We start from the raw sequence: 71,677 nt of genomic DNA on the forward strand, positions 1-71,677 counted from the left end.
TTACAACAGAGATGCACAACTGAGATCAAACACCCCAAAGTCATTTATAATGATTCATGAAAGAGGTCTAAGCCCCCTATCTAACAACGTCTGGACTATGAGTACAATATCATCTAGTACCATAGTTGCATTTTTGTTTTAATGTCCTGCTCTAATGCTGAATCCATTATCAAATGACTCATTGCTAAAGTGTCTTTATAAGTGTACATACATCTCTCCGTCCCCATTCAAACCAAAGGCAATCTGATTATAAATTTAGACTCAAGGTGCCGAAGTTTCAATATTCAGTACCCCCCTCTCTCATTTCTGGGGACTCTAGCATATGAAATGCAACTGTGGTACTAGGTAACATTTCCCCCACTCAATTATTTTTTTTTGGCCAGGTCTGGTAAAATGGGGCTCAGTGGCATGATACTGGCCGAAGAAGAGAGGCTACATGCTCGCCTCTTGAATGCTAAATTTAGAAAGCCCCAGGGATGGGGTCCCCAGGAGCACATTGGCCTGGGAAGGGAAGCTACATGTCCCCCTCCTTTTCTTTTTTAATAGCAGGGCCCCAGGAGATGGTGTCCCAGGGCCAAAATCTGCTTGGGAGAGGGCTGCGTGCCCCCCGCCCTATTTACTATATGGATGTGCCCCGGAAGGTGTGGGTCCCAGGTTGCCTGCTTGTGGGGTGGTTGGCCGCAGTCCTTGCAGCTGACCCACCACTGCCCACGTCGTGCGGGGTTGGGTGCCTTCAGCTGACCCTATGCCACACACAGGAACATTAAATTTAGGAAATAGCATTTTTTTGTAAACTTAGAAATTCACTTAAAACCAAAGGTTTCAGGGACATTATAGTTAGGTTCACATTTAACACTCACAAAGCCATAGAAATTCAACAGTTATACTTACCTTAAGAAACTATAACTCGTGCCCTAAGGTAACTATAACTCGCCCCCTAGCCGAGCACTGCTAATTACCCCACATATTATAGCAGTCTTCACAACTTCTATGACATCATTGATAATATCACTGCAACATCTACAGTAAACTTATTGATAAGAAAACTCTTCATGGCCGAGGCGCGAGTTATATTTACCCTAGGGCACGAGTTAGTTTCTTGAGTTAGTTATAACTATAATTGTTGAATTTATATGGTTTTGTGTGTCTAAAATCTGAACCTAACTATAACAACCATGTGACCTTTGCTTTTTAGTGAATATATATATATATATATGTATCACCACCACCCCAGCAGATGAGAATTGCTGCTCTGCTAGGGTTATCTGACTCATAAAACTCTAATTATGTAAATTAACCTGTCTCAAGGAAGTGAGTTGCACCTGCCAATCTCCTTTTCTTCTAAGGTGGTGTGAAATATCCTTCTTTTAAGGTATAGGAGCTCTATCTGGGTGTGCCCCCCTCCCCCACCCCTTTTGCAGAATAAGGTGTTTACAATCTCAAACCCAGCACTCGAGCTTCGGCCTTTATGGGGTCCTCAGGACCCAGGGCCTTGGAAATAAACTAAACAGACAGTCTCAGCTGTAGACCTCCAGAGGCATGTCCCCATCTCCTGCAGGGGTTGTTAAGTGCCTAATAGGTACAAAATATTAGCCCAAATAGTTAGTATCTTTATTGAGTCTTTTTGAGCGATGGCTGGAAAATCAGAGGAGACTGAATTGGAGGATGTTGGAAATACCACAAAATGTTTGCCTGGCTCTTCCTCCCCCCACCTGACAGCAAGGGGATTCCCATTAACTGGGAGTGAGGTAATAGCAGTGGTCACAGCAGACTTGGTATACATTGGGGAGATGTTTTACATCAGGATTAAACAAGAAGATGCAGATGCAGCATACTCACAAAGAATTGTGAAGATTGTCGAATCCAGGATCAGAACCATTCCAAGAGTTTTTTTCAGAAGAATGGAGTACCTGCAGCAAGAAAAAAATATGCCTCACAAAAAGAGCTCTGCTGAGGAACGGGGAATAGGCAGTGGCCGTGGGGCAGAACTAACCATAGCCCATCAGAAACTTAAATTGCACCTGATCGTGGCGGAGGCTAGTAACTATATACAAACAGAAATACAAGATAGGCATGTGAATGAACCGGATTTAGGGCCAGATGTACCAAAGGATTTTACCCATTCTGTGTCTATGGGAAAATGCTTTAGTACATATCACCCTTAGTTTGTAAAGTTCAGATCCCAATAGAAGAAGGTAATGAGCGAGTAATATCTGGATTTTTCTGGACTCTGTTGGTAAATTCCTGGGATGTATTTATTGCAGAAAAAGATTGGCCTACACTAGTTCTAATTGTACACAGAAGTTCTTACCGGATCAACATGTAATTCCTGAAGCCCCTGCTACTTAACAGTTGCATGAGTATGATGTTTTTAATATTGATTCATCAACACAGCCAGAAGCAGGCTCAAAACAGCAGTTATCCACAGCATTCTAGCTGGTCAAGGGAAATATGAAGGTTTGGAATTCAAAGTTAAACATACAAGTGACGCCATTAGGTGACTCAGCTGCACAATTTGCAAAAGGTAATGCACTGCTCTTAGCATTTGTAAACCTCTAATAAATCAGTTCCCACATTGCCTGACTCATCATTGTGTGTGCAGGGATAAAATGTTGATTTCAAACATTGGAAAATAATGGTTACAAAAACTCATAGGAAAAAAACAATAAAAGCTAAACAGTTTTGTGATGGGATATCTGCTGTCCAGTGTCAGCTTAAGTTGGTGGTGGTACTACATGATGGCCTCCCCGACTGAGGGAGTTCACTCCAAGTCTGCTGCTGATACGGCTAAGTAGCAGCAGTGACCCCGTCGAAACACAAGACCAACCCAGATGTACTTTCAGCAGTCCAGTCATCTCGGAGCAACAAAAAAAAAAAACTCCATCCACCTCCTGACTTTCGGGACTTTCTGCAATCGGTGTTCTTAAAGTAGGAGGAGTCTTGATATCAAATAAGTAGTCAATTTAACCTACTAAAAGATGCTCCTAAAAGAACAGGCCTTACGCCTACTGGGTATCCGTAACATTATTCATTCACCAGTAGCTTTCCTGGTGGCCGTTAATGCAAATATGTATTACCATGTGAAAAATAAAGCCTGCTATGATTGTCAGACCCCCCTCAAGCTACTTTTACAAAAGCAGCGTATCCCATCCCTAGTACCTGGACTGTGTTGATGTGTTCCAGCCAGTTGATTAAAAAATATATATATATATTTGTAACGGTTGATTCATGTGTACAATTCATATTGGTGTGGTCCAGCCACAGCCCTGGGTCACATCTTGCACGTTCACAAAAAACTTGTACGACGTACTAGTGATGGGTAGAGTTCATATATTTCATTCTGATCAAGGGCTCAGATGGGCCTATGTCCCCTATTGGCCCCTTTCACACTTGGTTGGTGAGACAACTAGTAAATTAACACAAGCCTTGACTGCAAGGGTTCCAGGTGATGGTTTGTTGAAAACTTTAAGCAGTGTGCCAAGGTATATATATAATTCAACCATACTCCCTATGAGATGGTTTTCGGTGTCCAAATGTATGTGTCGACCCTACCATTCTGGAGAGATCTGCGTGATCAAGCACATCTTGATCTGTTACGGGATTTGCAGCATACTTTGGAAGATTTTCAGTGACTAGCTGGCTGGCAAATTTGTGGTAGAGGGATTTGGATTGAAGGAAACGCTCAGTGCACCCTTTTGAGATCTGGTACCAATGGTGAGGACGAATGAAACAAACCCTGTGCTATTACCACTGTTACCGAGGATGAAAAGAAATGTATGTGTGTGCCTATGGACATAGTTAAGGTGTATTGTTGCTCATACTACACAGCCATTCAGTGCAGCTCATGAAGCTTCCGCTGAATGTGCAGCTTATGAACATGTTGCAGAATTTGTTTCTGAAGGACACTCCCCATGAAACAAATAGCAATCAGCCTTCAGCACAGATCAGCAAGTGGTAAGAACTGAAAAACTGTTTAAAGTGTAACGGTGCCAACAACACCACCTTTAGAACTTGGAAACCAATTTGATGACAGCTTTCAACATTCTAGTATATTTATCTCACAATATTAACCTGCAGAATTATCAGAATGTGAAACTATCCCATTAAATGTAATACTCTAACGTGACTTGCAAAACATACGGATGGAATTGAAGTGCAAAGCTTTTTCCAAGTTGGAAAGAGCATTGAATAATGATGAAATGCAAACATTAATCTCTAATGGCACATTTAAAAAGGTTTCTCCTGAGTCTGTAAAGATACGTATTTGGATTTTTCAAACAAAGTAATGTTGTAAATGGATTACTAAAGGCATAGCAGAGTTACTCGCCAAGAAAGAAGCCGTAAGAAATATAAAAATACATGTTAATACATAATATAGCTTTGTCAGAGTTGGCGTTAAAAATTATAGATATGGGAGTTGAAAACAAAATTAATTGTGTATATTTTCCAAAATAACAAAGAATACTTTAACAAGATATAACTATATTTACGTTCATGGGCATAATGCACATTAGTGTGGTGATTGAAAGTACTAGATAAAGATTTAAACATTATGATGAGGACATCAGAAATGGCTTAAACCTCTTCTAAAAGTGTGAAAAACATTCGAAAGTGATATATTTGAACAGGTACAGAACAAGGTTATATTTGCTTTGCAGATCTCATCACAGGATTTGATGTTGATATATCTGAGCCTGGACATTTAAGTAACTATGAAAAGGGCTGAGTGGGTGAGAGGCCACATAAAGTCTGACCTCAAAGCAGCAGTTTGATTTGTTTCCTTAAACTCCTTAGCAGAAATGACACGGCTAAATCCTGGATATTTGTTCTTGCCACTGAGACAAACCGAGGTGGAACATAAACACAGTTTATCACACGAGCCCGAGTAACCCCAGAGACGGGACAGGCTTGAAGTGGCCTCGGCTCCCGCGCAGGCAGGGGGGAGTGCGGCGGGGCTGGGCCGGCTTGGGGACCTCTGCGAGTTTGGGCGCATTCCTGCCCTCTCCTCGCCACCGGGCGGGGTGAATGGCTAAGCTGCACAAGTGCCCTGATCCTCTCAGGATAAAGTGTCACGCCTGAAGTGTCACGCATAAGCGTGCGTGCCGGCTGAGGGCGGAGGCGTGACGGCTATCCGGGCCTGAGGTGGCTCCTGCTAGCGCTTTCCACCCGCAGCTGCCTCGGCTTCGGTGGAAGTCAGTGGGGGAAATGCATCCACAGATCGTGTTCCAGAACCTCCCCCTTTCCAGCTTTGAGCGTCGGCCCCCGGGGGGGCGCGTGACACGTGCCAAGCGACCTCTTGGCGCTATGTGTGGTAGAAAGCTGAGACCCTGTGACTCCGCCGCAGGGGGGTGGGGTGGTGAGTGAGGCATCACGGCAGGCCCCGACCGGTGCCATTAATACGAGCAGAAAAAGCTCCTGGAGCCGACGGCCGCCATGTACAGCCTCGTGGGGTCTGCGTCGCTCGCACTGCGCATGCGTCAGGACTCCGGGGGTCTGCGACGCTCGCTCTGCGCACGCGTCGAACATGAGACACTAACCACATGGACAAGCCTGGGGCACGTTAGCCTGGGGCACGTTAGCCTGGGAAGAGTACTTCCGGTGCATTCATCTGTATCCGGGGCAGGGATGGACTCCTGCTGGCACCTTTCGTTTTTAATCAGCAGGAAGAGAGAGCTACTAACAAAGGGTCTTGTAGTGAGCTTGCTCAGAAGGTGGTACAAGACTTGTTAACAGAACCACTAAGAAAGCGGCTTGTACTGACCGTTTCCTAACAAAGGGGCTTGTGTTGACCGTGTATTAACATAGAGTGTTTTTACCGAGCCCGTACTAACAAAGGGGCTTGTACTTGGCCTGTATTAACAGTGTTTCCACTGAGTAGGTCCTAACAAAGGTGCTTGTACCGACCGTGTATTAATAAAGAGTGTACTAAGCACTTCCTAACAAAGGGGCTTTAGTGAGCCTGTGCTGACAAATGGGCTTGTACTGAGCGTGTATCAACAGTGTTTGTACTAAGCATGTCCTAAAAAGGGCCTGTTGTGGCCATGCTCAGAAGGTAGTACAGGAGTTGCTAACTGTTAGAAATGGGGTCTTTGGTTGACAGTCTGGTTACCCCCTGTTCAAGCAAGGACCCTCACTCTAGTTAGGATAAAAGAGAATCACCCTCAGCTAACCCCTGCTTACCCCCTTGGTAGCTTGGCAGAGCAGTAGGCTTAACCTCAGAGTGCTAGGTGTAAAGTATTTGTACCAACACACACAGTAACTTAATGAAAACACTACAAAATGACACAACACCAGTTTAGAAAAATAGGAAATATTTATCTAGACAAAACAAGACCAAAACGACAAAAATCCAACATACACAAGTCAAGTTATGATTTTTTTAAAGGTTTAAAATAAAAAGAGTCTTTAGGTAGTTGTAACACCACACTAGCGCTGCTAGCGTGAAAATGTACCTGGTTTGCGTCAAAAATAACCCCGCACGGGCGGTGTGCGTCGAAAGTAACCCTGCACGGCTGTGTGCGTCGAAAACAACTCGGCACGGCGGTGCGCGTTGAAAAAGCCAGCCACACGACGATCCGAAAGTCCCGCGGCGCAGGGTGCGATCTCTCAGCCTCCGTCAGCGATGCTGCGCGTCGTTTCTCCTGCTCCGGGCGTCGGTTTTTCGGTCGCGTTTCCTGCGGCGTCGTTTCTCAGCTGCGGAACCGGCGTCGCGTCGTTTTCTCAGCCGCGATCGGATTCGCGTCGATCTTTTCTCCGCACGGTGCTCGGTGCGTGTATTTTTGTCCTTAGGCTGCCAGCCTCTCCTTTCAGGGTCCCAGGAACTGGAAGGGCACCACAGAGCAGAGTAGGGGTCTCTCCAGAGACTCCAGGTGCTGGCAGGAAGAAGTCTTTGCTATCCCTGAGACTTCAACAACAGGAGGCAAGCTCTACATCAGGCCCTTGGAGATTTCTTCTTCAAGATGGAAGGCACACAAAGTCCAGTCTTTGCCCTCTTACTCTGGCAGAAGCAGCACTGCAGGAAAGCTCCACAAAGCACAGTCACAGGCAGGGCAGCACTTGTTCCTCAGCTATCAGCTCTTCTCCAGGCAGAGGTTCCTCTTGGTTCCAGAAGTGTTTCTAAAGTTTGTAAGTTTGGGTGCCCTTCTTATACCCATTTTAGTCTTTGAAGTCACTTTTCTTCAAAGGGGACTCACACCTTCTTGTGAAATCCTGCCTTGCCCAGGCAAGGCCTCAGACACACACCAGGGGGCTGGAGACAGCATTGTCAGAGGCAGGCACAGTCCTTTCAGATGAGAGTGACCACTCCACCCCTCCCTCCTAGCAGAGATGGCTAATCAGGAAATGCAGATCACACCCCAGCTCCCTTTGTGTCACTGTCTGGTGTGAGGTGAAAAACAACCCAACTGTCAAACTGACCCAGACAGGGAATCCACAAACCAGGCAGAGTCACAGAATGGTTTAAGCAAGAAAATGCTCACTTTCTAAAAGTGGCATTTCCAAACGCACAATCTCAAAATCAACTTTACTAAAAGATGTATTTTTAAATTGTGAGTTCAGGGATCCCAAACTCCACATGTCCATCTACTCTCTAGGGGAATCTACACTTTAATCATATTTAAAGGTAGCCCCCATATTATCCTATGAGAGAGAGACAGACCTTGCAACAGTGAAAACGAAATTGGCAGTATTTCACTGTCAGGACATATAAACCACATTACTATATGTCCTACCTTATCCATACACTGCACCCTGCCCTTGGGGCTACCTAGGGCCTACCTTAGGGGTGCCTTACATGTAAGGAAAGGGAAGGTTTAGGCCTGGCAAGTGGGTACACTTGCCAAGTCGAATTTACAGTGTAAAAATACACATACAGACACTGCAGTGGCAGGTCTGAGACATGATTACAGAGCTACTTATGTGGGTGGCACAACCAGTGCTGCAGGCCCACTAGTAGCATTTGATTTACAGGCCCTGGCACCTCTAGTGCACCTTACTAGGGACTTACTAGTAAATCAAATATGCCAATCATGGATAAACCACTTACATACAATTTAAACAGGAGAGCATATGCACTTTAGCACTGGTTAGCAGTGGTAAAGTGCTCAGAGTTGAAAAGCCAACAGCAACATGTCAGAAAAAAATAGGAGGCAGGAGGCGAAAAAGACTGGGGATGACCCTGCATAAGCAAAAGTCCAACACTAACAGAGGCATTAACAAAGGGGCTTGTATTGAGCATGTCGTAACAAAGGGGCTTGTAGTGAGCATGCTTAAAAAGTGGTACGCAAGTTTCTAACAGCAGAACAAAGAGGCTTCTACTAAGTATGGCCAGAAGTTAGTGCACAAGTTTGTATCCGAGTCCGTCTTAACAAAGGGACTTGTACTAAGCATGGTGAAAAGTAAGTACACACATTTCTCCTCTAGCACGTTCCAATAAAGGGCTGGCACAGATCATGCCCTAACAAAGGAGTTTGTTTTGAGCATTGCTCAAGAGCTCGCCACTCGTTTCTAGCCGAGCATGCACTAACGGAGACGTTAGTATAGAGCACGTACTAACAAAGGGGATTGTTGTACCGAGCATGCCCACAAGATTGTGCGCGCGTGGCTACCCGAACTTTGTTAACAGAAGGCCTGTGCTGAGCATGAGCAGAAGGCTGTGCACTAGTCTCTAGCCGCATGTGCTGACACACACCCTTTGTACTGCGCATGCGCGGACGTCTGTGCACTAGTCTAAGTACTTATTGGTAAGGTGTTTGTACTGCGCATGCGCAGAAGGCGCTGCCATGTGCTGTGACCCCACTGCACTGGAAGAGCTCTCTCAGCACGGTGAGCTGACATCACTCCCTGGACTGTGTTTGCCAGCTGTACCCAGGGCGTGTGATCTCTGGCGGAGGGCAGTGTGTGTGCCTGGACTGCTTCCTCTGTGCAGTTTACTCTCAGTGTAAGTCTCTGCTTCCTCCTCGCTTTTCACTGGAAGCAGACGTGGCTCTCTGCTCTTCACTGGAGGTGCTGTTTCTCCTGCACTGTGTGTACTTAGGTGCTGTGTCTGAGTCTGTGCTGTTTACTGAAGGTGCTGTTTATACTGCACTGTGTGTACTTGGGTGCTGTTTCTGGGTCTGCACTCTTTCCTGGAGGTGCTGTTTATACTGCTCTGTGTGTACTTGGGTGCTGTTTCTGGCTGTGCTGGCTTCCTTCCAGATGCTGTTAACACTGCACTGTGTGTACTTGGGTGCTTTCCTCTTTGTGTGTTGTTTGTGGATCTGCAGTCTTTCTTCCAGGTGCACTCCATACTACACGATGGTACTTGGGTGCGTTTATCTTTGTTTGCTGTTTGTGCACGTTGGCCTCTGCTCTTTTCTCTCTATGTCCTTTATACTCCATTCTGCATAGAAGGGTGGTTTCTTCTCTCAGTGATGGTTAAGGTTTTGATTTTTTTGTATATTGCTTCTACTTCACTGTGCTTTCCTCTGTCTCTGCTGTTTGTGGGTCTGATGTCATTCTTGTAGGTGCTTTTTATACTGCACTTTGCATGTTTGGTTGCTTTCATCTCTCCCTGCGGTTTATGGTCTTTCCTCTATGTGCTGTTTATACTGCACTGTGTATTCCTTGGTGCCTCCTTCTTGCTGTACTGTTTGTGCCTGTGAGGCCGTGCTCTTTTCTCTACGTGCTGTTTATACTGCACGGTGTGTTCTTTGTGCTTCCCTCTTGTACTGTTTGTGCATGTGAGGCCGTGCTCTTTTCTCTATGTGCTGATTATACTGCACGGTGTGTTCCTTGGTGCCTCCCTCTTGCTGTACTGTTTGTGCATGTGAGGCCGTGCTCTTTTCTCTATGTGCTGTTTATACGGCACGGTGTGTTCCTTGGTGCCTCCCTCTTGCTGTACTGTTTGTGCATGTGAGGCCGTGCTCTTTTCTCTATGTGCTGTTTATACTGCACGGTGTGTTCCTTGGTGCCTCCCTCTTGCTGTACTGTTTGTGCATGTGAGGCCGTGCTCTTTTCTCTATGTGCTGTTTATACGGCACGGTGTGTTCCTTGGTGCCTCCCTCTTGCTGTACTGTTTGTGCATGTGAGGCCGTGCTCTTTTCTCTATGTGCTGTTTATACTGCACGGTGTGTTCCTTGGTGCCTCCCTCTTACTGTACTGTTTGTGCATGCGAGGCTGTGCTCTTTTCTCTATGTGCTGTTTATACTGCACAGTGTGTTCCTTGGTGCCTCCCTCTTGCTGTACTGTTTGTGCATGTGAGGCCGTGCTCTTTTCTCTATGTGCTGTTTATACTGCACGGTGTGTTCCTTGGTGCCTCCCTCTTGCTGTACTGTTTGTGCATGTGAGGCTGTGCTCTTTTCTCTATGTGCTGTTTATACTGCACGGTGTGTTCCTTGGTGCCTCCCTCTTGCTGTACTGTTTGTGCATGTGAGGTTGTGCTCTTTTTTTTACGTGCTGTTTATACTGCACGGTGTGTTCTTTGTGCTTCCCTCTTGTACTGTTTGTGCATGTGAGGCCGTGCTCTTTTCTCTATGTGCTGTTTATACTGCACTGTGTATTCCTTGGTGCCTCCTTCTTGCTGTACTGTTAGTGCATGTGAGGCCGTGCTCTTTTCTCTATGTGCTGTTTATACTGCACGGTGTGTTCCTTGGTGCCTCCCTCTTGCTGTACTGTTTGTGCATGTGAGGCCGTGCTCTTTTCTCTATGTGCTGTTTATACTGCACGGTGTGTTCCTTGGTGCCTCCCTCTTGCTGTACTGTTTGTGCATGTGAGGCCGTGCTCTTTTCTCTATGTGCTGTTTATACTGCACGGTGTGTTCCTTGGTGCCTCCCTCTTGCTGTACTGTTTGTGCATGTGAGGCTGTGCTCTTTTCTCTATGTGCTGTTTATACTGCACGGTGTGTTCCTTGGTGCCTCCCTCTTGCTGTACTGTTTGTGCATGTGAGGCCGTGCTCTTTTCTCTATGTGCTGTTTATACTGCACGGTGTGTTCCTTGGTGCCTCCCTCTTGCTGTACTGTTTGTGCATGTGAGGCTGTGCTCTTTTCTCTATGTGCTGTTTATACTGCACGGTGTGTTCCTTGGTGCCTCCCTCTTGCTGTACTGTTTGTGCATGTGAGGTTGTGCTCTTTTTTTTACGTGCTGTTTATACTGCACGGTGTGTTCTTTGTGCTTCCCTCTTGTACTGTTTGTGCATGTGAGGCCGTGCTCTTTTCTCTATGTGCTGTTTATACTGCACTGTGTATTCCTTGGTGCCTCCTTCTTGCTGTACTGTTAGTGCATGTGAGGCCGTGCTCTTTTCTCTACGTGCTGTTTATACTGCACGGTGTGTTCCTTGGTGCCTCCCTCTTGCTGTACTGTTTGTGCATGTGAGGTTGTGCTCTTTTCTCTATGTGCTGTTTATACTGCACTGTGTATTCCTTGGTACCTCCTTCTTGCTGTACTGTTAGTGCATGTGAGGCCGTGCTCTTTTCTCTACGTGCTGTTTATACTGCACGGTGTGTTCCTTGGTGCCTCCCTCTTGCTGTACTGTTTGTGCATGTGAGGTTGTGCTCTTTTCTCTATGTGCTGTTTATACTGCACGGTGTGTTCTTTGTGCTTCCCTCTTGCTGTACTGTTTGTGCATGTAAGCTCGTGCTCTTTTCTCTATGTGCTGTTTATACTGCACTGTGTATTCCTTGGTGCCTCCTTCTTGCTGTACTGTTTGTGCCTGTGAGGCCGTGCTCTTTTCTCTACGTGCTGTTTATACTGCACGGTGTGTTCTTTGTGCTTCCCTCTTGTACTGTTTGTGCATGTGAGGCCGTGCTCTTTTCTCTATGTGCTGTTTATACTGCACGGTGTGTTCCTTGGTGCCTCCCTCTTGCTGTACTGTTTGTGCATGTGAGGCTGTGCTCTTTTCTCTATGTGCTGTTTATACTGCACTGTGTATTCCTTGGTACCTCCTTCTTGCTGTACTGTTAGTGCATGTGAGGCCGTGCTCTTTTCTCTACGTGCTGTTTATACTGCACGGTGTGTTCATTGGTGCCTCCCTCTTGCTGTACTGTTTGTGCATGTGAGGTTGTGCTCTTTTCTCTATGTGCTGTTTATACTGCACAGTGTGTTCTTGTGCTTCCCTCTTGTTATACTGTTTGTGCCTGTGAGGCTGTGCTCGCTTGCTGTACTGTTTGTGCATGTGAGGCCGTGCTCTTTTCTCTACGTGCTGTTTATACTGCACGGTGTGTTCTTTGTGCTTCCCTCTTGCTGTACTGTTTGTGCATGTAAGCTCGTGCTCTTTTCTCTATGTGCTGTTTATACTGCACTGTGTATTCCTTGGTGCCTCCTTCTTGCTGTACTGTTTGTGCATGTGAGGCCGTGCTCTTTTCTCTACGTGCTGTTTATACTGCACGGTGTGTTCTTTGTGCTTCCCTCTTGTACTGTTTGTGCATGTGAGGCCGTGCTCTTTTCTCTATGTGCTGTTTATACTGCACAGTGTGTTCCTTGGTGCCTCCCTCTTGCTGTACTGTTTGTGCATGTGAGGCTGTGCTCTTTTCTCTAAGTGCTGTTTATACTGCACGGTGTGTTCCTTGGTGCCTCCTTCCTGCTGTACTGTTTGTGCATGTGAGGCCGTGCTCTTTTCTCTATGTGCCGTTCATACTGCACAGTGTGTTCTTGGTGCTTCCCTCTTGCTGTACTGTTTGTGCATGTGAGGCCGTGCTCTTTTCTTTACGTGCTGTTTATACTGCACAGTGTGTTCTTGGTGCTTCCCTCTTGCTGTACTGTTTGTGCATGTGAGGTTGTGCTTTTTTCTCTATGTGCTGTTTATACTGCACAGTGTGTTCCTTGGTGCCTCCCTCTTGCTGTACTGTTTGTGCATGTGAGGCCGTGCTCTTTTCTCTACGTGCTGTATATACTGCATAGTGTGTTCCTTGGTGCCTCCCTCTTGCTGTAATGTTTGTGCATATGAGAATGTGCTCTTTTCTCTATGTGCTGTTTATACTGCACAGTGTGTTCTTTGTGCCTCCCTCTTGCTGTACTGTTTGTGCATGTGAGGCCGTGCTCTTTTCTCTATGTGCTGTTTATACTGCACAGTGTGTTCTTGTGCTTCCCTCTTGTTATACTGTTTGTGCATGTGAGGCTATGCTCGCTTGCTGTACTGTTTGTGCATGTGAGGCTGTGCTCTTTTCTCTACGTGCTGTTTATACTGCACGGTGTGTTCTTTGTGCTTCCCTCTTGTACTGTTTGTGCATGTGAGGCCGTGCTCTTTTCTCTATGTGCTGTTTATACTGCACTGTGTATTCCTTGGTGCCTCCCTCTTGCTGTAATGTTTGTGCATGTGAAAATGTGCTCTTTTCTCTACGTGCTGTTTATACTGCACAGTGTGTTCCTTGGTGCCTCCCTCTTGCTGTACTGTTTGTGCATGTGAGGCCATGCTCTTTTCTCTATGTGCTGTTTATACTGCACAGTGTGTTCTTGTGCTTCCCTCTTGTTATACTGTTTGTGCATGTGAGGCTGTGCTCGCTTGCTGTACTGTTTGTGCATGTGAGGCCGTGCTCTTTTCTCTACGTGCTGTTTATACTGCACGGTGTGTTCTTTGTGCTTCCCTCTTGTACTGTTTGTGCATGTGAGGCCGTGCTCTTTTCTCTATGTGCTGTTTATACTGCACTGTGTATTCCTTGGTGCCTCCCTCTTGCTGTAATGTTTGTGCATGTGAAAATGTGCTCTTTTCTGTACGTGCTGTTTATACTGCACAGTGTGTTCCTTGGTGCCTCCCTCTTGCTGTACTGTTTGTGCATGTGAAAATGTGCTCTTTCCTCTATGTGCTGTTTATACTGCACAGTGTGTTCCTTGGTGCCTCCCTCTTGCTGTACTGTTTGTGCATGTGAGGCCATGCTCTTTTCTCTATATGCTGTTTATACTGCACAGTGTGTTCTTGTGCTTCCCTCTTGTTATACTGTTTGTGCATGTGAGGCTGTGCTCGCTTGCTGTACTGTTTGTGCATGTGAGGCCGTGCTCTTTTCTCTACGTGCTGTTTATACTGCACGGTGTGTTCTTTGTGCTTCCCTCTTGTACTGTTTGTGCATGTGAGGCCGTGCTCTTTTCTCTATGTGCTGTTTATACTGCACTGTGTATTCCTTGGTACCTCCCTCTTGCTGTACTGTTTGTGCATGTGAGGCTGTGCTCTTTTCTCTGCGTGCTGTTTATACTGCACAGTGTGTTCCTTGGTGCCTCCCTCTTGCTGTACTGTTTGTGCATGTGAGGCCATGCTCTTTTCTCTATGTGCTGTTTATACTGCACAGTGTGTTCTTGTGCTTCCCTCTTGTTATACTGTTTGTGCATGTGAGGCTGTGCTCGCTTGCTGTACTGTTTGTGCACGTGAGGCTGTGCTCTTTTCTCTACGTGCTGTTTATACTGCACAGTGTGTTCTTTGTGCTTCCCTCTTGTACTGTTTGTGCATGTGAGGCTGTGCTCTTTTCTCTATGTGCTGTTTATACTGCACAGTGTGTTCCTCGGTGCCTCCCTCTTGCTGTACTGTTAGTGCATGTGAGGCCGTGCTCTTTTCTCTACGTGCTGTTTATACTGCACGGTGTTTTCCTCAGTGCCTCCCTCTTGCTGTACTGTTAGTGCAGGTGAAGTTATGGTCTTTCTTCTTGGTGCTCTTTATACTACAGTATGCACGCATCAGTGTTTTGCTCTTTCAGTACTGTTTTCGAGTCTGTTGTCTTTTCCCTATGTGCTGTTTATAAATACACTGTGGATTAACTGGTCCCGTTGTATGAAGTTTGTGCATGTTGGCCTGTGCTTTGTGTATGCATTGGTGTGTTTTTTCATGGCTGTTTGTGTCACTTCCCTTTTTTATACATGCAGTTTCTACTGCAGTGAGTATTCCCTGGTAGTTTCTTAACCGTGCGCTGTTTATGGATCTGTGTTCTTTCCTCCATGTCAATCAATCAATCAACTTCTAAGGTACGACCTGTCCCACGGGTGTCCAGAGGCTGGCAGAGTTCAGGGTCGCAGTCGAACAGCCAGGTTTTCAGTGTTCTATGGTATCCTGTAGCGTAAGGGAGGTCCTGCTGTGCAGGGAGAGGCCATTCCAGGCTTTGCCTGCGAGGTAGGAGAAGGAGCTTCTTCCTGCTCTCCTGTGTTGTGTGCGGGGGGTATGGGCCAGCGCAAGGGAGGTGGAGCAGAGGTGTCTAGAGGGCTTGTAGAATCTCGGATGGTGGTTGATGTAGGAAAGTCTGGAGTCATGCAGGGCCTTGAACGTGTGGGTGAGGAGCTTAAACTGGCATCTCTTCTGAACCCACGGCCAGTGCAGTTTTATGAGGTGGAGGTGATGTGGGTGCAATGAGGCATATCCAGGATGAGTTTTCCTGCGGAGTTCTGGGTAGTATGTAGTCTTTGAACTAGGTGGACCTTGATTCTCACATAGAGTGTTTCTGTAGTCCAGTCGACTGGTGACAAGGGCTTGGGTGATGGTGTGCCTCGCGTTTTGGGAAAGCTACTTGAAAATCTCATGTAACACGTGCAAGATGAAAAAGCAGGAAGATGGCACTGTGTTGACTTTGGACATCATGGCAAGTTTGCTGTCCAGAATGGTACTGAGATTCCTGGCTTGCTCGTTTAGAGTTGGAGTGGGGCCCCAGTTCTACAGGCCACCAGGATGCGTCCCAGGGGGACTTGTCACTGCAGAAGATCAAGGCTTCTCGTTGGCTGTGTTAAACTTGAGGCAGTTATTCCTCATCTAACTGGTGATGCTGATCATATATTAGTGGAAGTTGGTTCTGGCAGCAGTGGAGTTTTCCAAGGGGAGATGATAAGTTCTGTGTCGTTGGCATAGGATATAATGTTGAGTCTATGGGACATGACTACATGGCAACTAGGGACATGTAGATGTTTAAGAAGGTGGGGCTGAGTAATGTCTTGAGGGACTCCGCAGAAGACTGGTTTGGATTCAGAGGTGAAGGGTGGAAGGTGGAATTGTCTTTCTGTCAGTGTTGAAGGAGGCAATCCATCTAAGGGTGGCTCCTTGGATGCCTATGCCGTGAAGTCTGTTGAAAGGTGTATGGTGGGAGACAGCGAAGGTTGCTGAAAGATCGAGGAGGACGAGGGCGGCTGTCTGCCCTTTGTCAAGGAAGGTCTGAATGTCAACTGTGGCCGCAATCAGGGCTGTGTCGGTGTTGCAGTTGCTGTGAAATCCAGATTGGGATTCGTCCAAGAGGTGATTGTGTTCCAGGTAGATGGAGAGTTGTTGGTTGATAGCTTTTTCAATAATGTTGACTAGAAACAGGAGCCGATATATGGGTCCGTAGTTGCTGAGTTTGTTGGGGGTCCGCTGAAGATCGTCAACACCCAGCTCACCCACTTCCTCGAAGACAATTCCATCCTGGACCCCTCACAATCCGGATTCAGACGAAACCACAGCACTGAGACTGCCCTCCTCGCCGCCACAGATGACATCAGACATCAAATGGACAACGGCGAAACCTCAGCCCTCATCCTCCTCGACCTATCAGCCGCTTTTGACACCGTCTGCCACCGCACCCTACTGACCCGCCTCCAAGAAGCCGGCATCCAAGATAAAGCCCTCCACTGGATCTCATCCTTCCTCTCCGACAGAACGCAGAGAGTCCGTCTCTCCCCTTTCTGCTCCAAAGCCACCAACCTCATCTGCGGCGTCCCCCAAGGTTCCTCCCTCAGTCCCACGTTGTTCAGCGTCTACATGGCCCCCCTCGCTCAACTGGCCCGCCAACACCACCTCAGCATCATCTCCTACGCCGACGATACCCAGCTCGTCCTCTCCCTGACCAAAGACCCGCTCACCGCCAAAACAAACCTCCACGAGGGACTAAAATCCATCGCCGATTGGATGAACAACAGCCGCCTGAAACTCAACTCCGACAAGACGGAAGTCCTCATCCTCGGACGCACTCCCTCGGCCTGGAACGACTCTTGGTGGCCCTCCGTCCTCGGACTCCCACCCACCCCTGCCAGCCACGCAAGAAACCTCGGCTTCATCCTGGACTCCGCCCTCACCATGTCCAAACAGGTCAGCGCCGTCTCCTCCTCCTGTTTCAACACCCTTCGAATGCTCCGCAGAATCTTCAAGTGGATTCCAACAGAAACCAGAAAGACGGTGACCCAGGCCCTCGTCAGCAGCAGACTTGACTACGGCAACGCACTCTACACAGGCATACCAACCAAAGACATCAAACGCCTCCAACGTATCCAAAATGCCTCCGCCCGACTGATCCTCAACATACCTCGCCGAAGTCACATCTCCCCTCACCTAAAGGAACTCCACTGGCTCCCGGTAGACAAGAGGATAACCTTCAAACTCCTGACCCACGCTCACAAGGCACTTCACAACACCGGACCCTCCTACCTCAACACCAGACTCAACTTCTACACTCCAACACGTCAACTCCGATCCGCCAACCTCGCCCTCGCCATCGTACCCCGAATCCAGCGCAAGACATCCGGCGGCAGATCCTTCTCCTTCCTCGCCGCCAAGACCTGGAACTCTCTCCCCACATCTCTTCGCCAGACCCAGGACCTCCTCACATTCAGAAGGCTCCTCAAGACCTGGCTCTTCGACCGCTAATCCAGCAGCGCTCCCCCCCCCCCCCCCCCTCAGCGCCTCGAAACCCTGACGGGTACATAGCGCGCTTTATAAATACCATGATTGATTGATTGATTGATTGAAGGTTTCTGTGTGCTTCCAGTCTTCTGGGAAGGTGGCAGAATCCAACGAGGTGTTGAGTAGGCTGGAAAGTCCGAGGCCGATCCTAGATGCTCCTAGATTGAAGATGTGGCGGGGGCATGGGTCGCATGGGGCCCCTGAGTAGATTGATTTCGTGATGGTGATGGTCTGTGTGGTGAGGTGGTTCGCCTTTGGATGGTCGTATGTGTGGAGGTATGCCCGTTGATAAAAATATTCAGGCTTGAGTTGAAGGTTGAAGTTTCTGTGGATTATGGCAGTTCTGTCATGGAAGAAATCTGCAAGGCTGTTGCATAGGTCCTGAGAGGGAGAGATGTTGCTTTTTGCCTTTGCGGGTTGGTTAATTCCTTGACTGTGCAAAAGCGATCCTTACGGTCAGTGGAGTTAGCTTTGATGCTTAATGCCAGGGCCTCTTTTTTCGTGTCATGTTATTGGGTGTGGTATGCGTTGAGTGCTGATTTGTAGGTGGGTCTGTTGGCTGAGTCTTTTTTGGTGTACTACCTTCTCTTGAGATGCTTGCCTGTTCTGAGGTCCTTGGTGCACCAGCTGGCTTGCTTGGTGGATCTTCTGTGTTTCTTGTTTTTTGGGGGTGACGATATCCGTGCAGTCAGTGATCCAGGTGTTGAAGCTTCTGACATCCTGGTTCAAGTTGTTGTGATGTTTGGCCGGGTTGAGGGCTGGGGTATTGGTCTATTCGGTCTCTGAGGTCTTCTTCCAGCTGTATCGGGCGGCGTTGAATTGCATCAGTGGGGCGGGCATGAGGGCCGTGATGATGAAGTGTATGATTGAGAAGTCAGTCCATGTGAGTTCGGTGGTGTGGCTGTATTTGAGGTGGTCACTGGAGGTTAATATGGGGTCAAGCGTGTATCCTGCAGTGTGCTTGGGATCGTATACCAGTTGGGTAAGGCTGATGTTGTTTAGGCTCTCAGGGATGTTGGAGGAGTTAGGGTCGCTTAGGTCATTGAGGTGGAAGTTAATATCACCTAGGAACATGTAGTCGTTCAAGATGATGGTGAGGGGTGGTAATGAAATCAGTGAAGAGGTTACAGAAGTTAGTTCGAGGTCCTGGTGGACAGTATGCAAGGGTTCCCATAATGGTGGTTTTCTTTCCCGTTTTTATAGTGAAGATGTGGTGTTCCATTTTTGGGATGGTGATGTCCGTTACTATAGTGCATTTGCTTGAGTCTCTGTGGATGATGGCATTTCCTCCGCCTGGCTTGACGCGGTTGCTGTGTGTGATTCTATATCTTGCTGGTATGGTGGTGGTGACATTGGGGGCTGACATGGGGTTGAGCCAGGTCTTAGTTAGGAAGACCATGTCAGGCGTGAGAGTGTTGATAAGGTCCCAGCCCTTGGTGGCGTGTTTGCTGAGTGAGCGAGCGAGTGAGTGAGGAGGGTGTATGCGAGCTGGTGGTGGGTAGCCGGTGTCTTTGTGATGTTTATAATGCACTGTGCTTTCATGTGTGCTTTCCTTTCTCTGTACTGTTAGGGGGTCTGTGCTGTCCATTAAGTACTGATTCTATTGTATTATGCATTCCCTAATGCTTTCTTCTTGCTGTGTGATTTGTTTTTTGGTCTGCTGTTTTCTGTACATGCCGTTTATACTGCATGGCGCATACCTGTGCGTGTTCCTCTCACTGCGCTCTTTATGTCTATGTTCTGCTCTTCCTCTGTGTGGTGTTTATACTATCCTGTGTGTTCCCGCATGCCTTGCCCTCTTTGTGGATCTGTGCTGTTTCCTGTATGTACTGTGTGAGAGAGAAGGTCGGAAATATGGCTTTGGAAGCCTGGTTGGCCATGAAATTTTGTCTCCTTTATTAAAAAATATGAGGGTACATAAAAGAAAACAATATTTAAGGAGTTGTCCTGGGTTTTATGGGTGGGGATGTGCAACTTCTGGAGAGGGTGTTGTCTTCTTGGTTTATTTATATCCTTCTTCTTCTAATTTCCTTTGTAAGTATAGGACCAAGGAGTGTGGCTGCCGGAATTCTCCAAGGGAAAAGCAACAACAGAAAAAACTGCGGTGAGTATATGAACTTCTTCTATTAGGTTCCTTTTTCCTTGACCGAACACCAATAGTTTGCAATGTGCGCTTCTTTTCGTACAGGGCTCTATGTGTATCCTGGGGTTCAGGTGAGTGTGCAGAAGAAGAAGAGAGAAGGACAAACACAAAAGAAAAGTTGGGAGATAACCCAAAAAATGTTGTCTTTTCTTGGAGGTGTGGGGTGAGGGTTAAGCTTAGGGTTGTGACACAATGCTTTCCCTGATTTGGTGGTATCATGTACTCTGGAGCAGGTGTACGTTCCCCTTCCCCACAGTGCCTCTTATTTTAAGCCCCCCTTTTCCCCAGCTACCCCTGTTACGGGCACTCACCGCCGTGGCCACAGCTCTCCTGAGCTGTGGTGGGATTCACCAGCACCTCCGGTGTAGCCAAGCACTCTGCCTCAAACCATTCCTTAGCGGCGTCCTCCTCCGGTTCCTCCGTCCCACCCGGCTCTCTTCCCTTGTGTTCCTGTGCTGCAGCGTCTTCCTCTTTCTGGTCCTGGTGTCTCCTGCTTGGCGCTTTCTTCTTACTGCTTCTCTCCACTGTCCTCCTCTGGCGTCTCTCTCTGCATCTCTCCTCCTGCATTGGCATGCCTCCCGGTTGTCCTTCCTCTTTCTCTGTGAGGTTCTCTTGGGTTCCCGCCTTTTGGTGCTTCTGTTTCTGGGTCGTGTTTTCACTCCTCCTTCTCTGTCGGCCCTGGGATTGGTTCTCCCAGTACAGTGTCCTCACGTTTTTCTGGTGCTGCGATGTGTTAGAGGTTCAGGTTCTAATCCCTCCATTTCCTTCCTGCAGGGGCTTCCGCTTACCACGTACGGCAGGCACTGCTTTCCTAATTTAGGTAAGGAGTGGGGTCGGGTGAGTGCCTCTTCACATGCTGTTTATACTGTGCTGAGTGTTCCCTTGTACTTTCTCTCTCTCTGGTGTTTGTATGTGTGCATCTGTGCTTTTTCCTTTCCATGCTGTGTATACTGCATTGTGCATGCTTGGGCACCTTACTCTCGCTGTACTATTTGTGATTGCGGGTTTTGTACTCACTCCTCTCTGTGCATACATTGGTGCTTTTCTCTTGTTATGCTGTTTGAGTTGGTGGGTCTGTGCTCTTTCCGCTTTTTGCTGTTTATGCTGTACTTTCTGTGCCAGGATGTTTTTTGTGTCCCTCCTCACTATGCTTTTGATATGATGGGCTTTTGTGTCTGTGCTGTCTCCTCTACCTGCTGGTTATGCAGCACTCTGTGTTCCATGGTGCTTTACTCTCTCAGTACTGTTTGTGGATCTGTGCTCCTTCATCTGTGTGTTCTTAATACAACATTGGGCCAGATGTATCAAAGGTTTTTACTCATTCTAAGTCTATGGGAAAATGTGTTCATACATATGGCCCTTTGTGCTTACCTGGGTGCTTTCCTCTCTATGTGCTGTTTGTGTATATCTGTCTGTGCTCTTCCCTCTCTGTTGCTTACAGGGAGGTGGGTTGTTTGTCTCAGTTCTTGCCTTTCCGTGCTATTTGGTTGGGTGTGGAGAATGTGTTCCTCTGGTCTCTTTCCTCTGTGTGTGCTGTTTGTGAATGTGAAGTTCTGATTTTGCCTCTACTTGCTCTTTAAACTGCACTCTGCCTTACGTGATGCTTTCATCTCGCTGTGCTGTTTATGCATGATGGGTGTGTGCTTTTCTCTTTTTGCTGTCTGTACCACTCTGCATCGTATGAGCTTTCCTCTCTCTGTGCTGTTTGTTTATGTCATCTGTACTCTTTACTCTATGTTCTGTTGTACTGCACTGTACGTTCCCTGGTGCTTTCCTCGTCCTACACTGTATGTGTATGTGGGTCTGTACTAATTCTTTCTATGTGTTGGTAATGCCACCCTGTTCATTTGTGGTTGCTTTCATCTCCCTGTGCAGACTATGTATGTCTGCCTCTGCTCTTCTCTCTGTTTCTCGCAGACAGAGGGGATGTATTTATATACAGTAGGTTCTTACCTGCCTGTGGTAATCTGTTGAGTGTGGAGAATGTGTGTACCTAGCCTCTTCTCTCTTTCTTTGGTATTCATATGGAAGGCAGAAGCTCTATGTGCACACCGTCTTGAATATCTGTTCTGTTTATACTGAAGGAGTAGGAGGTGTGTCTGGCTTTCTTTCCACCTGAGCTCTTAACAGGGAAAGAGCAGGGGAAGTTCTGAATCTGCGTAGACCCTTTTACCTCTGTGTTTTCTATAGGGAAGGACCAAGGTGTCTGGAAAATTGTGTTTCTCTAATTTCTGAAAGACAGAGAGTAATGTCTCCGCGGGATTCAGAGGAGGTGAGTACCATGCTGTAGAACTGTGTTTGATGAAATGTGACTGAGCAACCAATGTAATATTTGAAACAATGTACTAATGTTGCAACCAGAAACATATTGTTACCATCTTTTTCTTTTATATCTATGCATAAATACCGATCATGCATACATTGATACCAACTTCCTCCTGGTAGACAGTGAGCTGTCAGTACATTTATTTTTTTATAGCTGCAACTAAACTAAAATAAAATAAGTGTGCAGCTCATACTTAGAAGGGTGAGTTATACACTACAGCTCGGATCACATTTAGGTTCTCCTTGCAATAGAGGCTTATAGCTGAGAGCCTGAGTGACCTTCTGGACCCAAAGCCGGAAGAGTTAAGGGAAACATTCAGAACTATCAATAAGGAGGTAGGACACTGCTCCTAAAATGTTCCAAATCTGTTACATGTTCTTCACTGCTTACTCGTAAGATTGTGGTGAAGGGCAGGGTTAGAGACACATGGACCAGTTGCTGGAGGGATGCTGAACTACGAAATGCTGACTTTACATGACTTGGCATATTATCATAGATAAAATAGCACAAGGATGCTGGTAAATAGCTAGGTATAATGTAGATATGGTCTACACTAATTGATTAGGTAAGGGTGATGAAATATGAGTGGGACTTATTTAATATTTGCCCTAATGTGTATAATAACTGGTGAGCTGTTTATAATTCTTATAATGTTTTTGACAAACATGGTTCGTAAACAAATGGTGTACAATAAATAGCCATGTAAGAGTAAGATACCAGCCGCAAACTCACTCTTTTCTGGGGACAGCTCATTCATGTGAAAAACAGAGCAGCTGCCTTGAAGCCGCTCCGCGTTTCACTGTGCAGGTGGGAAACCACCTGCACTTTTAAGGGGCATTAGACATCCCCATCAGGGCGGGTGCAGTGAGTGGCTCCTTGCAGGTGGAGGTCCAGAGGGCTGCCATCAGGTGGCGCGCCGTCAGAGTGCCTCCTGACAGCTTCTTTGCCTCTACCCTCCAGGCAAAGGGATTCCCTCACTTGCATGAGTCCACACCACCAAATGAGAGCATGCCCTCTGATGATAGCACTGGTGCTTAAGTGCACCAGTGCTATCAGTATTACAGAGGGTGCCGCGCAAGGGTCTGCAACCCCTTCTGTAATACCAAAGTGGCCCGGGTGCGCAAAGCAGGCGCAAACACCCGCTGTGCCCCCGACTACTTCCCTAATACGGCCCCAGGTGTTATCATGATATATTTATCTTTCCATTCTATATTTTTGGACTTGTTAAGAAAGTTTGCAGAAATCTGTTACTTATGATGGTAATGATTTGACCTGTGGGGTAAGAGGCGTGCCAGGATTAGGGACAGCGTTGGACTCAAGGCTGACGTTAGGTGTGGCTGTGTAGTTATAATTTTAGTGTGTGGTGTATATATATATTTTACCATTACATTGGCTACGTTTATATGGTGTCCATATGCAAACAACTGTGTAATATCATACTACCTAAAAGTAGGACATGTTATGGCAAAGTACATAGTATGTAAAATACATGCAATATTTTTTTGGGGGGGATATTTTGCCAGTGATACAAATGTACACAACAATCTGGTACTTGATATTGTGACATACAAGCAGTTGTGTTGGTGTCCATAATGTAGCAATTCTGGTGCTTTGACAGAACTGGTGTTTTCTGTAATATACAGCGTGCCGCCGAAATCCGCCTCCGTAGCCTTAAAATCAAGGATCTGCCTCCTTTAAACCGAGCACCTCTGTGGACTGAGGGAGAGTGTCATTCCTCAGATGCACGCTCTCTCATGGGGTTTTCACTGAGGGTAACGATATTTGCCCTTGCGATGTATCTGCTGAAAATCTTACATACTTGGTCACTGGACTTCTGATGGAACCCCTGTGATTTCAGGGAATAACCCGCAACTTGAAAGGCCTGTCTGGGCCACCTGTGATGACACGTGTGCTGTAATTCACTTTGTGTATTACGGCAAGCATTCCATCAAAATATGTCAGCTCCACATCCAAATATTATGTTATTGGTATGGTGGTCTGATTGTTGAATATAAGTTCAACCAAAAGCTCTAAATACAAATGGTAGCACACTCCAGCTTTTTTACGTTTTTAAATAGTGCATACATTGATAAGTAAATTAGTGTGTATATATATTTCTTTTTTAGTCAACATGAGCATTGGTAGCACAAAGTTAGTAACTTGATAATGCAACTTCAAGTCAGATATTGGTGAGCATTCCTTGTATAATAGTGGTATAACATAAAACCCAAATTTGCTCTCCTGTAACCATCTGTTTATAGCGTTTAGTGCTGTAGATGCAGATGATACTAGCACTCATATCTTCTAGTGTTGGGCCCGGGTGTTTGCAACTTGTTTTTCGTTAAAGAAGTTTCAATCCAAAAGACCTGTTCTGACTCAAACCTTGGTTCCAATGCACCAGGTCAAAGACTCCACCTTAGATTGTTTCCGCTCAGTGTGAGTGAATAGTGTAAGTGTAGTGTAGGGTTGCATTGTAAATCTTAATTAAAAAGAAAGAGTAAAAAATCTACGATCATTGCTAGCTTCTGTGGAGAATGTTGGTGAATGAGAATCTACAGCACTAGAGCACTACTCGCTATGAACAGGTGGTTACCAGGTAAGTGGCATTTTCCATTGGCGGGATGTTAGCTTTAGATACACATGGTCTCCATAGACTGTAAAGCAGTTTCTCCCCCAAAGTGGTGGCTAGTGAGCAGACAATGCCAGTGTTTGGAACAAGGGGCCACATGTACAAAGCTTTTTAGCGGTCACAAACGATTTGCAGAACTGGGTTGTTTGCGACCGATTAAAAGCCTTTTCGTATCAGCAAAGGCCATATTGCGATTTGCTACCTGTTACCAAATCGCAATTTGGCTTTGCGATTCAGTATTGGGAAGTAGTGTGTTTAGGGCATCCCTTCCTAATACCGAATCACAGTGGTATGTATGAATGTTATGCGATCAAAATGCGGTCTCAAAACAACCTCAGGTTATCACCAATTTCAAATTGGTGGTAACCATTCAGAAATGGAAAGGGGTCCTCAAGGGATCCCTTCTTCTTTGTAAATGTTTGTAAAAGCATTATTAATAACAGGCAGTGGTCCGACTGACCACTGCCTACTCTTACAAAATGAAAAGAAAGCTTTTCATGTTTTTTAAACTCATCCTGTTTCCCTTTAAGGAAAACCAGCTGCATGAAAAAAAAAAAAAAAACCATATTGCTTTACTGAAAAGCAGTCACAGACGTGGTGGTCTGCTGGCCCCAGCAGGTCACCATCCCTGTCATTTTTGTTATTCCTAATGGGTTGCAAAGTAAGATCTACATCATGGGATGTGGGTATCACAAAAAAAACTATATAGATGTTCGTACATTTAAAATTGTGATTTCCTAATTGCGAATCGCATAGAACTGCAATTAGAAACTCGCAGTTTCAACCACTGGTACATGTGGCTCAAGGTTTTTAACACAGTCTGGCCAGCTGGCGGGCTTGACTGTCCAAACAGTATAGTGAATCTGTTTGGTGCTGACCGCGGCAGCCATTCCACATATGTCTGTTACAGGAGTGTTACCCAAGAAAGCTGCACCAGTTCCCTTCTTACGAGTGGAATGTGCTCTGGGAGGCACATGCAGTGTGCTTAGCCTTGGCATAGAAGGTTTGGTTGCATCTAACTGTCCATTTTGCAATGCCTGGGTGGGCACCTGAGTGTCCCTTCTGAGGTTTAACAAAGGCCATAAAAGTTGTTCTGTATTAAGGAAAGACTTAGGGATAGATTTATATTTGGGCACACAGGGTAATTTCAATCAGGGTGATAAAGTAGTTTACTCAATCGCCCTTGTGGACATCCCTTCCCCAAATCTAGCGTTGTCCAGTGGCTCCAATAACACTTAACTTTGGCAGGAACCACCGTTATGGAGGTTCGTTCCTGTCAGTACTGTAAACGTTTGTCAGACAGCTCCATCAAACAAGGTGGCCCAAACTACAGCCACATATAGACAGTTGCAGGTGTATGCCAAACCTGCCTTCTGCAGATGTGAACGGTAGCAGATACTGTCTGCTACAGAGACCTCCAGGGAATCTATTTGTTTAGAGATATAATAGTGGACAAACCTTTTCCATTTGGCGGCATAGTAAGCATGAAGAGTGGGCTTGAACACCTCAGTTGCTAGCAGCTTCTTGCGTGGGAGGACCGAGATGTCCAGCAGCATGGAGGACCAGGGTTGCTTGGCCAGGTTCGCATCATCGGGGATAAAGGCCATAGAGACTTGCCCCAAAATCTTCTCTACTTGAGGGATGAGAGGGAGAGGAAAAAAGCCAGAAGCAAATTGTCCAGACCAGTTCATCCATGGTTCATTGCCCATGGGCTGTTGGTGTGGGTACCTAAAGGTGATGTTTTGGCATTTCGCGTTTATGGGGAGATGCACACAGGTTGATGGCTGAAGTGCTGCACAGATGGAAGTTCCTTTGGAGGACTTGTGAGTCAGTCTCCCATTCACATGCTTGTTGATGCATCCTACTTAGCAGGTCTGCAAAGTCGCATTTTCTACAACTGGCAAATATCCTGTTAAGAGGTGAATGTTTTTTATGAATAGCCTAAGGCTAAACCTTGGGGACGAGTGCAGACAGCGGTGGGGAGTGGCCCTTCCCCAGTTTCTGGATCTAGTACTTGGCCAACAAGTTGCCCATCTTTACGAGTACTTTCTTGCCCGGATAAGTTTGACGAAAGCTCTCCGGGCTAGACAGATGGCCAAGAGCTCTAGGTGGTTGATGGGACATCCCTAGTGTGGTGGGGGCGAGGTACCTTGAACAGATGAGGTTGACGTGAGCTCTTCATCCTGTGAGTGATGCACCAGTGGTAATCGTTACCTTTAGAAGAGGGTTGAGAAAAAACATGTAGAGCAAAAAGTTGTTACTGATCCACTATAGGAGAGAAACGCTGAGTCTCGGCCTTTACATACACTAGATCCTCCCACTGACCTTCTGCTTGTGGCCATTGAGTCGGCACTCTTGAAGTGGGCGCATGTGCAGCCTGGCATGCGCTCTGTCACAATGCGTCAAGCCATCATCCCCAACAATTTGATCACCTCCCTTGCAGTAAGAGGAAGTTCTGTCTGAGAAAGGAGGCAGCACCTTCTGGAATACCATCTCCCTGCCTTGCTTGGAGCATGCATTCCCTTGTAACCGCATTTAAGATGGTCCGTAAGAAAGGCTGGAGGTGAGACTGTTTGACATTGATGCTAAGCTGTGGAGTAAGGCCCTGCTGTTTCAAAGTGTGTTGGGCAATGTTTTCTGCTGCTGCCCTCGATCAGCCAGTCATCTAGATGTGAAAAAACAAATAAAGCTCTTGCACACTAGTGCGGCCCCCAATACTAAACACTTTGTGAATACTCTTGGAGCCGCATAACTTCGGATTGGGATTGTTGTCTACTTATTTCAATTGGAGGAGCTGCTGGTGGACTGCATAAAGGAGGGTGTGGAAGGAGCCATCTTCTAGGTCCAGCGCAGCCATGAACACACTTTTTGGAAGGAAGATATCCTGTTAAATGGTCATGTGGAAGCACTCCAACAGGATGTACTGGTTCAGTAGCTAGAAGACAAAGAGGGACACAGAGACCCCTCTTTCTTGGTTATTAAGAAGAAGAGGGAGTATACTCCTGTGCTGTGTTGATTGGGGGCACTAGCTTGATGGCCCCTTGGACTAGGAGTGCATGCAACTCCTCTTTGAGCATCCAAAGATGGCCTTGGCTGAGGACATGGTTTTGAGACAGAATGTTTGTTGGATTGGTGTAGAATTCTAGGCAGTACTCGTACATTGCTACTGAGAGCACCTATTTGTTCAAGGCAATTATCTCCCGATGAGGGATGAAAAACCTGTCTTCCCCTGACAGCTGTTGTATGATTTGGAGGAATGGAAGGAGAGTTATTGCTATGAAGTTGAGGCGCAAGAGGGGTGTGGGTTTGCGCCCATGGCGTGAGGAGTGAAAGAAGAGAGCTCTGGCATGGGAACACCCGTCCGAGCCCATCCTGCAGCGATAACTCCAGAGCTACCGCAGCCCTGACCCCCACTCCACCCCCAACAAGACGTGGGGGTGAGACACCCGAAATCAAGGAGCAAGGCATCACAGCGGGGCTAAAAAAACACCTTTCAAAGAGAGAGAGAGGATCTGGGAACAGCCATAGATAAGATGGCGGGCACACCTTGAGCCGCAAATCGAGGGCTAAGCGAGGGCCCTGCCCACCTCCGGTGCAGACGAGAGTGGCACGGGAAGAGAGCGGAGAGGCCCGCCTGGGACCCAGGTGAGCGGGGGCACAGGACACTGGCCCAGAGTGTGACAGAGAAGAGCGGGTCCTGGCTGTGGAGGGTGAGAGCAACGGCTGGTGGCCGGGAAAGCAGCCCGCCTTTTCCCTGTACAGGTGCTGGCGGCGTGCGGTGGGGTCTGGGGACAGGTGGGGGGGCGAGCACCAACGGTGGGGACCTTCGCTCCCCTCCTCCGCCCCAGAGTTGATTGCAGGCCGAGAGGAGTGAGTGGAGGTGACCCCCTTGAGAGGGACAGAGGACGGTGTGCCTGGGGAGCAGAGAGCGGGCGGCAGCTTCCGCGGCTGCAGTAGCCACCCAGTGACTTGGCAGCGGGCGGTCGTCGGCCCTGGAAATGGAGCAATTCAGTCTTTGGTAGATGCTGGGAGCAGATTGGCGTGGGTGTGTGGCCCTTTCCCCCTCTGCCTATTGGGAATGGCATTAAGACAGCAAAATATAGGAGGGGGGAAGAGGGACTTGTGGTGAATTCCCCCTGTCCCCGGCAATAACTTTTGCATGGACCAGGTGACATTAGCCTCACAAAGGAGGCGTCGGAATACCCCGCAATATTTGAGTGTGTGCGATATCCATTAATGTGGAGAGTAGGAGAAGAGGGGCGCAGAAGAGCTAGGCCCACACCTAAGCCACCTCTTACTGAAGCTTCTGGCAAGACTCTTTGTAGAAACTTTAGGTGTCTCTGCTGCTGACTATGGGCAAACTCAACAGGAAAAGAGTGATGGCAGGGGACAACAGGTTGCAGCCCAGCTGTCCTGAGACACTTAACACCAGAACTGAGCGACCTAAGAGTGGACAGGTTACGCGACTCCGGGACCAGACGAGACTGGACGAGGTGTGACCTGGAGTCAAGGGCCCTGCACCGCCACGGGTTTGACCACACGCACCTCATAAGAGCGTTTCTTGATCATAACTAGTTTGGATGGGGGGGAGGGTGTTTTTTCACCTGTCCTGGGGTAGGGGAGTTTGTTGGTTGCTGTTTCAAGGGAACCCGGCCGCTGCACTTCCCGACGATTAGTCCTTAAGAAGATAGCTGTGTCAACACGACCTAGCTATGGAAAGGGGACACATAATAATAGTCACAAAATAAGTGAAGCTAATGGGGGACTCACAAAACTATCAGGTGGTATCCTGGAATATCAGGGGTATGCACAATATGGCTAAACGGTACAAGGTATTCTATCTGCAAACAAGAGGGACTCATATGGCGATGCTGCAGGAAATGCACCTGATGGTGGTAGAGGGGTTGGCACTGCAGAAGAGATGGAGGGGCCAGGTGTACTATACACCTTACTCAGCGTAGGTTAATATGGATCGGGGCAGGAGTCCCATTTAAAAAAACAGAAACGCTCATTGAAACGGTCGTTACATACTGGTCACTGGCCGTCTAGAGGGACAGGATATTGCACTTATTAGTATATATGCACTGAACACAGGCCAGAGTACATTTTTGGAGCACCTTTCGGGCACATTAGCCCCTCACCTACTACACGCAGTAGTGATTGGGGGGCTTTACCTGTGTGGCCAACCCTGAGTCAGACAGATCACAACCCCAACTAAGGGAATCACCGGTGGGCAAAACAGCTAAAAGATTCAGAGGGTGGCAATCCGAGTGGCGGCTGATAGACTCCTGGAGACACCTTTACCCAAACACAAGAGATTAATCCTTCTTTTCTACTATGCATGCCTTACACATACGCCTCAATACTTTTCTCTGCATGCACGAAGTACATAATCAGGTCCGAGAAGTGGAATATTTGGGGAGGACAATTTCTGACCACAATCCTGTCCTTCTACAATTGGCCTGGGAGAGGACAAAGCCATGAATACTAACCTGGCGCCTCAAGCCGGACTCCCTAGAAGTCGCAGCCTTTTGGGAGCAGGTGGGGGGAGGTGAGGGGTCACATAAAAGCTATTTTGAGGAAAGTGAGGCTACTGCCCCATCTCCCCAGATAATGTGGGACGCATTTAAAGTAGTGATTAGAGGGAACTGCATAGCCGCATCAAATGGAATAGAAATACCTATATGCAGTTCTAGAGCATATGGGGCAGTGCAGATGGATGCAGTTGCTATATACAGATCCTAGAGCCCGAGTTAGAACCAGGACTACCATATCCGAGCTATATAGGGTGGAGACTGGCACAAGGCAAGGGTGCCCTCTCTTGCCCTTGCTATTTGCGTTGACAATGTAGCCATTGGCTGTCCAAGCATGGACTGCTATTTGGTACCAGGGGCTACTATACAAGGACAGCCATCACCGAATAGCGCTATATGCGGATGATCCACTCACATTCTTATGGCACCGGATCTTGAGGGAGCCCAGGCAGTCTTAGAACAGTTTGGCAGACTAAAAGGGCTACGAGTAAACTGGCAGAAATCCCACCTCTACCCATTTTCAACAGACTATGACCCACTTGGGGAGCTGGGACATGTCTCTTGGGAACATCGGTGCATGGCCTACCTGGGAGTCAAGGTTTATCACACCAGGGCTGAAATTCTAGAGGGCAACATAGGTAGCGCCATCAGGGCGCTGAAAACCAGTCTGGGCTTTTGGAAGACACTTCCATTGTCAGTAGCTGGGAGGACAGCACAACTTAAGATGGTGGCGCTACCAAGACTCTTATACTATTTTGCGGTTCTGCCGCTCTGGATCCCTGCCACGCTTTTCAAGGAGCTGGATTTCTTGATAACTGTGTTCATATGGGGGGGCCGGGAGATGCCGGGTGGCTCTCACAACACTGAAAAGATCGCGAGTGGAGGGAGGCCTGGTGGTTCAGGACTACGAATCATACTATCTAGCGGCCCAATTACAAAGGCTGACCCAGTGGACGCCGGTGTGCCGACTGCAAATGGCCAGGGTGTCCTCAACGATTCCTCCTCTACCTCAATTAGCAGGACTGCTCTTTCAATTCAGTGGGACCGATCCATCGGACACCCCAGAGGTCTGTGTCCTTGGTAAATGTTGGAAGAGATGTCTCTAAAAGACTGACAGAGGCATGCCTTACACACCTGACATCCCAATGACTTGGCTAAGATGGATACCCCACAGAGGCAATTGGGGAGGACTGGTAAGTTGGGAGGAGCTGGGGCCACATGGGTTGGGGATTTGTATAGGAATGGGAGCCTGTTGCCCTCTCAGGACTTCAGACAGAAGTATGATCTTCCACAAGGGCGATTCCCGCTGCACCGAGCGGTCACCGATGCATCCAAACACATTGGCACCTGGGATGTGTAGAACCCCGACCCCATGATGTCAGCAGCTATATAATAACCTCGGAAGGCATATACAAGTCCATAACCGGCTTGTACGGGGCAATTCGTAGGGGAGCAATGCACCCCCTGGAAGGCCTACGAATGAAGTGGGAAACGGAACTGCGGATCCCGATACTGGAGAAATCCTGGGGGCAGATACTAGAGAGGGCACCAAGAGTGTCTTGAAATGCCCGGTTCCAACTCATACACTTTTATGTAATACACAGAGCATATCTTACCCCGAGACGTCTTCGCGACCACTTTCGAGTGGCAGACGCACGGTGTCCACGCTGCGGAGAAGCAGCAGTAGACTTCAGACACATGATGTGGGCTCGTGCGAACTTAACCGAGTACTGGAGTGAAGTGACCACACATGTAGCTGAGATCCTAGACTGTGAGGTCTCTTGCACGCCGGGCCACTGTCTCCTCCATTGGTTCCCACGTACCCCAAGAATAAAGCCAATGGTAGACTGCAGGACCTCGCATGTATCCTGGCGAAAAGAGAGATACTGAGAATCTGTAAAAGACCGCTAGGCCCCAGCCTCCATTGGTGGAAGAGAGAATTAGAAGAAGTCAGACAGGGGAGGGGCTCTCCGGATCTAACGCATGTTTGGGAACAGTTGGTTACAACTCTAAAAGATGCAACTAGGATATCCCTTACCGAATCCAGCGAACCCGCACCATCAGCCACCAACTAAGAATGAACACCTCCTAGAATAGGGTGAGAACTAACCCGTAGGAAAAGTCGCCCTACAAGACTATTGACACAGAAATCCCAAGCAGCACAGCGTAACTATGCACGAGCTTTCATAAGTAGCATACAACAGGCTATAGGTCGGGATGGGGGGGTGGCATGGGAAGGGAAGGAGGGAGAGTGGGGGGACGTCAGGAAACTGATGCTATACACAGTGTGGTCACTGAATAGGACGCCAAAGCCACAACCTAGTTTCAGTATTATCTGAGCAAACATAGGACTTAGGGCCACACAAGGGGAATTGGAATGCTACCGGACAGTAGTATCACCTAGACTTGCAAGAAATACGTAAGGGGTAGATGGAGTACACCTAACTACCTTGGGACAATGTCAGTAATCCACACAGTCGCCACAATCTCTCATTGTAGGTGAAACACAATGGCTACAGTGGAGACATACGCACAGTTGTTGCGAAATGGCAGTTATGAAGATGAATGTATTTCTGCTAAAACTTCAATAAAATCTGTTTTTAGGCTACCTTGCCCTTTGCCTCTGCCATTGCATCTCTGACCACCTCCTGTAAAGGTCTTGGGGTGCTGCATGTCCTGAAGGGGCCTCTCCTGGTGCGGATAGCCCTGTCTTTGAGTGGATGCTGGAGCTCTTGCTCCCCTCTGGTTTGTTGCTTGCTCTGGAGAAGTGTCTGCCACATCGAAGACAGATCTAATATTGCACTGGATCGTACTTTGCCTTCTGCTACTAACTTCTGTCCCCTCTTTCTATGTGCATCAAAGAGAGGCTTAATTAGTACTTCTGCTTCCTCCTAATGAGGAGAGCATGCTGACATAGTTGGCAATATGACTTGGTGTGGCAGCTCCCAGCAATAACCACTTGCCAGTGGCGTCAATTCTTTTACTCTCCTCCTTAGTTGTAGGTGCATCATCAATTGCCTGCATCAAGGCACATTTTAGCGCTGAGTGAATTAGGGGAGAACTTGGCCATGAATGTACGTTAGGTTGTAAGGTGCTGACTCTGGCCTCTTCTGTTTCCCTCAAATTCTCAGTAGCAGTTTTCATCATTCCTCTAGGCATTGGGAGGTACCACACAGATCGCTCTGTTCTCAGCAGGGTCTGTATGAGGAAGTTATTCTGCTCTTGCACTACATGCATCTTCACGCTGTGGTGCTGGGTGGCCTTCTGGATTATCTGTGATTAGCAGTGGTACGTCATGAGTTAGGGCAGAATTAGCCGGGTACGGGTTCAAGTCTTTATCATCCGGGACCAACCTGCTTGTCTTCCCATGAGTCCTATGGGCCTGAAGGACGGTGCCTTTTTCAGGCTCGTCTCAAGGTTCGATGCCCAACTCCCTCTGAAGTGGTGCTCTGCCTCGGTCTAAGGATGCATTTAAGGTCTAGAAGGCTGAGACTGACCTTCTTGCATTTGCCGGGGATCAGCTGTAGGTGTAGAACTGCAAAAAGAACAGCTGGTAGACTGAATGCGGAACAAATCAAACATTCACCCCCAGTCACAGATCTGGGTTTAATCCATCTGCTTCTTGCTGCTCGACCAGCCCTCAGAGGACAGCACCTTTGGGCTTTTCCCGCTGTGCAGCTAGAAGGCCCGATGGGCCTGCTTGTTCTACCTGGATGCCGAAAAAAGGTTTTCTGGCCCAAAGATCTTAGAGCAGTGGTTCCCAACCTTTTGACTCCTGAGAACCCCCACTGAATCACTACTGGAAGCCGGGAACCCCCCAAGCAATTTGGCCGAATTAAATTTCAAACATTAAAACAGTAATTTGCAAAAAAAAAACACAAACAAGTACATACTAAACAAATACTTGAATTTCTAAAGATATAGTTATTTTATATTGAAAAAATATACAAAAATCTAAAACTTTAATGGGAGGGTTGGCGCGGCTTCTCTGCGACTGACATTTGAATGTTTATTTTTATTTAGGTCTTCAGGTCAGATTCTACATTTCCCAAGCAATTTCTGTTTTTATTTTTATGTACATAAGATCTGAGAATGCTTTTTCACATAAATATGTGGTGGGGAAAGGAAGTAAAACCATAAGGGCCTCTCATCTCGCCACAGCCTCTCTGTGACATGTAATTCATTTTTTTTATAGCACCTCATTTGTTTGTAGGGTGTTGGAGCACTTTACAGGGGATTACAAGGTGCAGGATTTTTATGTCATCCACACTGGTAAGCATTTTCTAAGAGTGCTTGGTCTGGACAAGAGCAAACTCAGGATTCAGAACATAACACATTGGTTAGCGTTGGCGTTAGTAATAAGAATGTATTTCTACACAAGCAAACCCTTTTTTAGCAGCATAAGGAAAATGAAAGATTGGACAAAAACATAACTTTTTAGCTTGTACCATGCAGTTTGCATGCAGTGCTTTGAAGGCACTTCATAGCTCACTGTGCTAGATTACGATTGTAACTTATGAACTACACAGTAACCAAAGAATCTCTGTTCCAAAATCAGTAACCCACTGACCTATGCACATAAAATACTGTTCTTTGCATGATATACGTTCTTTACAGCTGGCATATTAACCATCTGCGCTACTTTAGATGAGTCAAAACTGTCACTAGACAAAACTCCCATCGCTCTCCAGCAGGTACATCAATCACCAGCGTTATTGTGACGCTTTTATTCTTGCCTGAAAACTGCTGAATGTACAAGGAACTCTGCAGTACTTTTAAAACTGCTGCACAAAGGAAGTAATAAATATAAAAATGCATGTGTTTCTGTCGGAGGCCCCAGATGGAGAAAGGCCTTCCTGCTGACCCAGGCCTGCGGACCCCTTAGGAATGTGTCACGCACCCCTGGGGGTCCGCGGACCACAGTTTGGGAACCTCTGTCTTAGAGCTCTAGGATGATGGTTGGCGCTGCATTCAACGCCTCTCTCTTCAGTGCCGAAAAGTCTTCTTGCAACAGAATGCCCAGCATGCGTCTCATCAGTCCTCATTGTGCTTCAGCAACAAGCAAAGGTTACGCATGGTTTGTTGATCTGACATGGGGTGCTTGGTGTTTCACCAAGGGCAGAACTGGAAAGGTGTTCGTTCCATAGCACCCCCTCACGCCTTTTGCAGTAAGTCTCTGGAATACATCCAGAAGTTCCTTGAAAACCCCTGTTGATGCTGATTTTTTATGGGCTCTCCGGCTATGTGTTGAGAAGCCGCCAGGCACAGTCCGACTAAAAGAAATGCTTGGTCATCGGTGAAAACTGTTTTCAACAGGCACTGGAGAAGAGGCTATTGCTTTCCACGTTGCTCTGTTTGAAGATCCAGTTGCTAACCCTGAAGTATGTGGCAAAAAAAGCTGCAAGTCTCGGAACTGGCACGCAAAATCTCAAACCTAATGGCAGAAAAAAACAATGTGAGCTTGAGTCTAGGTACTGGTGCTGTATTGAACAAGGGTGAATCACAACAGGTCTTGTGACTCGAAACGTCTTAGAAGAAAAACAAGTTGCAAGTATCCAGGCCCAGCACTAGATGGCAAGATCACGCATATCTACAGCCACACATGCTATCAAGAAAGGGTTCCTCAAATAGTTCAGGTGAATGAGAGCTATTAAGCAGCAATCGAACATGGGTTTCGACACATTAGGACCTTTATCAAGTTTGTGAATTCAACAAATGGCATGATGTTAATGCAGGTGGGTCAGTCGTGGTTGGTACATGTCTGTTTTCTTTACACACACTGATTTTTATATTTATTTTCATGGATCTTTTCAAATCTTTGCATACAAGGTGTCTATGCGAATGTGCCAGGGCATATAACACGAGATAAAAACATTAGTCAGCACCACGAGAAAGAATAGTTGCAAGCAAACATTTCCTCCTGCACAGTTGGTTATGCTTACTAGCCATACAGTGTTTGGAAAAAGAAAAACAATTGTGAAATATGTATAGTGGAGTAAACCAGGACACACACATCAAGATTCCATGTGGTATCACAGAAAATAGAAGTTCAGCTCTCATCGTCTATGTTTTCACCAGGACACTCTTTGTTAAAAATATTCCCATTGGTGACACTTACCCACCTATAAATCTAGATGTTAATTATGGCTGCATCAGAAAGCCGCTGGGCAAACCCCATATTCCTGGTTAGGGCTGCAGCATCTCAGGGAAGGCAAGTGAGGTCCACCTTTGGTCTCCAAGCAACATCCAAGACAACTTGAACTTCTCTATTGCAATCTATGATTTTACTGGGAAGTTCCCCCCCCCTTTGCCTTCAATTAACTCTGTACCATTCTATATATTGAATTTTGGCTGCTTGGATAACTTGTCTTATTCTGTTTCGTGTTCTAGGAACAGGTGAGATTTCAGGATGTTGCCATCTGTTTCTCTGAAGAGGAGTGGAAGGTCTTACAGGAATGGCAGAAGGATTTTTACAAGAATGTGATGAATGAAATTCACCAGGCCTTGCTCTTGCTCGGTAAATGCAAACTACTTGTAATTCACTAGGAGAAACAGTATGAACCAATGGATTGCTGGGCTGTTCTAAGCACTCAGATACCCCTGTAGGGGTCATTTGTGCACAATATCAAATTAAATTAACATAACATAACATTACCCACTGGATTCAAGCTAGCCTGGCTGATGAAGGGTGATACTCTGAAACCGGTTCCAGGATGCTTGTTTCCGGTCCAGGGAGGACCTGGCCTGGCAGTTCAGGCTGGACTGTTCCCAAGTGGAACAGGGTTAAGACTGATTTGCATATGTCTGGGTCCAAACTGGGGTGGCATGGTGAGCAAAAGAACGATGGATTAAACCCAGATCTGTGACTGGGGGTGAGTGGTTGAAAAGTTTCAAAACTCCGTCCATCATCCTTTTGTGTTCCTGAAGTTTCTAAACAGTCTGGTTACAGTATGGCACATTCTACAAGTTAGGCAAGTCTTCTCGAGTCTGAGAAATGGACTACAGGGGCATCTCAGTCTTCTTACCTGCTAATTGTACAACCAGTTTGAACACTGGAGTCCACAAATCAACCTTTATTGTAAGATAATATGCAAATGCTGTACCCCACACTAGGAGCTGAAACTTCACAGGGGCTTTAATAGCAGACACCCAGCCTCTGAGGGGAAGAATGAACCTGTCAGCTGACAACAGTACTGCTGTGACTGGTACCCACTTCACACAGTATGCTGCAACACTCACCCTTTTCAGGGTGATAACTCCCTACTGGAGCCCATATCGTAGAGAGGGCTCAGTGACCTGGTCTGCGCCGCGGTGGACCTTTACCAGTTCTCCCATTACACTTAACGTGCTGCCCCACTGCTGCCATGAACTTGCACCTGCCCAGGAGCTGGCGCATTAGTGGAAGGTGGTGGACTGGCGCGTTTGAAGCCACGGTCTGCCTTTGTCCCAGGTGAACCACCCTAAGACAATCCTAAAAACAGATCCAAGCACCAGCACACAGAAAGTGTGTTCAACAGGAAACAACCAACCATAAATCTTTGTACTCCTTAGGTGTGATGAGTCTATGCCCCTTGTACAATCAGTAGTATTGTTGCAACTTTTATGGCAAATAAAGGGAACAAATAAAGGAAAAATCAAAGCTCTCTTTCTTGGTTTCTTCATCTCTTTCTTTTCTCTGTTACTCTTTCTTCATCTCGGTCTTCTCTCATTTTTCTCTTTGTCTTTTTATTTAACTTTATCACTCTCTCCTCTGTCTTCTTGATTTGTCTCCTCTCTTTCTGTATCTGCCCCTTTCACTTCAGACTCTGTCTCTTTCTCTTCTCTCTCTCCTTTTTATTTCTGTCTCTCTATTTCTTTCCTCGCCTCTCTATTCTCTCTCTCTCCTTTCTATTTCTGTCTTTATTTCTTTCCTCGCCCCTCGCTTCTCTATGCTCTCTCTCTCTCCTTTCTATTTCTGTCTCTATTTCTTTCCTCGCCCCTCGCTTCTCTGTGCTCTCTCTCTCCTTTCTATTTCTGTCTCTATTTCTTTTCTCGCCCCTCACTTCTCTATGCTCTCTCTCTCTCTCCTTTCTATTTCTGTCTATTTCTTTCATCGCCCCTCACTTCTCTATGCTCTCTCTCTCCTTCATTTTATTTCTGTCTCTCTATTTCTTTCCTCGCCCCTCTCTTCTCTAGGCTCTCTCTCTCCTTCCTTTTATTTCTGTCTCTCTATTTCTTTCCTCGCCCCTCGCTTCTCTTTGCTCTCTCTCCTTCCTTTTATTTCTGTCTCTCTATTTCTTTCCTCGCCCCTCGCTTCTCTATGCTGTCTCTCTCCTTCTTTCTATTTCTGTCTCTCTATTTCTTTCCTCGCCCCTCGCTTCTCTATGCTCGAGTCCTCCGTAGAGGATAACACAAGTCCTTTCTTTCTCCCTTCAGGTTACCAGATCGTCAATGCTGGTACTTGGCTTCGGATATATAAAGACAAGGATGCGCCCCTGCGGGACCCCCAGACTGCAGAGAGAGCAGCCCCACCGGACTCTTTGTGTAAGTTTGACAAAGCAGAGCTTGTTATGTACCCGCAGTGCCCAGAGAAGGGAAGACACCAGCAATCTGTGCCGGTCGGAGTATGCTGCAAACGTCATTCTGTCTCTGACCTTTTGTTGTATTCTCAAGGCGTAAAGTGCTCCGTAGCCCCAGACGGTGTCCTCTTTCAATGTGAACCATGGAAGTAAAACAATAATACACCAACACACCAAAAGGGCCCTGTAGAGAGGAGGAAAGCAAAAAACCATGGAGTCACGTAAATCACATACAGAAAAATAGCATCTCCCGAAGTATGAATTATGGGGACGATGACCTCACCTGTTATGTTATGGATTCTTGAAGCCAAAATCAAAAATACAAAATATTGATACAAAAACATATTTTTTTAATTATATATACAATTTGATATAACCTAAACAAAAAAATATTTAAACATGAAAGCATGATAACTGCCTAAATAAAACAGTCATGAGAATACCTAGGGTCACTGCACTTATAATACTCGATCACAATATCACCATACATACCCGCTCAAACATTCAGACTACAAACCGCAAATAAAAACAACTAGCGCAGAACCTATTTGTTAATAGCTCGCAAGAACAACCCGAACAGAAGGACAAATCCGTACAGAATATAAACACTTCCTTCTGTTGTCAATTTCTGGAAGAAGCTAAGTTTCAATGACTCCAATTCGCAACTTAAATTCAGGGATGATACTCGAATACACAACTTAGCATATTGCAGTCTGCTGCCGCCGTTAGATGGTCCATATATACAATTGCCTTTTGAATTTAAAGATGTTACTCAAATTAAGAATATGGAATCTTGCAGTCCACTAAATACTCTAGCGATCCATGTTTTTCGAGTAAAACAATAATAAACAGACTTGGCTGAGAGGAGGGCGATCTACTGTGTGCGGAGATGATAAAATACAATACAGTAGAACCTTTAGAGCGCACAGCTGCCAAAACAGGCGTTCTGACGCTAGAAGCAAAAGAGACCCCACCAGAAACCCTCAGTTATTAATTAACTGTGGGCTAGATGTATGAACAACAGTGATAGTGATTACCAAATTGCATTTTCTTGCAATTTGCTATTTAGTAATCACTACTATTAATGTACAAAGGGGTTATTTGGCCTCTATTTCCTAAATAGCGATTTGTATTGGAACACAAATAGACCTATCTCATGAATATTAATGGCCCAGGTTGTAATTTGTGACCCACTAGGATTCGCTGACTTCACAGGGATGGTGGCCTGCTGGGGTCAGCAGACCACTATGTCTGTGATTGCATTTAAATAAAGTTATCTTTTTTTTAATGCAGCCTGTATTCCTTAAAGGAAAATTGATTGTTTAAAAATAAAAAATATTTATTCAACCATTCTCAAAGGGGAAGGGGTCTAAAGGGGACCCCTCCCCATTTTTGAATGGGTTACCACCAACTTTGAGTACGTGTTAAAGTGCGAATGTTTTGTGACCGCATTTAGGTCGTAAAACGTTAGTACATACCAATGTAGATCGGTATTTGGAAGGGACGCCCCAAACAAACTCCTTCCAAACACCGATTCGCAAGCCAAAATTACGATTCACTTAAGGGTTACCGAACCGCAATTTGGGCTTTGTAGATCAAAAAGGCGTTTTTGCATTCACCATCGGACCGATTGTGCAAATTTGGCCGTTTGCGAACACAAACATATTTCGTACATCTAGCCTCAGGTCTTAAGTTGTTTCCTAAACTGATATTCATTGGGAATCTGGTGAAGGAAGAGAGGAGTCTCATTCTAGACTTTGGAGGCCAAATAGGTGAAAGAACGCCAACCCCTAGTCTTCAGGCGAAACCCGGGGCTATTGATCAGAAGGGAACCCTGAGAGCTAAGTAAACAAGATGGCACTTATGAACAGAGCTAAGGTCATGATATGGCACATATGGACGGAGCCTTCTATATAAAATAGTTGGCAGCCACCCTTTTCAAGGAACTGAAAGCAATAACCAAGGTTATCGAGTTGCATCTGGGCACATCTCATATCAATCTGGCAGTGGCATTTCGAACAACTTGCAGATGTTTACTCATATCCAGGAAGGGCCAAGAACAGAGCATTACCATTAACAAGTCTGGACGTGATTTCCTCATGTACGATAGCCTTATGAAATTCAATCAGGACAAACTCTAACGTCTTCTTTAGTGAACCTATCGAAGAAAAACACATCCCTGCCAGTGATGTAATACGGGGAGAAAATAAGAGTCTGTCCTCAACTTTGACTCCAGCGTTTTTAGCCATTGCGGAGATAGATGCAACTGGACCCAATTTAGTTGCCCCCCGAGTCTATCGACCAACTGGGCATCTTGTGGCCAGAGAGAAGACTCTTGGTGGCATCGACTAAAGCAAGTCCTGTCTCTGACCTCTTCCTGCTGTCAAGCCCATGTTGCTCCCTCAACTGTGCTTGTTTCCTACTGTCCTTCTCCCCTCGCTCCTTCAATCCTACCCGTGCTCCTCTTGAACCCTCATTGCTCAGTGTTTGCTTCCTGCTGTCAACCTCATCTCAGTCCTTCCTGTGTTTGCTTCCTGCTGTCAACCTCATCTCAATCCTTCCTGTGTTTGCTTCCTGCTGTCAGCCTCATCTCAGTCCTTCCTGTGTTTGCTTCCTGCTGTCAACCTCATCTCAGTCCTTCCTGTGTTTGCTTCCTGCTGTCAACCTCATCTGAATCCTTCCTGCGTTTGCTTCCTGCTGTCAACCTCATCTCAGTCCTTCCGGTGTGTGCTTCCTGCTGTCAACCTCATCTCAGTCCTTCCTGCTGTCAACCTCATCTCAGTCCTTCCGGTGTGTGCTTCCTGCTGTCAACCTCATCTCAGTCCTTCCTGTGTTTGGTTCCTGCTGTCAACCTCATCTCAGTCCTTCCTGTGTTTGCTTCAAGCTGTCAACCTCATCTCAGTCCTTCCTGTGTTTGCTTCCAGCTGTCAACCTCATCTCAGTCCTTCCTGTGTTTGCTTCCAGCTGTCAACCTCATCTCAATCTTTTTTTCATTTGCTTCCAGCTGTCAATCTCATCTCAATCCTTCCTGCATTTTCCTCCAGTTGTCGACCTCAGCTCAATCCTTCCTGTGTTTGCTTCCAGCTGTCAACCTCATCTCAATCCTTCCTGTGTTTGCTTTCTGCTGGCGAGCTCATTTTGTTCCCTCAATCCTACCTACCCTCACTTCCCATGACTAGAAGACAAACCTTTATTTCTAACCCAGTCTTCTCCTTGCTACAGCTTCTCCTGCAGCAGTCACACCTGACATACTGTTCAGAATCACCAGTGTGGAAGAGACAGATTGTGGCAGCCAGTCAAGACCGAAGGAAATTGGTCTCAGAAATTCATGTGAGTTTGAAGTTCTTACAGCTGACCAGTGGATTGTGCTATTGACCTCTGCTGACCCTGCTCAGTCCCAGCCTTCATTCTGTAAACTGTTCTTTGGCTCCAGTGATGTCAGCAGGGGTTCTGCAAAAGGTTGACTTTGACCTGTTCTGCTCGAGATCCACTCGCTTGTCCCAAGTCCTGGGCTTATTGGAATGTCATTTCTCAGGTGTACACCATGAATCCGGGAAATGATTTCTGTTTTGGTTTTAAAACAGGTTTTCCTGTTGTCACGGCTGCCTTCTCCTTGACACCAGAAGAAGAGTTGGAACTTTATCCTGCGGAGGCGAGCAGTTCTGCCCCTGGTGAGTGAGACGGGCCTCAGGCCTTTGAGAAGTGGTTTACTTGTCCTTCCCTGCGTATCTCGCGTATGTGGGGTGGAGGTGCTCACCTCTGCCTTCACTTCCTCGCGCGAGCGTTCACTCTGTTGTAAGGCGAGGTGCTCAGTGACACCTGTACGCTCAATACATACGTTTTAGATAACTGGTCTAACACTAGTTAACGAGGGCGAGGTCTGTGCCAGCATTTCAGGATTACCACTAACTACGTAAAGGAGTGCAATTTATATTTCATATATCTTCAGTTATCTTTGTGCGAACACTGAAAAATGTGGTGTAAGTGTGCAATTTTGGACTGAAGTTTGCTGGTTCTGGCCTAGGGAGGCATTCATGACCTAGAATAGTTACACAGTAGTTGATCAAACTGTGGTGGGGGGGGGAGAATTTAGTAATTGAGACCATGGGACATGAAATGTACATTTTGTATTTGCAAGTGAATTCAGTCTTCAAATCCTTGCATTCTAGGGCGTGGATAGAGCAGGCAGTATGGACAGCTCTCCCATAATTTCCATAAAATTTGTCCCGAGCCCTAACTGCAATTCTGCTTTCAATAAACTGATGGCATTTTTAAATTGTGGCAGTAATCCGAATGCTCCAGCGGCATTTTCCCTTGTTCTAGACTTGGGCCCTTTCCTGGCCTCACAGTGGCTTCCAGATGCAATGTTGTCTACTTTGTGGGGCAAACCCAGTGTACTGTGACTGAAGGCCCATCATTGTGTAGTTACTGATCTGACTGGCTCGTTCTGACGGCTCAGCATAAGCCACTTCTGGGGGCCAAGAAAATTGGTGATGGCGACTGTGGTTCCCAGAGATGCTCCCACACAGGTGGGGAATGCCTGATATCAGGACTAAAGGCTGAAGGCCCCTGCCGAAGCATCCTGTGCCTTGGCAAAGAGTCCATGAAAGATGTTGCCGGTGGGTCATGTTCTAGGTGGGGGCAATTAGTGGGGCTGATCTCAAGTGTGGTCCCGGCTGAGTGAGTAAATCAGCTGTTGATGGTGGTTTGTCCAAAGCCTGGCTCTGCAAAGGGGTGCTCCTTCCTTTTTCTTTTACCTTCTCTTATTTGTCCAAGGCCACATAGGCGAGGCCTGCATGCTTTAACTGGTGGTGGAGGATCTACATTCTTAATGGGTGGCCTACAAAGGCTGTTCCTTCCTTCCCCCCTCAGAATACTGTCGATGGAGAGGTGCTTGTGACCACTTGCCTTAATCAGCATTGGAAGGTAGGTGGACGCATATTTAGACCAATGCTGCACCCCTGTATTGTGGCCTCTTTGTGGGCCATTTTACCCCTCAAATGATCCACTTTATTCTTTGCGTCATGGCAGTCTCTGGTTGGTGCATACGCAACAGCCTGCTCACAGGGCCCAGCACCTGTGTTGTATATTGGGCATGCTAGCTTGATTTGTGCCGGTGCCCTCCAGCTTTGATCAAAGTTCACTTGCAGTGGCCTTTGTGGGGTTGTGCCCACACAATGGCCACCCTTTCTGATCCTTTGTTGGTGACATGCATCACTTGTTCATTCTGCGTTTGATGGGAGAGGGTGAGGTGGTGCATCTACTGCCATGATTTCTCTTGCTGGTCTCGCTCCCAACCTTTGATCTTGCGACCAGCCATGGGGGATCCCTTCTTGAGATAAGGGTGGCCGCATACCGAGAGCAAACTCATCAAGTATGCTGATGTTGCCCAACCTCCTGAGAACTGTACAGTAGCAAAGCAGACTGTTAGCTTGAGGGGCCTACAATTGGCAATAACCTCCACAGAAGGTACCTGAAATGCTGTTGGTTATACTCCCACCACCCTCGAGGGGATTATTGGCAACGTTGGTGTAGCTGCCTCTGCTCCACCTTCTCCCACCATCTTCACACATGCTGACTCATAACAGGTGCTTAATCCGTAACTAGTTTAATCACTTGTCACACCATTAGTGGTCCCTCTAAGCCTCTCTGTTCTCATCTTTTTGGGTCCCTGATTCTTCAGTAATTTGTGACATTAGTGTGGCTGTGTTTAATCCCTTCAGTCTGTCCTCTCCAGAAAACTAGAAATGTATCCTAGACCACGCAAAAGGTGTTCCGTAATTCTCTCCACGTAAAAGGTGTTCCGTAATTCTGACCACGTAAAAGGTGTTCCGTAATTCTGACCACGTAAAAGGTGTTCCGTAATTCTGACCACGCAAAAGGTGTTCTGTAATTCTGACCACGCAAAAGGTGTTCTGTAATTCTGACCACGCAAAAGGTGTTCTGTAATTCTGACCACGCAAAAGGTGTTCTGTAATTCTGACCACGCAAAAGGTGTTCCGGAATTCTGACCACGCAAAAGGTGTTCCGGAATTCTGACCACGCAAAAGGTGTTCCGGAATTCTGACCACGCAAAAGGTGTTCCGGAATTCTCTCCATGCAAAAGGTGTTCCGGAATTCTCTCCATGCAAAAGGTGTTCCGGAATTCTCTCCACGCAAAAGGTGTTCCCGAATTCTCTCCACGCAAAAGGTGCTCCGTAATTCTGACCATGCAAAAGGTGTTCGGTAATTCTGACCACGCAAAAGGTGTTCGGTAATTCTGACCACGCAAAAGGTGTTCCGTAATTCTGTCCACGCAAATGACGATTCTGTATTAGAACAATTAACGCCTGTTAGAAATGGGGTCTCTAGTTGGCAGTCAGTTTGCACCCTGTCCAAGTCGTGACCCTCACTCTAATCAGGATAAGGGAGATACCCACTCAGATAATCCCGGCTCACCCCCTTGGTAGCTTGGCACGAGCAGTCAGGTTTATCTCAGAAGCAATGTGTAAAGCATTTGCACATAACACACATTAATAAGTGAAAACACTACAAAAGGACACCACACCAGTTTAGAAAAATAGCCAATATTTATCTATATAATACAAGACCAAATACAATAAAAATCCAACATACAGTAAGAAAAATATGAATTCTGCAAGATTTACTCAAAACTACAGTTCCTTGAAGCTGATAGCACCACCTGAGGCTATGACGACGTCGTGATCAACAAAATCAACAGTTCTGGACGGCCGCGGCGTTGCGGGCCAGCTACGGTGTCGGGAAGACCCGCAAACATACCTTGGATGTGCAGGGCGTCGCTGACGTCGCAGTGTCGGTTCCGGAGTCGGTGCCCGAGGCGTTGCGCCCTTGAGGTCACACGCGTTGCAGATCAGGTGCGCCGGCGTGGATGGCGTCAAGGCTGCGGTGCGAAGCGGGACGATGCGACGTGCGGTGCCGACAGGTCACGGTGCAGGCAGCGGCTCAGTGATGGCATCCAGCGGCGTCGGTGAGACCAGGACTGCAGTGTAAAGCAGGGTGGTGCGACATGCGGTGTCCACAGGTCACGGTGCAGGCAGTGGCGTCGTCATTGCTGAAGCGCTGTAGTCGGTAGGCCCAAGCCAGCGGTGCGGTACAGGACGGTGACCCTCACGAGCGGTGTCCACAGGCCACGGTGCAGGCACGCCGGTGTCAGCAGGAGTGGTGTCGTCGGGGATTTCCAGGCTGCGGCGTGAGCAGACCATGCCTGTGTGCGGGGCCCACAGGTCGCGGTGTGAGCAGCGGCTCAGTGAAGTCATCCGATGACGGCGTCGGTGAGACCAGGGTCGCGGTGTGAAGCAGGGCAATGCGACTCTGTGTGGCGTCGGCAGGTCACGGTGCAGGCCAGCTGCATCGTTGGTGGCGTCACGGTGGTTTCTCCTGAACAGCACAAAATGCACAGTTCCCGGTGCTGCAGGTCGAGGAAACTGAAGTCTTTGGTGTCCCTGAGACTTCCAAAAGGAGGCAAGCTCTACTCCAAGCCCTTGGGGAATTTTCTCAAGCAGGACACACAGCAAAGCTCACCCTTTGGACTCTTTTCAGGCAGAAACAGCAACTGCAGGCCAGTCCAGCAAAGCAACACAGCAAAGGGACAGTACTCCTCCTCCAGCTCTTCAGCTCTTCTCCTTGGCAGAGGCTCCTCTTTATTCCAGAAAGATTCTAAAAGTCTGGGGTTTTGAGTCTTCTTCTTATACCCAGTTCTGTCTTTGAAGTTGGAAAACTTCAAAGCAAAGTCTCAAGTGTTTGCAAGATCCTTCCTTATCCAGGCCAGGCCCCAGACACTCACCAGGGGATCGGAGACAGCATTTTGTGAGGGCAGGCACAGTCCTTTCAGGTGTGAGTGACCACTCCTCCCCTTCCCTCCAGCACAGATGGCTAATCAAGATATGCAGGCTACACCCCAGCTCCCTTTGTGTCACTGTCTAGAGGAGAGGTGTGAACAGCCCAACTGCCAAACTGACCCAGACGGGGAATCCACAAACAGGCAGAGTCACAGAATGGATTAAGCAAGAAAATGCCCACTTTCTAAAAGTGGCATTTTCAAACTAACAGTCTAAAAACCAACTTCACTAAAAAATATGTATTTTTAAATTGTGAGCTCAGAGACCCTAAACTCCACATTTTGATCTGCTCTCAAAGAGAATCTGCGCTTTAAGGATATTTAAATGCAGCCCCCATGTTAACCTATGAGAGACAGGCCTTGCACAGTGAAAACGGAATTTGGCAGTATTTCACTGTTAGGACATGTATAAAACACACTAGTATATGTCCTACCTTAAACATACAGTGCACCCTGCCCATGGGGCTACCTAGGGCCTAACTTAGGGGTACCTTACATGTAGTAAAAGGGAAGGTTGAGGCCTGGCAAGTGGGTACACTTGCCAAGTCAAAATGGCAGTTTAAAACTGCACACACAGACACTGCAATGGCAGGTCTGAGTCATGTTTACAGGGTTACTAATGTGGGTGGCACAACCAGTGCTGCAGGCCCACTGGTAGCATTTGATTTACAGACCCTGGGCACCTCTAGTGCACTTTACTAGTAAATCAAATATGCCAATCATGGATAAACCAATCAACAGTACAATTTCTATAGGGAGCACTTGCACTTAAGCACTGGTTAGCAGTGGTAAAGTTCATAAAGACAATAAACCAGCAAACACAGACCTGAAAAAATAGGAGGAAGAAGGCAAAAGGTTTGGGGATAACCCTGCAAAAAGGGCCATTTCCATCAACACCTGTCAACTCTTGCGCACACCTGGTGTTTTCCCAATATTGATAACTTCTAGCAACTAGAAATATAAAATAGTTGTATTTTCATTCAGGATTCCCTTTTTACTAAAGTGACTTTTGTTCGAGAATTGAATTCTCATCCACTGTGCATTTGTTGGCTGATCCAGATGTAGGAGGAAAAAGCAGCCCTGACCTAGCATAGGCATGTGAGAAAAGTGTCTTCATTATCACATTGATTGGGCAATAACAGGTCCTTTACCAGCAGGTTACAGATTACACTCTGTTCCTTCATTGTATGGATTTCGACTGACCGCTCTTTTTTATGCATACATTTTTATATTAAGGCTTCAAGATATTTCTGGGGCTTTGCATGAGTCACCCCTTACCAAGCAGGCTACTGTCACCCACAAAAAGCCTGTTTCCCTCCTTGGTGTTCTTTAATTTGTTTGCGTGAACACGCTATGAATATCCGAAAAAGGAAACCTTTTGTGGTCCAGGATTTTCGGTTTACAGGTTTCTGTGTGTGCGCGCTGGACACATGGCTGGGTGCAGAGTTCAGATACCCCGTGCACCACAGTTGGGGGTGCACAGGGTAATATACGCTCCTGGGACTCGGCTGTGGGTGCAGAGGCCAGCCCGCTTCTGTGTTGAGTTTATCATGCATGTGTACAGAGATACTAGGTGAGAGCAATGCCAGATCATGAGAAGACTTGTGATTGAATTGTTTCTGGTGACAATAATTATCTGCTGTTAACTGCTTATGTCAGAATATAACTGGTGTTTTGTCTTTGAAAACAGAACGTGTGGTCAGCCCTGAAGTTGTTTTAGTAAACTCAAACGGAGACGAAAAGCTCTACATTGCGGACGACCAGGACTGTGAGATAATTGAAAGCATGAGTGATACCGCAGGTAAGTATGTGCAGTCACCGCTTTGGAATAGAGTGCCAACGGTAGGGAGAATGTGCTTAGATGTCAGATTCATGTCAGCCACAATTGGGGATGCACAGAATTAAGGTTGGTCCTTAGTCCATATTGGGGTTGTATAGGCTCCAGTGGGCTTTAGTAGTTAAGTGTTGTTCTTACCAACCTTCTGTTGTTTGAGTCTTGGTACTGTATGTGCCCTATGGGAAGAATGACCATTTAGGGTCCTTCGTTGGTGGCTTCAGACGTTTGTGCTTTGATCTAAATGTCTAGAGCACACCACAGTATTGTCAAGACACAAGTACTTCTGATATTCACAAGCGAGTTACTGGTTTGCAGCAAACACATTCTGGGGTACTTGCACCTGCCTTTGCACTCAAGGCTTTAAGGAGGAACACCTGCTTGCTCTGCTTCTCAGAATCTCCTCATGGCCAGGACATTTGGAAGACTTGAGTGGTGTCTTCAGGGGCTGGACTTCTGAACCAAGGCGTCCTGAGACCGGCCTTCTGCCACTGCTAATCACCAGCTCCAGTAGGAATGGACTGGTCCTACTCTGGTGAAATCTAAACTGCATTCTTTGTCCTCTCCACGGTTATGGACTTCAGTCACCGTTGAGCATCCAGATGTTCGTCTTGCTTTATTGACTCTTCTTACATTAATTATTTTGCTACAAACCACTTGGCACCAGAGGTATCCATATAACCAAACAGAGTTAACTAGGTAGATGAAGGCTTCATTCCCCGGTCCTGATGAACTGCCATTGACTCCGTAGGGAGAGGTTTAGGGCAGGAAACGTGGATCTTTTTGAGAGCCCTGGATTCATTAACATCCCTTTAGGTCCTTTTTTAGGTTGAGCATCATTTTCCGACGTGTTGGTATGTATCTGGGCTTTTAACAACGCCCATCACTATCACTCGTTCAGGGGCTTGCCGTTCAAAAATCCTTTGATGACATTGGTAAATGGTTTACGTTTGGCCCTCCTTGGAGAGGTTTTGTTACCGCCTGGCTATCGCCCCTGTTACATGGCTAAATGCACTTTTGAGATACGCTTGACTGCGAGGAACTTATTTTTCCTTTTGTGTCTCTCTTATTGCTGATGCTCATGGCGGCCGTGGCACTGTGATTCAGTTCGCTTATGTGAAACTGTTGAACTTTTGATTTTCAAGTTATGTGGCAAGAAAAAGTCCGGTTAGGAGTTTACAACGCTAACAGCTCTAACTCGAGCAAATGCGAGAGCCATTGCATTGCAAATGCTTGTTTATTTTTGTTAACCTCGGCATAGGTCATCAGCACAGACAATAAAAACTTCCCTTTTTTGCTGAGTTGTAGCCAATTTTAATTCTCCTCCTCCAGTCTACCATCCTTCCTCCATATAGGAGAAGGGCATACCCGTTTAAGAACTTCAGGGTATAAAAAGATCTCCGGCAAGGAGCCTCCTCATCGGGGCCTGCTGGGCATTTCAGCGCCTCCCAGGCAGGAGCAGGGCTCGATGATGAAGCATGCCGCCTTGGTGAGTGAGTGCTTGTGTATCTGAAAAAGGTTGCTTTTCCTTGTAGACTGACCTGTAGTCACACACAACACTAGTTTAGGATTAAATTAATTCTCCGGGACAGCACATCTTTTTCTGTATAGTTAGATTATTAGGAGGGACATGTACTGGACCGTATAATCCCCTCTCCATTTTTGAGGGTATGGATTTAGTCACTTTTGAGCATCCAGAAGGTCATCGCCAAGTATGGCCCATGCCAGGGTGGGAACTAAGCTGAGTACCTGACGCGTGCTGAGCCATGCAAATCTGGGTCTGTCAGACTAGCATGCATTTCTCTACATCTAGTTTGTGCAACTGTGGAGAAGAGGTTCTTATGTGGGAGTTTTGTCCTTTTGCAGTTCCAGCACTCATCTCCAAGGAGGAATGGTAGTTACATTCCAGGCCTCTTCTGTTTCCTGGTGGAGGAGGTGGAGTTGGTACCCAGACCCCCTTCCGCCTCTCTGGTACCCTCTGGAGGCGCGGGCCATCTCTCTAGCCACTACGGCAGATTCCCGGGTGATCTTGTTCTCTTGGTCTACTGGCACCTGACATTTGTTGAAGGTGCTCATTTTGGTTCACCCATTGAATGCAAAGGTGTTTAGAAGGTAACTGGGTGTTTTTCTGCTGCAGCCTATCTTACTTTCAAGTGGAAATGGTTTTATCTCTGTTGCTTTTAAGGGGCCCTCAGATTTCAATGTTTAATTAAGATTTTGTAACTATTCTTCAGGACAAATAGTAGAAACATTACTTGTCTGTTTCGTACTGCAGTGTCTTACCCGGAGAAAACAAGAAAAATTATCCCAGGTGACATAATTGATGGTTTGAGTCATGTCTGATGGGCTTGTTTTTTTAATTACTGCTAAAGTTTTCACACCGGGAGGAAACACCTTTGAAACCTTTTCACTTTTAAAGAAATCCACTTGACCAGTATCCTGTGGGGCAAGGCTGAGGAATCTGACAGTGTTCCTGTCATTGTATGTGTCTAGCTATACAACTGGCCCCCACTCAGCACTCATGGTCTGCAAGACATTAAGGAGAAGAGCCACAGAGGTTCCGCGTGGTTTAACAGGTTTTTATTTAACAAGAGGTGGCGACGAGGCAGCCTTCTCGACGCTTATCTAATACAGTCATTTATTACAGAACCCGCAAGGCTCTTGGATTTATGCTATGAAGGTGGCATTCTCTCTGCTGCCACCCTGGCACTAGAAGGACTGGTTTTAATCGCCCCACTCTTTATCTTTCCTCCAAATATCCTCTGAACTCCACCCATGCTGGTTTACATTCGCTATCCTCCATAGAAACAGCACTGTCCCGTGCATCCACCTTTCCCACCACCACCTAAGACCTCACCCTTTGCCCTCTCCTCTCTAGGCCCGCAGGGCATCACTGGCTGAGTGCTATCGGTGGGTAAGAGGATGACCAAACCAGATACATCTGGATTAAAATCCTCACAAGGGACAGAGCAGAGCGTACTGAAACCTAGTATCATGCGTAGAGAGACAGCTTTGCCAAAGACATGTCAAAAACTCCAGCGTTAATCCTGCGACGGCTGCTAGCAGGATGTTCTGCTTATTCAAACAGCACAGCAGTCAGCGGTTCAGAAAGGAAGTGCAGGACCTGCAGCCACTCCTCCCCCACATGAAGACCTGCTCATGACCCAGCGAATGATGGTAGTGCTCTGATTCAACGATTGCGCTAGGAGACAACAGCTACCAGCACAACATCCCAGCCAAGCAGAGAACGAGACCGAAGCAACTGCACTTTCAGCATTTACCAAGTCCACTAGTGCACCTGGCACAGGTTCGGCTTTATGAGTAGGCAGGGGTTTTGATAATTGCCCCAGAAGCTGTAAATTCTTTCCCAGAGCCACCATTGTTAATGGGATCCGCTAACATGCAGCTAGAAATGCATGCACTAAGTACTGGCAGCATTGAGAAGGGCGGACGGATTTTAGTACAGCGGGGCCTCTGACACCATGCCAGTCTTAGATCTACAGGGCAGCGTCTCCCCGGAGGCCGGCTGAAGCTCCATTAGTAGAGGAAGAGGAGAACACAGATCCCTGTTTTGTTTTTAACAAATTTTATTGACTTTTTCAGAGATCTGCCAACAACTCAGAAAGCAATACATGTATACAGAAGAAACAGAAGCATAAGCACACACCTGCACTATGCACCCTAGCCCTGCCCCCACTTTCATAATACATAAAAAGCCTGGAAACCAATTTACCGGCTCCATGTTTTCCCAGTCCCACCCAAACCTGGCGAATTTCATCATTTACATTGTGTCGTAGGCTTGATAAGTTCTAACACTAAACCCCTGTAGTCTGCCCTCGCCTGCCATACCTTCGAGTGTTTGTGTGGATACCCCCGGGCTTTATTCACCGGCACTTCCAGACCATGCAATAATCTAGACCACCCTTCCATACCGCCAAGGGCGGGCATACGCCTTCCACTTCCTTACTATATCTCGCTTTGCGAGGGTCGGGCCAAGGAATAACAGAGACAAGTTGTAACAATTGCCCCCAGTGTGGCTGAGACATGGAGAAGAGTGAGTTTTGGGCCCATCGGATTGCCCAAACATGCCACACCTCGCCAGAAACTATCCAATGCAGGACAGCCTCCACACTGCATGAGTAAAGATGCCCTCCCCGCCTCACACCACCAGGCCCCTGTATGAAGGTTACTCCTCCATACAGCCCCTGAACATTAAGGGGTTAATTTAGGTTTATTCAAGCTAAGACACAGTTATAGAGATGTTAATACGTTCTATATAATTTACAAGAGTACTTCCAAGCTATAGTCTGTAAAATAGGGATGTGTAAATCACTCATGTGCGCATGCACACATGGTTTTTAACATAGGTATTCTTGCGGCTTTCGCAGGGGTGTCGGAGGTTCGTCTAAAAAAAATAAATCCTAGGCAGATTTGGTGAAACCTACTTGGTGCATCTGAACACACCTTTCCATTTGCCAATACTTTTTGGAACCTGAGTCAGACCTGGAATATCTAGGAGGGCTTGCTGCTAACTGAGCGAAATATCCCACTTTGTCATGGTTCTCAAAAGGTGGTTTAGGAAGTAGAGACATTAAAATGAAAGCAAAATGTTGGCACTGGGACTACTGTAAAATTGTCTGTGTAAAATCACACCATACTATAAAATTAGCAGTAAAATCCAGTCACATGGATTCTCCCACGCAGCTGATTTTTTCTGGTTGTAAAACCACATGGAATTCATTCTGTGGGGGTTCATGACTTACCGCCTGCTCTGAGCAGTTAGTATTTTTATTTAGAACTTTGATTAGCATTTTGAGCAATACGCAACACAAAGAAGAGCGTAAATCAGTTAGTGCTGTAGGAAAGCACAAACAGAGTGGATAGTGGTGCAAATATCACCGGTCACCTGAGAACAAACAGAAAAAAAAGATCATTCCTCCATCGGGCAGGATGTGGAAAGTCACCCCGGCCTTGGCCTTAGGAGGCACAGTACACACCATGCACAGACGCTGAAACTACGGATGTATCCCACGCCCCTACTCCGAGCAGGTAGTAAATATGTGTACAGGCATGTGGCGGGGTGGACAGGGCGAGGGTGGGGCTTGGGGAGATTAGGGGAGGGAACAGAAGTATTTTTCTAGCAGTGGGATGTATTGTACATAACAAAACACAGAACCAAGTTTGGCTGCTGCAGCCCAAGCCTTGTGCATTTTTTCCTGGCCAGAATTACAGACTGGACGAGTTGGGTCTGGTTCTCCCATAATCAGTAACATTGATCCCCTTGGTGTCCAGCGGAGCAATTCCATACGGGAATTCCACTCGCCTGACTCGTAATCAGCTCCCTTGAAGTTAAATAATAACGTATTTGTTTGCTAAGCTTACTATGCATGTTTTACACAAAATGTAATCGGCTTACACGTAGGCTCTGATTACGAATCGGGTGGAATGAAAGCATTGTGCATGTTTTCACACAAATTTTTCTCTGCTCTATTGCAGGTTTCCACATGATTCTTCTGCATGCAATTTTACTTACCTTTTGGTAAATTCACATGAGGAAAAAAGAACTTTATGCAGTTTTTCCTCGCAGTCAAATTGTATGCAGTAAAAATACAGCTACAAGTTGGGAGGAATACATTCCCACATGACGAACTGGCACCTAAATTTACCTTCTGCACAGAGCATATGGTATTTTTTTCAAAAATACAGTAAAGTAATTTAAATTATATTTAACGCTAAAATAAGAGATTACATGATATCTTATTTTTTTATTTAAAACAAATATTTTTTTTAACTTTTAGTTTATTTCCCACTTTTATAAAGTTGCAAGGATTGAGTTATTTACTTACCCGAGTGCTATATATTAGTAATCTCTAAATTACACACTGTCCAATATTACCAAGACTATATAATGTTTCAATCTGATGCAGTGGGTGTGCCACAGCAACATTTATTTTAATTAAGACCGACCTGTAACATATTATGGTCATTTACAGTAACCAACACCAAATAACATTATCAGTAGCATGTCAATATTCGAAATATAATGTATTACATTTTTTGAAAAAATAACACCTGCCTCTATATCTTTTTACTACAAAAAGGTTTGATATATATTTTTTTAAATAAAGATGTGTTTGCACTGCATAACTAAACAAAGAGGAGACCCCTCTTATATGAAACTATATATATATATAATTATATATATATATGTGTGTGTATATATATATATATATATTGGAGCACATTTTTAAGAAAGTATAGCAAACAAATGTGAACACAATAACAAATTGAAGTTTATTAATTAAAAAAAAAAAATAGTTTATAAAGAAGTCTCCTTTAAGGTGCCTGTTTTTACCGGAGGGGGCTGAAGGGTCACCAACTTGGGCAATACGTGCTGATCTCCTGGACGTACTTTAGACAATAATACTACAAGGCAGAGGTGACTAACATCTGGAAATGCTAGAAGCCTTCATATACTAGTAGGTGGTATTAAGAATTCGTGTTGTAATCCATGTTTGTGTATCTTTGTACGTAAGCAATGATAACTGACACTCCCTGACACAGTTGTAAATTCTCGGACAGTTTGGATCCCACGACTGATTGACCACCTATTTGCCCATCTCCTCTCAGAATAACTGACTCATATTTTATCTGATATCCGGACATTACAATTTCTACTAAAGTCCCTCTCCTATAATTGTGCTTGTTTTATTAATGTATTTGTAATGCCCTCTGCTGTTGACTTGGCTGGGTTTATGCTGTAAAAACCACCACATATTAATAGACTCTGCATCTAGCACATCTTTTAGGGAAATAATGCTAATTATGTGATGTTATAAGTGCCCATAAAGTGCTCTTCTGCCCCGGAAAGGGGACTACAGAGGAACTAAGGGGCAGCTTGTCACTAACCTGTCACTCAACGCAGCCGCCAAAGATGCTACGCTGCGTTATGTGAGAGGGAGGAAGCAGGAGACCGCCATTTCTACACAGATATGGCAGTCTCCCCCCCGCCCATAGCGCCGGCGCAGATCTCAGCTGCCGTGCGACACACATGCAAAGTGAGAAAAGAAAGGAGAAATGAAAACATAGTTTTCATGTACCGCAGGGGTGTGTGCGTGAGTCTGGCATAGGTTTTGTACTAGAAGAGCACCCTTCCAGCACAACATACTCTGCCTAGACAACTTATAAGGCTTCTCTTACTTTGTATTTGTGCTGCAGAGTGCAGCACATATGCAAAGTGAGAAAAGAAAGGAGAAATGAAAACATTTCTCCTTTTTAAGCCTGGTTTCAAAAAGCGTTTTTTTTTTTTTTTTTACATAAAACCCTGTCTCACATTTTAGTAGCTAGGGTGTTGCATCAAAAAGGGTGGGTGGTTAATGCCCCTTGATGCTAAGTAAGGCAAAGCACTGCTTAACTTTATTTTGTGTTACTTTTAGTCAGTTTCCAGTGCAAAACCAGTGTGGGTCTGGAAAGTAAATAATTTTTTTTAAAATAAATTTTGTACAGGTTTGTATCACTTTTATGATGCAGACCCAGCGTAAAATGTTAGTAAATTGCCCCATTAATCAGGAAAAATATAAGCCAGGATGAATGGCCACATCTTTTAGTTTCTTTGAAATTTCAAAAAATTGTGTGCCTTACATAAAGCTAGAGGAAGCTCATTCCATTTCTCCCGAGCAAGATAAGAGAATGACCAACATTCCCATCTCCAGAAGAGAATGGCCAAACTCCAGAAGAGGCTGCAATGCATGCATCCAGAACGCCCCCACACGCCTCATCCTGGACATCCCCCACCACAGCCACATCACAGGCCACCTGAAAAACCTGCACTGGCTCCCAGTCAACAAGAGAATCACCTTCAAACTCCTCACCCACGCTCACAAAGCACTGCACAACACCGGACCAGAATACCTCAACAGACGGCTCTCCTTCTCCGCCGACCTCACCCTCGCAACCATCCCACACGTCCGTAGAACTACAACTGACGGCAGATCATTCTTGCACCTCGCTGCCAAGATGTGGAACACTCTTCCAACCCACCTGCGTCAGACCAAAGACCTCCTTACCTTCAGGAAACTTCTCAAGGCCTGGCTGTTCGAGCAGTAGCAGCACCTCTCTCTCATAATCTAACTTTGATATGTCACACAAGTGGTGTGTCCATTTCTTTGTCTCCAGAGGTAGAACTAAGATAATTTGTGAGCATTTTTAGGAAGCAGAAGGTGTAGCAATGCTTCTCACCTGCAGAACCATGAATACGTCTCACTATAATATAATCAATAGCGTTTAGGGAAATTGTAATAGGACAGTCACTATGACATTACAAAAGGCAAAGTCAATCTCGAGCTATATGGCTCATTATCAGCTAATGAGATGGGGGTGCAATGAAATGTCAGCTTTGCCATAAAATGTTGAAGGACGGTGGTTGATGTAAAGATCTTCAAGAAATTCTGTAGAGGAAAGTGATCCTGTCTCAAGTCGAAGGATTACTTACATGTTCGACAGTGGTTCTTCCAAGAGGCAAGAATTGTAACCTCTTCAGGTACACTGCTACACTAACTAACTTAGTCTTTGTGAAAAGAAAACAAACTGAATTAATAGTGAAAAATGGAGAATCAGAGATATGTGATTTAATAAAGTCAATTAGTTGACACATTTTCTTAATTGGTTAAAAGTAATCTTAAATGTGTTAGGGATTGTGTTGATGTGGACGTTACTTAAGGCATTGTTTTATCAATAAAACAAAAACGCATAGAAGTTAAATGCTATACCAGTTCTACATTTGGGTGTTGTTTTCATTTCATTTGCAGAAAAAGTGTTTCTCAAATTTAATTTGGCAAGCAGCAAGGCAATAATCCTGGGTACCATCTTGGGCCCGGTTTATTAAAATGCTAATTTAGGATTGCAAACAAACAAAACACATCAGAAGGTCTCTGCACGTGGGATAAAAAACAACACAGATAATTAATGTTAAAAATATACAGCACTATATTTTCTTGGCACAGAAAGTCTATTCAAATAATCATTATAAATTGTAATGTTAACATTTGTGCACATAATTAAAAGTATCAGTGTAGGAAAAAATCTTTTGACATTTTCTTATAAAATTTAAAGCTAACGGTCATCATTTATATATTCAACAGGTGACCGAAGCATGAACATTCAACAGAGAGTTGGAGTGACTACACATTGTACAAAGACAACAGCAATTTACAGACCTACCTCGGAGGACAAAACCGTTTACGCATTCAAGAGTTCGCATAAGGGACCAAACTTTATAAACCAACACAGATTAGAGAGTTACCAGAAAATAAATGGGGAGAAGAGGACTGAATGCGAAAGTGGATTTAGTCACACAAAATATTTCAGTGTAAATCAGGAAAAAGCCAAAGAAAGGATTTTTCCGAAATTTAATGAACATGTGAGTGATCTGTGGCATTCACCATTTCTTCGTGGTAACATAAAGGAACATCAGCCCTTGTACACATGTAATGAATGTGATAAAAGCTTCAGCCTGAAGAGTGAGCTTTCCAAACATGTGGAAACGCATCCAGCTGAGATTACGTATGCTATTCTGGATTATGAGGAAGACTTAGTTCAGAATGCGCATGCCAACGAAAAACCTTTTCCATGTACTATCTGTCACAAAAGCTTCAGTAGGAAAGATTATCTGTGTGGACATATAAGAACACATACAGGAGAGAGACCACATATATGTGCTGATTGTGGCAAAAACTTCACTTGGAGAAGTCATCTTACTCGTCATAGAAAAAACAAACACTGCAAGCACTGAGCCAGGGCTCCTTCCTGAGAGCGGCAGGGAGAGAAATCATGGCCAGAGCAACTCAAAGAGAGGAATGCAACAATTTCACATGACCAGAGCAACCTGAACTCACCATGTGCACAACTACTATCTATCTATAGAGATGTGTGTGTGTGTGTGTGTGTATATATATCCATCAACAGATGGATTGCATTGATGTTTCCATGAAACCTGGAGTGATCAGGGAGAAAGGTACAAAGTTGAGACCCCACTGCCAGAGTTACATAATAGAAGGTATTGTCTAGAGTTGCTGTCTTTAGACTTTGCTATCTGCAGTAATTAAGTTTCTTAATTTCTGTGGATGGTTAGGCACATTATTACTTCATTATAAACTTGTATTGTTTTGTTCATACATGTACTGGAATAGAGGAGGGTATAATAATCTTTGTAAAGGGAAAATGGGCAATATAATTTTGTTATAATGTATCTTCTCTCCAATTTAGGGGATTAATTAGTTTACAGGAGGGAAGATATAACAGCAAAGTGTTGGCGTTCTGTTGAATTCAAAGGCAAATTTTCATCAGTATTGTTTTACTTAACTATATTGTGCATCTTGGCAATTGGTATGCTAAAACCCTTATTTCAAGCTAAAAGGAAATACTTATTAGACAGGCACTCCAAAGCTAGAGTAAGGGCTCTTAGCTGGAAAACAAATAGTGTTTGTTTTAAAAAGTTATTGTCAAAAAATGTATTTGCGTTCTAAAAGTATGTATCAAAGATTTGCAGAAGTTACAGATAATTATGTATTTTTGCTGAAAGAATGCCTTCCTAAATACACAGGTGCTTCTTTGGACAGGGAGATGATCCACTCAAAGAGATTATCTGTTTCTCAGTTTCCTTTTTTATTTAAATGTATTTATTTTGGAGACATTTCCTCTTTCTTTTCTCTCCCTCTGGGTTATTTTTTTATGGGCAGAGGAGGGGTTTGAGTGAGGAATGGGGTTTTGTTCTTTTTGTGGAACTGTGTTTTTAAAAAAATACTTTGTATATTGACTGTTTTTCAAAAATACTATACTTTTTAAAAAATAAGTTATTTTCTTTTTGTTAACTGGAAGCTGGGTGTTTGACTTCAAGGTGTAAAGGAAATAAATGTGTTATTGTTGAAATGGTTTAGAAAACTTTTGAGCAAGAATGATAGATCTTCTCAAGGCCCTTCACACATCTGATGGCCAACTTCAGTCAGCTCATTTTCTGTACAGTAATTTATAGCTTCAGTTGCAGAAAGGAAGTGGTACCATGTATGCAGTCATGTTAGTATGTACGCGCCTATGTTGTGTTATTTGTAGAGCGTTAAACTTAGATTGCCAGTCAACAGAAGCAAGATGGTTAGTCCCCCAGTTCCTGGGCTGTGAGATACCATTATGGAGGGGGAACCTTCAGGTGCTGGGCCTCACACATACCTCGTGAAGGGAAAGTGCCCGGTCTCAAGGTCTGTGGTACTGGATGACCTGTTCAGTCCTGACCTATCTGAAGAGAGGCTGTAAACAGGTAGAGAGGAAATGTTAAGAGCAACAGTTGTTCTGATTTTGGCACCAAAGCCTACATTAATGGATTAAAAAAAGCAGCCATCTGATTAAGATGCATAACCAGAAAAGAGATATGGAAAATTAGTATAGGGATCAGTACCAAGTGCTTCTAAACCTAGTTTTCAACAAAAAGGGTGTTTCTGAAAGCCTTTGTACCCATCACAGAGAGGGCCCACTGACCTGGTCTGCGTTGTGCAGTCGATCACAATGAACTTGCTGTCCCCAAAACAGCCAAAAATGTGAGACTGTCCTGGGGACAGAACATTAATTAACAGCGGACCAGCTCTTTCAAGCAGACAGGAAGCCTTCCACTCTGCAGGTTGCAACCTGGGCTTTACTTGAAAGGCAACACACACTATGCTGGAATCAACACAGCTGACCAGAAGACTCCAGACCATACAAACCTCAGCGGCCAGTCTCGCCCTTAACCTCCCAGCCTGCACTCTCATCACCCACACCTCAAAGAGCTCCACTGACTCCCAATCCAGAAACTAGTACTCTACAAACACCTCAAGCACACATACAAAGTTCAACCCAATATTGGCCCCATGTAACTCAACTGCATATACTTTCACAGACACACCCGCTCAGCGGGACCCTACTCGCTTGCATCCCTTACACATATGCAGAACCAGATTTGGCAGTCGTGCCTTTTCTTGCCTCGCTCCTAAAGCCAGGGACGACCTGCCCCTGCATCAGAGGCTTGGCCTCAGTTCTTGAATTCTGCAAGAACCTGACGACCTGGCTCCCAGATCTGATCGCGGATCAGCCCATTCTGCTTCAGCGCTGAGATACCCACCCAGGTGAACTGTGCGCTATACAAATAAACAGAACAGGACTGTAGGAGGCTGGACTGGCTTGTAGTGAGTACCAAGGGGTACTTGCACCTTGCACCAGGCCCAGTTATCCCTTATTAGTGTATAGGGTGTCTAGCAGCTTAGGCTGATAGATAATGGTAGCTTAGCAGAGCAGCTTAGGCTGAACTAGGAGACGTGTGAAGCTACTACAGTACCACTTAGTGTCATATGCACAATATCATAAGAAAACACAATACACAGTTATACTAAAAATAAAGGTACTTTATTTTTATGACAATATGCCAAAGTATCTTAGAGTGTACCCTCAGTGAGAGGATAGGAAATATACACAAGATATATATACACAATAGCAAAAATATGCAGTATAGTCTTAGAAAACAGTGCAAACAATGTATAGTTACAATAGGATGCAATGGGGAAACATAGGGATAGGGGCAACACAAACCATATACTCCAAAAGTGGAATGCGAACCACGAATGGACCCCAAACCTATGTGACCTTGTAGAGGGTCGCTGGGACTATTAGAAAATAGTGAGAGTTAGAAAGATAACCCTCCCCAAGACCCTGAAAAGTGAGTGCAAAGGGCACTAAAGTTCCCCTAAGGACAAAATAGTCGTGTTAGAGGGAAAATGCAAGGAAAACACAAATCAGCAATGCAACAACGATGGATTCCTGACTGAGGGTACCTGTGGAACAAGGGGACCAAGTCCAAAAGTCACAAGCAACTCGGAGATGGGCAGATGCCCAAGAAATGCCAGCGGTTGGTGCAAAGAAGCTCTTACTAGGCTGAAGAACTGTGAATACTGCAGGAACGACAAGGGCTAGAGACTTCCCCTTTGGAGGATGGATCCCCCACGCCTTGGAGAGTCGTGCAGAAGTGTTTTCCCGCCGGATGGACGCCAACAAGCCTTGCTACACGCAAATCGTGCGTTTGGCGTTTTTGGACGCTGCTGGGGCCCAGGAGGGACCAGGAGGTCGCAAATTGGACCTGCAGAGAGAGGGGACATCGAGCAAGACAAGGAGCCCTCACTGAAGCAGGTAGCACCCGGAGAAGTGCCAGAAACAGGCACTACGAGGATGCGTGAAACTGCTCGCCGAAGTTGCACAAAGGAGTCCCACGTCGCCGGAGACCAACTTAGAAAGTCGTGCAATGCAGGTTAGAGTGCCGTGGACCCAGGCTTGGCTGTGCACGAAGGATTTCTGCCGGAAGTGCACAGGGGCCGGAGTAGCTTGCAAAGTTGCGGTTCCCAGCAATGCAGCCCAGCGAGGTGAGGCAAGGACTTACCTCCACCAAACTTGGGCTGAAGAGTCACTGGACTGTGGGGGTCACTTGGACAGCGTCGCTGGATTCGAGGGACCTCGCTCGTCGTGCTGAGAGGAGACCAAGGGACCGGTAATGCAGCTTTTTGGTGCCTGCGGTTGCAGGGGGAAGATTCCGTCGACCCACGGGAGATTTCTTCGGAGCTTCTGGTGCAGAGAGGAGGCAGACTACCCCCACAGCATGCACAAGCAGGAAAACAGTCGAGAAGGCGGCAGGATCAGCGTTACAGAGTTGCAGTAGTCGTCTTTGCTACTATGTTGCAGGTTTGCAGGCTTCCAGCGTGGTCAGCGGTCGATTCCTTATCAGAAGGTGAAGAGGGAGATGCAGAGGAACTCGGCTGAGCTCATGCATTCGTTATCTAAAGTTTCCCCAGAGACAGAGACCCTAAATAGCCAGAAAAGAGGGTTTGGCTACCTAGGAGAGAGGAAAGGCTACTAACACCTGAAGGAGCCTATCACAAGGAGTCTCTGACGTCACCTGGTGGCACTGGCCACTCAGAGCAGTCCAGTGTGCCAGCAGCACCTCTGTTTCCAAGATGGCAGAGGTCTGGAGCACACTGGAGGAGCTCTGGACACCTCCCAGGGGAGGTGCAGGTCAGGGGAGTGGTCACTCCCCTTTCCTTTGTCCAGTTTCGCGCCAGAGCAGGGGCTAAGGGGTCCCTGAACCGGTGTAGACTGGCTTATGCAGAATTGGGCACATCTGTGCCCAACAAAGCATTTCCAGAGGCTGGGGGAGGCTACTCCTCCCCTGCCTTCACACCATTTTCCAAAGGGAGAGGGTGTCACACCCTCTCTCAGAGGAGGTTCTTTGTTCTGCCATCCTGGGCCAGGCCTGGCTGGACCCCAGGAGGGCAGCTGCCTGTCTGAGGGGTTGGCAGCAGCAGCAGCTGCAGTGAAACCCCAGGAAGGGCAGTCTGGCAGTACCAGGGTCTGTGCTACAGACCACTGGGATCATGGAATTGTACCAACAATGCCAGGATGGCATAGAGGGGGCAATTCCATGATCATAGACATGTTACATGGCCATATTCGGAGTTACCATGGTGAAGCTACATATAGGTAGTGACCTATATGTAGTGCACGCGTGTAATGGTGTCCCCGCACTCACAAAGTTCAGTGAATTGGCTCTGAACAATGTGGGGGCACCTTGGCTAGTGCCAGGGTGCCCTCACACTAAGTAACTTTGCACCTAACCTTTACCAGCTAAAGGTTAGACATATAGGTGACTTATAAGTTACTTAAGTGCAGTGTAAAATGGCTGTGAAATAACGTGGACGTTATTTCACTCAGGCTGCAGTGGCAGGCCTGTGTAAGAATTGTCAGAGCTCCCTATGGGTGGCAAAAGAAATGCTGCAGCCCATAGGGATCTCCTGGAACCCCAATACCCTGGGTACCTCAGTACCATATACTAGGGAATTATAAGGATGTTCCAGTAAGCCAATGTAAATTGGTAAAAGTGGTCACTAGCCTGTTAGTGACAATTTAGAAAGAAATGAGAGCGCATAACCACTGAGGTTCTGATTAGCAGAGCCTCAGTGAGACAGTTAGTCACTACACAGGTAACACATTCAGGCACACTTATGAGCACTGGGGCCCTGGGTTACCAGGGTCCCAGTGACACATACAACTAAAACAACATATATACAGTGAAAAATGGGGGTAACATGCCAGGCAAGATGGTACTTTCCTACACAACCCCCCCCAAACGAAGGACAATAAGACTAGCCATTACCTGATGAGTCTTCATTGTTTAAGTGGAAATATCTGGAGAGTCCATCTGCATTGGAGTGGCTACTCCCAGGTCTATGTTCCACTGTATAGTCCATTCCCTGTAGGGATATGGACCACCTCAACAATTTAGGATTTTCACCTTTCATTTGTTTTAGCCAAAGTAGAGGTTTGTGGTCTGTCTGAACAATGAAGTGAGTGCCAAACAGGTATGGCCTCAACTTCTTCAGAGCCCAGACCACAGCAAAGGCCTCCCTCTCAATGGCAGACCAACGCTTTTCTCTAAGGGTAAAACCAAAGATCCCACTTCAAATCTTAAACACTCTTCAGAGGGTGGGGATAAAACTAATTTTTCCTCTTCTTCCCAACCTGCACACATTAAAAAGCCTTGGTGCTTTGTGTGTAAAAACAGAGGCCATAGGCCAGGGGATAAGTCCTGTCCAGGTAAACCCCCTGAGCCTACCACCACTAATACATCAAGCTCTAGTGCCCCTAGCAGTAGTGGTACTAGTGGTGGGACTGCTGGCAACAGTCAAGCAAAGGGTGTAGTTGGGTTCACTTATGGGTCCATAGTGGAAACTGATGTAATCAGTCCCAAGACAGTTTCTGTCACACCTAGTGGCATTGGCCTTGCCACACTGGCTGCTTGTCCCCTTACAATGGATAAGTACAGGCAGACAGTTTCAATAAATGGTGTTGAGGCCTTGGCCTACAGGGACACAGGTGCCAGTTTCACTTTGGTGACTGAAAACCTAGTGCCTCCTGAACAACACATCATTGGACAACAGTATAAGATTATTGATGTCCATAACTCCACTAAGTTTCTTCCCTTAGCTATAATTCAGTTTAGTTGGGGTGGAGTTACTGGCCCTAAGCAGGTGGTGGTATCACCTAGCTTACCTGTAGACTGTCTCTTAGGTAATGACCTAGAGGCCTCAGGTTGGGCTGATGTAGAGTTTTATGCCCATGCAGCCATGCTGGGCATCCCTGAGGAATTGTTCCCTCTCATTTCAAGTGAAATGAAAAAGCAAAGGAGAGAAGGCCTGAAAACTCAGGATCCCTCTCCATCAACAGGTAAAAAGGGTATCACAGTATCCCCTAACCACCCTACCATTCAGGATACCATTCCTGTGGTGGGAGAAACCTCTCCTGGGGTGGCACCTGTTCCAAGGGAATCATCAGCTGGCAAAGCTGGACTCCCTGAGGTGGAAGTACCTCTCTGTGGGATAACTAACATTGGTGAGAAAAACAGCACCATTTTAGTTAACATGGAGCATCCCTCCAACCCTCCCAGAGAAACTTTAGTGCAGAAACCCTGCACTACCTCACAACACTTAGGACAGCATCCCTGCCCTAGTGTGGAGCTCATAGGACAGCATCCCTGCCCTGCTCCAACTCAAGAGAAACAGCATCCCTGTTCTCTCTTCCAGCCAGATGGACAAAGTTTTTGCCCAGCTATGGCTTTTCTGAGACAGCATCCCTGTCTGGCATTTCCATCACTACAAATAGGTTCAGTGGACAATTCCCACTGCTCTAAACTAAAACTTACTGATAGAAACTCTGAAAATACATCTTCACATTGTTGCTTAGCTAAAAAACTTCAAACAGGGTGGTTTACATCCCCACAGGGAAGTAACCATATAGTGGATGATAAAGGGAGTAACCAGTCTATTGCAGAGCTACTCTCTACTTATCACCACTTAGACAATAAAGTCTCAACTGGCCAAGGTTAGCCTTATTGTCCTTCGTTTGGGGGGGGGGTTGTGTGAGAAGGTAGCCTCTTTCTAGCCTTGTTACCCCCACTTTTGGCCTGTTTGTGAGTGTATGTCAGGGTGTTTGTCACTGTTTTCACTGTCTCACTGGGATCCTGATAGCCAGGCCTCAGTGCTCATAGTGAAAACACTATGTTTTCAGTATGGTTGTTATGTGTCACTGGGATCCTGCTGGTCAGGACCCCAGTGCTCATAGGTTTGTGGCCTATATGTATGTGTCACTGGGACCCTGTCACACAGGGCCCCAGTGCTCATAGGTGTGCATGTATATGTTCCCTGTGTGGTGCCTAACTGTCTCACTGAGGCTCTGCTAATCAGAACCTCAATGGTTATGCTCTCTCATTTCTTTCTAAATTGTCACTAACAGGCTAGTGACCACTTTTACCAATTTACATTGGCTTACTGGAACATCCTTATAATTCCCTAGTATATGGTACTGAGGTACCCAGGGTATTGGGGTTCCAGGAGATCCCTATGGGCTGCAGCATTTCTTTTGCCACCCATAGGGAGCTCTGACAATTCTTACACAGGCCTGCCACTGCAGCCTGAGTGAAATAACGTCCACGTTATTTCACAGCCATTTTACACTGCACTTAAGTAACTTATAAGTCACCTATATGTCTAACCTTTACCTGGTAAAGGTTAGGTGCAAAGTTACTTAGTGTGAGGGCACCCTGGCACTAGCCAAGGTGCCCCCACATTGTTCAGAGCCAATTCACTGAACTTTGTGAGTGCGGGGACACCATTACACGCGTGCACTACATATAGGTCACTACCTATATGTAGCTTCACCATGGTAACTCTGAATATGGCCATGTAACATGTCTATGATCATGGAATTGCCCCCTCTATGCCATCCTGGCATTGTTGGTACAATTCCATGATCCCAGTGGTCTGTAGCACAGACCCTGGTACTGCCAGACTGCCCTTCCTGGGGTTTCACTGCAGCTGCTGCTGCTGCCAACCCCTCAGACAGGCAGCTGCCCTCCTGGGGTCCAGCCAGGCCTGGCCCAGGATGGCAGAACAAAGAACCTCCTCTGAGAGAGGGTGTGACACCCTCTCCCTTTGGAAAATGGTGTGAAGGCAGGGGAGGAGTAGCCTCCCCCAGCCTCTGGAAATGCTTTGTTGGGCACAGATGTGCCCAATTCTGCATAAGCCAGTCTACACCGGTTCAGGGACCCCTTAGCCCCTGCTCTGGCGCGAAACTGGACAAAGGAAAGGGGAGTGACCACTCCCCTGACCTGCACCTCCCCTGGGAGGTGTCCAGAGCTCCTCCAGTGTGCTCCAGACCTCTGCCATCTTGGAAACAGAGGTGCTGCTGGCACACTGGACTGCTCTGAGTGGCCAGTGCCACCAGGTGACGTCAGAGACTCCTTGTGATAGGCTCCTTCAGGTGTTAGTAGCCTTTCCTCTCTCCTAGGTAGCCAAACCCTCTTTTCTGGCTATTTAGGGTCTCTGTCTCTGGGGAAACTTTAGATAACGAATGCATGAGCTCAGCCGAGTTCCTCTGCATCTCCCTCTTCACCTTCTGATAAGGAATCGACCGCTGACCGCGCTGGAAGCCTGCAAACCTGCAACATAGTAGCAAAGACGACTACTGCAACTCTGTAACGCTGATCCTGCCGCCTTCTCGACTGTTTTCCTGCTTGTGCATGCTGTGGGGGTAGTCTGCCTCCTCTCTGCACCAGAAGCTCCGAAGAAATCTCCCGTGGGTCGACGGAATCTTCCCCCTGCAACCGCAGGCACCAAAAAGCTGCATTACCGGTCCCTTGGGTCTCCTCTCAGCACGACGAGCGAGGTCCCTCGAATCCAGCGACGCTGTCCAAGTGACCCCCACAGTCCAGTGACTCTTCAGCCCAAGTTTGGTGGAGGTAAGTCCTTGCCTCACCTCGCTGGGCTGCATTGCTGGGAACCGCGACTTTGCAGCTACTCCGGCCCCTGTGCACTTCCGGCGGAAATCCTTCGTGCACAGCCAAGCCTGGGTCCACGGCACTCTAACCTGCATTGCACGACTTTCTAAGTTGGTCTCCGGCGACGTGGGACTCCTTTGTGCAACTTCGGCGAGCACCGTTTCACGCATCCTCGTAGTGCCTGTTTCTGGCACTTCTCCGGGTGCTACCTGCTTCAGTGAGGGCTCTTTGTCTTGCTCGACGTCCCCTCTCTCTTCAGGTCCAATTTGCGACCTCCTGGTCCCTCCTGGGCCCCAGCAGCGTCCAAAAACGCCAAACGCACGATTTGCGTGTAGCAAGGCTTGTTGGCGTCCTTCCGGCGGGAAAACACTTCTGCACGACTCTCCAAGGCGAGAGGGATCCGTCCACAAAAGGGGAAGTCTCTAGCCCTTTTCGTTCCTGCAGAAACCTCAGCTTCTTCTGTCCAGTCGAAGCTTCTTTGCACCCGCAGCTGGCATTTCCTGGGCATCTGCCCATCTCCGACTTGCTTGTGACTTTTGGACTTGGTCCCCTTGTTCCACAGGTACCCCAGATTGGAAATCCACAGTTGTTGCATTGCTGGTTTGTGTCTTTCCTGCATTATTCCTCTAACACGACTCTTTTGTCCTTAGGGGAACTTTAGTGCACTTTGCACTCACTTTTCAGGGTCTTGGGGAGGGTTATTTTTCTAACTCTCACTATTTTCTAATAGTCCCAGCGACCCTCTACAAGGTCACATAGGTTTGGGGTCCATTCGTGGTTCACATTCCACTTCTGGAGTATATGGTTTGTGTTGCCCCTATCCCTATGTTTCCCCATTGCATCCTATTGTAATTATACATTGTTTGCACTGTTTTCTAAGACTATACTGCATATTTTTGCTATTGTGTATATATATGTTGTGTATATTTCCTATCCTCTCACTGAGGGTACACTCTTTTGCAGGATGACTATGGGGAATACTGCTGCTGCCACCATGGGTATCTAAACCCAACTTCTGTCTTTCCTTCTCTAATTCTAAAGACTGTCTATCCAAATCCAGCTGTTGCTTCTTGAGCTTCAGTCTGGTTTGTTCCACTCTCAATCTATTGAGCTCCCTTTCTAACAATCTGTCATCAGGGTGGGTGGGAGGGACATTTCTAGATACAGAGGTATGATGGGAATGAACAGAAGGAGACCTGTCCCTTACAGAGGGCACCCTAACAGCTTGGCTAACAGTATAATGTGAGAGCACACCATCATTATGGTGTGATTCAACCTCTGTACCAACTATGCTAGACTGTCTAGTAATGGGCAGGCTGAGAAGTTTCTTTCCTGAATCTTTTCCTGGGGGAGTCCCTGGATCAGATTGAGAACCATTAGCTACTTTTTCACCAGATTGGGCACTTATGGCCTTATCCTGTACTCTAAGCATGTTAATTAACAGTTCTAAGGAAGGATTCTTCCCTACACTCAAACCTCTCTCTATGCAGAGACTCCTTGCTCCTTTCCAGCTAAGGTGATCATATGCAAGTTTGGACAGTTCAACATTTTGGCCTGTGCCAGACATTTTTAGAGAGAGTTAAAGTGATAGAAAAAGTGAAGAAAGTTTTCAGAACTTTTTGGAAAGACAGAAAAAACTTTTTAAACTTTTAAGAACTTTTTGAAAGTTTTAGAAGTACTTTTCAGCACTTAGAAAAGAGTGAAAAGAGGAAATGCAAAACTTTTTGGCTATGTGTATATACACTGACCTTGTTTTGTATATTTTTCTCTTATGAAAAGTACAATGACAAGAGTGGTAAGTAGTCTCAAGCACTTATCCCACCACTGCACAACCAATGTAGGAGGCTGGACTGGCTTGTAGTGAGTACCAAGGGGTACTTGCACCTTGCACCAGGCCCAGTTATCCCTTATTAGTGTATAGGGTGTCTAGCAGCTTAGGCTGATAGATAATGGTAGCTTAGCAGAGCAGCTTAGGCTGAACTAGGAGACGTGTGAAGCTACTACAGTACCACTTAGTGTCATATGCACAATATCATAAGAAAACACAATACACAGTTATACTAAAAATAAAGGTACTTTATTTTTATGACAATATGCCAAAGTATCTTAGAGTGTACCCTCAGTGAGAGGATAGGAAATATACACAAGATATATATACACAATAGCAAAAATATGCAGTATAGTCTTAGAAAACAGTGCAAACAATGTATAGTTACAATAGGATGCAATGGGGAAACATAGGGATAGGGGCAACACAAACCATATACTCCAAAAGTGGAATGCGAACCACGAATGGACCCCAAACCTATGTGACCTTGTAGAGGGTCGCTGGGACTATTAGAAAATAGTGAGAGTTAGAAAGATAACCCTCCCCAAGACCCTGAAAAGTGAGTGCAAAGTGCACTAAAGTTCCCCTAAGGACAAAATAGTCGTGTTAGAGGGAAAATGCAAGGAAAACACAAATCAGCAATGCAACAACGATGGATTCCTGACTGAGGGTACCTGTGGAACAAGGGGACCAAGTCCAAAAGTCACAAGCAACTCGGAGATGGGCAGATGCCCAAGAAATGCCAGCGGTTGGTGCAAAGAAGCTCTTACTAGGCTGAAGAACTGTGAATACTGCAGGAACGACAAGGGCTAGAGACTTCCCCTTTGGAGGATGGATCCCCCACGCCTTGAAGAGTCGTGCAGAAGTGTTTTCCCGCCGGATGGACGCCAACAAGCCTTGCTACACGCAAATCGTGCGTTTGGCGTTTTTGGACGCTGCTGGGGCCCAGGAGGGACCAGGAGGTCGCAAATTGGACCTGCAGAGAGAGGGGACGTCGAGCAAGACAAGGAGCCCTCACTGAAGCAGGTAGCACCCGGAGAAGTGCCAGAAACAGGCACTACGAGGATGCGTGAAACGGTGCTCGCCGAAGTTGCACAAAGGAGTCCCACGTCGCCGGAGACCAACTTAGAAAGTCGTGCAATGCAGGTTAGAGTGCCGTGGACCCAGGCTTGGCTGTGCACGAAGGATTTCCGCCGGAAGTGCACAGGGGCCAGAGTAGCTTGCAAAGTCGCGGTTCCCAGCAATGCAGCCCAGCGAGGTGAGGCAAGGACTTACCTCCACCAAACTTGGGCTGAAGAGTCAATGGACTGTGGGGGTCACTTGGACAGCGTCGCTGGATTCGAGGGACCTCGCTCGTCGTGCTGAGAGGAGACCCAAGGGACCGGTAATGCAGCTTTTTGGTGCCTGCGGTTGCAGGGGGAAGATTCCGTCGACCCACGGGAGATTTCTTCGGAGCTTCTGGTGCAGAGAGGAGGCAGACTACCCCCACAGCATGCACAAGCAGGAAAACAGTCGAGAAGGCGGCAGGATCAGCGTTACAGAGTTGCAGTAGTCGTCTTTGCTACTATGTTGCAGGTTTGCAGGCTTCCAGCGCGGTCAGCGGTCGATTCCTTATCAGAAGGTGAAGAGGGAGATGCAGAGGAACTCGGCTGAGCTCATGCATTCGTTATCTAAAGTTTCCCCAGAGACAGAGACCCTAAATAGCCAGAAAAGAGGGTTTGGCTACCTAGGAGAGAGGAAAGGCTACTAACACCTGAAGGAGCCTATCACAAGGAGTCTCTGACGTCACCTGGTGGCACTGGCCACTCAGAGCAGTCCAGTGTGCCAGCAGCACCTCTGTTTCCAAGATGGCAGAGGTCTGGAGCACACTGGAGGAGCTCTGGACACCTCCCAGGGGAGGTGCAGGTCAGGGGAGTGGTCACTCCCCTTTCCTTTGTCCAGTTTCGCGCCAGAGCAGGGGCTAAGGGGTCCCTGAACCGGTGTAGACTGGCTTATGCAGAATTGGGCACATCTGTGCCCAACAAAGCATTTCCAGAGGCTGGGGGAGGCTACTCCTCCCCTGCCTTCACACCATTTTCCAAAGGGAGAGGGTGTCACACCCTCTCTCAGAGGAGGTTCTTTGTTCTGCCATCCTGGGCCAGGCCTGGCTGGACCCCAGGAGGGCAGCTGACTGTCTGAGGGGTTGGCAGCAGCAGCAGCTGCAGTGAAACCCCAGGAAGGGCAGTCTGGCAGTACCAGGGTCTGTGCTACAGACCACTGGGATCATGGAATTGTACCAACAATGCCAGGATGGCATAGAGGGGGCAATTCCATGATCATAGACATGTTACATGGCCATATTCGGAGTTACCATGGTGAGGCTACATATAGGTAGTGACCTATATGTAGTGCACGCGTGTAATGGTGTCCCCGCACTCACAAAGTTCAGTGAATTGGCTCTGAACAATGTGGGGGCACCTTGGCTAGTGCCAGGGTGCCCTCA

The 71,677-nt window shown here is 46.5% G+C and overlaps 1 protein-coding gene across 3 annotated transcripts; it reads left to right on the plus strand.

The window, feature by feature from the left end:
• Positions 1 to 8,765: 8,765 nt before the first annotated feature.
• LOC138303528 (zinc finger protein 398-like) lies at positions 8,766 to 59,110 on the plus strand. Of its 3 annotated transcripts, none has more exons than XM_069242739.1 (10): positions 8,766 to 8,938; positions 19,635 to 19,694; positions 20,508 to 20,553; positions 21,924 to 22,005; positions 36,613 to 36,739; positions 38,638 to 38,745; positions 42,003 to 42,110; positions 42,365 to 42,451; positions 48,329 to 48,439; positions 57,613 to 59,110. In XM_069242739.1, exons 4-10 carry the CDS (start codon positions 21,982 to 21,984, stop codon positions 58,260 to 58,262), a joined length of 1,215 nt encoding a protein of 404 aa, XP_069098840.1. In that variant the 5' UTR covers positions 8,766 to 8,938; positions 19,635 to 19,694; positions 20,508 to 20,553; positions 21,924 to 21,981; the 3' UTR covers positions 58,263 to 59,110. The 3 variants fall into 3 exon arrangements, with proteins under 3 accessions (XP_069098840.1, XP_069098841.1, XP_069098839.1); XM_069242740.1 differs by having other exon boundaries at positions 8,786 to 8,823; XM_069242738.1 differs by having other exon boundaries at positions 8,788 to 8,938; positions 19,630 to 19,694.
• Positions 59,111 to 71,677: the final 12,567 nt, after the last annotated feature.

Source organism: Pleurodeles waltl, chromosome 7, assembly GCF_031143425.1.
Source record: "Pleurodeles waltl isolate 20211129_DDA chromosome 7, aPleWal1.hap1.20221129, whole genome shotgun sequence".
NCBI classification, from domain to species: domain Eukaryota; kingdom Metazoa; phylum Chordata; class Amphibia; order Caudata; family Salamandridae; genus Pleurodeles; species Pleurodeles waltl.

What these genes read in the sequence shown, in the direction of transcription:
- LOC138303528 (XM_069242739.1), top strand. Translation starts at nt 21,982, where the DNA reads ATGTCTCCGCGGGATTCAGAGGAG. An exon ending in AATTGGTCTCAGAAATTCAT is followed by an intron (nt 42,111 to 42,364) that starts GTGAGTTTGAAG and finishes GTTTTAAAACAG; the next exon opens with GTTTTCCTGTTGTCACGGCT. An exon ending in AAGCATGAGTGATACCGCAG is followed by an intron (nt 48,440 to 57,612) that starts GTAAGTATGTGC and finishes TATATTCAACAG; the next exon opens with GTGACCGAAGCATGAACATT.